At 36.9% G+C, this 72,089-nt stretch overlaps 1 protein-coding gene across 1 annotated transcript; it reads left to right on the forward strand.

The window, feature by feature from the left end:
* The first annotated feature begins 4,513 nt into the window (after positions 1–4,513).
* On the forward strand, positions 4,514–7,324 carry LOC144998550 (exopolysaccharide production negative regulator). The gene is made up of 5 exons (XM_078958298.1): positions 4,514–4,931; positions 5,632–5,762; positions 5,829–5,951; positions 6,788–6,915; positions 7,005–7,324. The coding sequence occupies exons 1-5, from the start codon at positions 4,529–4,531 to the stop codon at positions 7,306–7,308; spliced, it is 1,089 nt and encodes a 362-aa protein (XP_078814424.1). The 5' UTR covers positions 4,514–4,528; the 3' UTR covers positions 7,309–7,324.
* The last annotated feature ends 64,765 nt before the right edge of the window (positions 7,325–72,089 follow it).

Raw genomic sequence — 72,089 nt, forward strand, 5'->3', positions numbered from 1 at the left:
TGCTAAGGGGATTCCTCAGTAATAAATATCCTTAAGGCAACCATGTGGGGGATTGAGTACATCTGGTGAGCACACAGTTCAAATAAACATAAAGTTCATATAAACACCTACAGGTTGCGAGCCTGCTAGCGTCCCACTGGACTGTCTAGAATACTCCGTGGTCGTCATCTATACTCCGCTATATGACTGGATCATCAATAAAATCTACAACGAGGCCTCTCATTATTTTATTTTATCACACAACAACTATTACATCTACCCATGTTTTACTCAACACATTTTGTAGATATAAAATACATATACAGTTTAAATCATTAAAAACATGTATAAAACGTTCATCCAGCATAGATAGCAAATATTCAGATAATATGCACACATAGCACGTAATTTATATAAAATACTTCATATCTATGTGTAACCTGAAAGTAACTATGCACTCACCTGGTAAGGTGGTGACTCGGCACTCGTACAACACTTCGTTACTTCTTAAAACAATTTTTCCTTGACCAAAACCTAGTATTAATACCACTAGTGTTTAGTTTTAACGTCAATTGCGACTAATTAATAGTCTAGCTATTATTACTATTATATAAGCGTTAAATAACACTCAATATAACTCATAATAATAGCCCAAATAATTACTTTAAGGTCCTAATAAAGTTACTATAATTAAATAAAAGCTATATTACATATAGTATAGGCGTAACTCACTTGCAACGGGTTTTTATTAAAAATCGGGCTTCGCTGGAGCAGCGTTTCCGAGCTGAAAGCTTTGCTTGTCGGAGCCGTCGGGCGCTCCAGGACTTTCTTTTCGTGATAGGGAGATTCCCTAGACTTAGGAGGGGTTTAGGGAGGTTAGAGAGAAGTTACAGAGAGAAAGAAACGTTTGAAGGTGGGAGGAAATTATGAAGAGTTCTCCTCTTATTTATAGGAATTGTATAGTAAAGTAGTCTCCAATCTTCGTCCGTAACTTTTGCATACGAGCTCTGTTTTTGTCTATCTTTTTACTGTTGATTTCCTATTAATGAGATCTTCAACTTTCATTTAGACCTCGTTGGCTAATTCTCATTCTATCTCGGATTTACAAAACTGTATCGAATTCGTCGCGCTCGAAAAGTAGAGACTAAGCTTCGTCCATAACTTTCGCATACGAGCTCCGTTTTTGTCTGTCTTTTTACCGTTGAGTTTCTATTAATGAGACTAAACTTTTTTTCGTTATCCATTTGCCATTGAACTATTGAAACTGTTCACATTTTACCCTTATGACCGGCAACAGCCGGTCATAAGGGTAAAATGTGAACAGTTTCAATAGTTCAATGGCAAATAGATAGCGAAAAAAAGTTTACTGACTAAATATGAACAAAATCGAAAGTTCGTTTCTCTCTAAAAAGTTCAATGACTAAATGTGAACAAACTTCCTCTTGTATTATGTTTTAGCAATTTATTTATTTTTGTTAAATTGTAGCAACATTTGTTGATGAAGAAATCTATGAAAAAAAAAAAAAAAAAACCTGAAAATATATTTAAAAAAAAAATACAAAAAACCAAACCGAAATACAAAACCAATGGTTTGACATTTTCCAAAATAAAAAATCAAAATTTCCAATCTGATTTTGGTTTTACAAAAAAATAAACCATTCTCACTGATGTGAATTATGATCATTGGTTTGACATCCGAATTTTGTGACATCCTATAAATATGTAGTTACAATATCGTCTGAACTCGTAATTCATAGTAAGGGGTTGGAGTATCATCGCATGAATACGTAGTTACAACGTCGCCTGAACTCGTAATTCATCACCTACAGGTTATGGGCCTGCTGGTGTTTCCACTGGGTTGTCTAGAATAGTCCGTGGTCGCCATCTATACTCTGGTAGATGACTACATCGCCACATTGCTGGTTAAGGTTATGGTATTTCCTTTAATCCTACATCACATATTCATCATCATCTATATACCTAATTATCATCACATATCTCTAGAGATGCACACAAAAACCGGTTTCACTATTCAAAACCGGATCCAATCCGAAACCGGATTGGGTCAAAACCGGTTTTGACCAAACCGGATCGGATCGGATTTAAAACCGGATTTTCAATCGGATCCTAATCCTATATTCCAAATCGGATTTGATACCGGATCGTAAACCGGATTCGCTAAAAACCAGATCCAAATCCGCCCCAAAATCCAATTAAAACCCACTAAAATCGGTTTAAACCGGTTTCAAATCGGATTAGAATCGGATTCGGATTTTGGTTAGAACCGGATCGGATTTTGACCGGATTCGGATCGGATTTTGACTGGATCGGATTTTTGATGACGTAAGCAAAACCGGATCGGATCGGATCGGATTCGGGTTTTGTGCATCTCTACATATCTCTCATCAATTTATTTCATCACACACCAACTATTTCATCTACCAATGTTTCATCCGCAATATATTTGTAGATATAAAATAAATATACCGTTTAAATTTTTTAAAACATGTATAAAATCGTTCATCCAGCATAAACAACAAGTATTAAAATAATATGCACACATAGCACGTAATTTATATAAAATACTTCATATATATCTATGTGTAAGATGAAAGTAACTATATCTACCATAAAAATCCCATAAATGCTTCCTAACTTCAAACCCCAAGGTTTACTCTACTAAAGCTTCATATTCTCGGCTCTCTGAACCTAGAAGGGTCCAGATCTATCACACCAAAAAGCTCAATATAACTCTTCCTCTCACTCTACACACTCAAGCTCGCTAGGGTTCTCACTTATGGGAAAGGTAGTCGCAATTGAAGGCCATAATTGCCTTTAAATATGGCTCGGGCCCAAATATTTAGGGTTTCTGCCAACAGCGCAGACTCGTCGAGTCGCCTCACCGACTTGTCGAGTCCATTCATTAATCTGAGTCATCAGTTACGACCTTACTCGACGAGTTGAGACGTCAACTCGTTGAGTCTCTCTTCTTAACTCAAAAGAAAAATACTTAAATTATGATACCTGGAAATCCGGATGTTGCATTTTGTTTTTTTATTTCATAGATTTTTTCATCAACAAATGTTGCTACAATTAAACAAAAATAAATAATTTTGCTAAAACATAATACAATAGGAAGTTTGTTCACATTTAGTCATTGAACTTTTTAGAGGGAAACAAACTTTCGATTTTGTTCACATTTAATCACTAAACTTTTTTTCGCTATCTATTTGCCACTAAACTATTGAAATTGTTCACATTTTACCCTTATGACCGGTAACAGCCGGTCATAAGGGTAAAATGTGAACATTTTCAATAGTTCAATGGCAAATACATAACGAAAAAAAGTTTAGTGACTAAATGTGATAAAAGTCGAAAGTTCGTTACCTTTCAAATCATTATCCCTTTATTCTATTTATGTAAAAATATATGAGGCCCACAGGACTTTATTATATTTTGGTAAATAAATTAAAACTACTTTCACTTGGTAAATATGATGAGAGGAATTGATGCTTTGGTATGGTCCACTACGTTTATTCTATTTACATAGATAAATATGAGGCCCACCGAATTTTTATTATATTTAGCTATTTACAATTAGTAAATATCATGAGAGGGATGGATGTCTTGGTCTGAGCGACTACCTTTATTCTATTTATATAAATAAATACGAGGAACACAACATTTTTATTATATTTCGGTAAATAAAATTAAAACGGTAAACATTTTTTTTGTTACCGCCACATTTTGATTAAAACCCCATGAAAGTTCAAAACATTTTATGAAATCGATAGTAATAGATAATAGTAGCCACAATATAATTCTTTTGCAAACATTAGTGTTTTTTTATAGCAAAATAGAAAGTGATGGTTAAACCAATAGGGCAAACTATATAAATTTTATGTAATTTCCCTTTTACTATTAATTTATTTGTAACATTAAACGGTTTAATATTTATTTAATACAAAGTGTGGGTAATTTACAGCTAGTGCTGTTAGCATCTTAAACTTATATTCTTGAATCCTGTGCTCTCTAATTTCGATATAATACCCACAAAACAAAAAAACAGAAAGAAAAATATTTTTCTAGTTAATCTACGTAAAAAGTATTATTTTATTAAAATTAAGTTAATGGTCACAACAACATCCCGTGGAAAAAAATATGTTACAACCTAAAAATGTTTTTCTAAATCAACCGTTAGTTTTTTGGGTTTTGAAAAAGGTTACAAAGATTTTTTTTTTTTTTTTTTTTTTTGTTTTTTTATGTTTTTTGTCTTTTCTATTCTAAAATACAAAAAAAACTTTACTTAAATATCTTTGGTAACGGTAAAAAAAAGAAGCTTTTTCCAAAAACAAATACGACCTTAAAGTCTTGATCTAATAATACAACTATTCTATCTTTACCTAATTAAATAATAAATTTGATCAATCGTATCTTTTTATTTTTATACCAAGATTTGTCCTTGGAACAACTGATCAGATAATGAGACAATTTATGCTTCATGGTCATAATAGAGGGACCATTTATGTAAACCTTAAAAAAGTCCACAATGGATAGCGGTGGCGCATTCACGGGGGTCTTTGAATGGCAACTTTCTTACATTGTATGCCAGAGAGGCTCCGTCGGTTTTCTTCATTTTAGAAACAGAATATCGTCATATTCCGATCACCGGAAAACTTTTCTGGTGATCGGACGACCTTCCACACCGTCGTTTCTATCAACGATGAATTCACCGGAGCCAATAGAGGAGGAACCAACAACCAACAGAGAATATGAGGGGAAAAGGGTTTCTGTTGGTTATTTATTCTTCCGAGGCTGTATTGCTCTTTTATTGTCGATATTCTTTTTGGCTTTAGTTGCGTTTACGCTTGTGGTTTTAGCGGTGATCTTCAGCAACCTCTCGATCTCGTATCCAATTTCCGTTCCCTGCCAGTGCAAGATAGTTTCCAGCAGTAAGTTTCTCTTGAATCTTGAAATCTAGCAGTGTTTTGATATCTAGTACGCGAAATTTAAGGCCTAAAATTGAGTGGGTGATTTGGATTCATGCAATTTGAAGTGAAATGCAAATATGTTTACCTAATTCCTGTTAGGTTGCATTCTAATTGCTTTGCGCAGTATGTTTTTATTAGGTATACATGAACACTTTCAGTTTTTCTGTCAGATGGATCCAAATTTTAGTTTTTCTGTCGTATGGTTATACGACAATTAGGATTCTAATAACTCAATTGAATGATTGATCATGAAACTGTGGTTGTTAGTTGTAACTATTCATGTATCTGACATGTTTGAAGCTTTTGATTTTGTAACTCTTAAAGGGTTTATCTTCTTTTCAGAAGATGAAATTATACAAATTTCAAAAGCAAGAATATAAGAATATCTCCACCAGTTCATAATTTTTGGCAAAAATGAAGAACGATATATGTCTATAGAAAGATGCAAATTATTACAACTTGTGAGAAGATCTCAAGAGGTCTAACCCTAAACCAAAAAAGAATAATACTTTGTGGAAGATCAATGAAAGTATACCTTTTGCTAGTCTAAATTCAACTGGTTTCAAGGGAGATGATAGAAAGTTAAAAAGAACCTTAATGCAATAAATGGCATGTGGATTGACATATCTACCCTTTATGACATTTCCTAGATTTCTTGCAGGTGTAGATCTTAAATCAGCAAAAGTATGTGAACTTGGACTGCTGAATTATAAAGCAAAGCATGTCTTTTATCCATCTGAGAAGAAGAAATTCAGATGTCGCTATGATTACTATTGGGCTTCTGTATTTGAGGTCAACCTTTTTTTATATTATTATTATTATAATAAAAAATGGAATTCTCATGTTATTAATTTTCAGGTTGAATACACAGACCACTCTGGTCATCCTCATATTGCATTTGCAGAAGCTCCTAATGAGGCCCTTCCACCCAATTGCAGACCCTCTTTCAATGCTGCCTGGATGGCTAAAGATAAATTTAAGGTATTTTATACAAAACATAACTGGTTGTACTATCTGGCATGCATTGGACTGGAACTGGAATTGATGTCAATGAGACAAAATTTGCAGTTTTTTGTCCCGTCAAAAAAGGTACATGCCAGACAGTACAACCTCAAGGTACAAAAAACTGCAAAATTTGTCTCGTTGACATCAATTACGTTTCCCGACACAGTGTCAGTGTACAACCGTACAATCTGTCCCTTAAGATTGTACTGTTGGCCATTCACCTTTATTGTCCAACCCAAAAAGGCGGGATATGGATTTTCTCTCGTCTGCACAAAAGACGTAAATGCCCTCCTCATCCTCATCATTAAAAATAGCACTAAGAACAGTTGTACTGTTACTACTGTCTGGCATGCACCAGACTAGGACTTCTGGAATTGATGTCAACGAAACAAAATTTGCAGTTTTTTGTCCCATCAAAAAAGGTGCATGCCAGACAGTACATCCTCAAGGTATAAAAAACTGTGAAATCTATCTCGTTGACATCAATTCCAGTACCTTGACACACCTTAACACAGTGTCGGTACAACTTTACTACAGTACAATCTCAAAGCACAATCTATCCCTTTGAGATTGTACCGTTGGCCATTCAACTATACAATAGTACAATTTGTACTGTTGGCCTGTCACCTTTTTTGTCCCACCTAAAAAGGTAGGACATGGATTTTCTCTCGATCTCTCGTCTGCACAAAAGACGTAAATACCCTCCTCATCCTCGTTGAAAATAGCACTAAGAAGCTTTTTCAGTCCAGTCCAGTCTATAACAAACACAGCCTTACCTGTATCTCACCTTCTTCTTGTTCTTTTTTTTTTAGGTGAATGAAACTTATGATTGTTGGTATACATTGGGAATTTCCAAATTAAACTTATATTATGATGAGTTTTTTAATTGTCAAGCTGACCACCCATCGATGATGGAGATGCTTAAACGATATCTTATCCTGTAAGTTTATCAACTATCAACTATTTATTTGTGTATAATAAACAAATCAACAGACAATTAACACGCGATTTTATTTTAAAATTTTATAGGTCAACCGAGATGTTGATGACGTGGCTTTCTCAAACGGGTCGAGCACAAGGGAGGCGGTTTAGATGGGAAGTTGTATTTGGAGCAATTACCGGGTTCTTAACTTCCTTAATCACCATTGCTTTGGGTAGAATGTTATATTTACTAAAGTCTCGTATTGTCAACATGTCTAGGGTTAAAATGGTCTATTTACTTAGATTGAAGCGTCTTTGTTTCCTTGTAGCATATTGTTCTTTTGTGAGTTGGGTAGCGATTCAGTATTGGGGAAAGCTTGGACTATTGGATGTATTTGATGCTTATAAATAGAAGATATATATATATATATATATATATATATATATATATATATATATATATATATATATATATATATATATATATATATATATATTGCACTCTTTGATAAAAAAAAGTTTTGAAAGCATGATATTGTAACAATAAAAAATTAAATGAAAGTGCTTATGCTAGTTGTTGATGTAAAAGGGAATGTGGGAAAAATTGAAGACTGAGGAAAAGAAAAGATAAGATGCCACAATGGGAAAAAGGTGATGATGATGATAGCCATGAAAAAGATGTTTACGATTGATGTTTAAAGATTTTGTTTTGGGGATTCAAATTGTAGTTTTCAAATGGCGTTTTCATGTAAACATTATGATGAAAGTGATAGAAAAATTTAATACGTGTTACGAAATTTTACATCCGTTTGATTGTTACGATATAGAAAAATAAAAGAAAGACGGAAGAAAGAATGATTTTGATTTTGCTAGTGTTCGCAATTCAATCCTGTTTTTGGACGCTAAAGAAAAACAATTAAAGATTTCTATCATGTAACTAACCCTTATCTGACGTAAAATAGCAAACTTAAGCATAGGTTACATATGGATAAAGAAAGATGCATGATCAATAAAGGAAGTACATCTAAACTGTTAAAATACGATCTACCCATGAACAAAGAACTTAAACAAGGAGAGATGTCCCACCAATCGTCACTATTACGGGGTGAGTAACATGTATAATTTTTCTTTGACACTAAAAATCTGCATTACGTACAACATATGGGGCTAGGCCACCATACAAACAAACGGTCCGTATAATACATGACTACTAATGTCTATGTAGTTTGAGTAGGAAGTTGGTGAACAGTCAAGATGTAATACATGACTACTAATGTCTATGTAGTTTGAGTAGGAAGTTGGTGAACAGTCAAGATGTGACAAAGCTCACTGAAAAATGGAGAAGGCAACCCCTTTGTAAGATGTTTGCATGCATACTGGTATGAGATGGAACATGTAGAACATGAATGTGACCAAGAGAAATTGTCTCGGATAAAGTGAATGTCGAGCTTAATGTGTTTGATCCGTTGGTGTTGGACCGGGTTAGCCGACATGTAGATGGCGATATGTTATCACAATAGACAAAAGAGGTAGTGTTACGCAACCAAGAGGCTCGAGAGCTGAACGGCTATGCTGTAATACTCAGTCTTAGTCTTAGCAAGATGGTGTGTTGGTGCTTCGAGGATCATTAGACAAGATTGTATCCAAGAAAAATGTGATAATCGGATGTCGATCGGCGTGTTACATTGCATCACTCAGTCTGCGTTGGAATTTGTCGTAAGGCGCATTGTCGGGGAGGCATATAATTGAAGTCTGTGATCAATAGTGTCACGAATGTAGCGTAAGATGCGCTTGAGAGTATATGGGAATACAACTCTCTAGAATGCATGTACAAACATATCTACAAGTCGACAAAAGAAATATCAGGAAGGGTGAACGTGGCATACTGTAGTGCCCCCGCAAGACTACGGTAGAGTGAGGGACCGAAGACATGTGGTCCATCGGCGCCAATCTTGGTGGATATGGCTATCGATGTATTTCAAGGATTGTGGTGAGACATATGGGCTCACTCAAGGAGCTCTATAGCACATTCTTATGAGAAAGAACATGCTTGTTTAAGATTGAGTGGTCTACTTACCTACAAAATAATTCAACAGCCCACTTTGCTCACGGAAAACTCCTGATTCAGGGAGGAGATCAGAGGAGATGATTTGAGAGTCATGTTAGAAGCCGTAAGGATGATATCATCCCTATAAAGTAATAAATATGCATAATCATTACCCATTCTAAGAACAAAGAGGGCAAAGTATGTCTTGCTATTCTCAAACCTAATGCTTAAGGTATAAATGCCCAAACACTCGAACCATACTAGATAGGCTTGCTTTAAGTCGTATAAAGACTACTATACGCACCAAACATGATGTGGCATTTGCAGGTTAGTAAAACCCAACAGTCGGTGCATATAAATTGTTTTGGAAAGGTGATTGTGAATAAAATCATTTTTAACATCCAACTAATGAACCGCACGACCACTTTTTGTTGGGATAACAACAAAACAAGTTAAGCACTTCAAACAAAAGTCAAAAAAACTTCGATGACACTCACATAATAAAACTTCTGAAAAACATAAATCAAAGGAATACAATATTTAACATGGTTTGATCAATGTGACCTACGTCTATGGGCGAATGTGTGCGTGTGTGTGTGAGGGAGAGAGAGAGAGAGAGAGAGAGAGAGAGATTTTATTAACTTTTAGGAACAATTACAAACACTCAATTTGTAGCTCACTTTTGCTCTCACTGAAATCTAGTAATTTACAATGATGGGGATATGAACCTATTTATATCAAAGTATCAAAACCATAATTCTAATGGTCCAGACCCATCCATAATTAGCTAATAAAAGGATTCCCTAATTTCAAACCAATAACGAAATGTCATGCATGTGCTTCTAGAACCTTCAACCTCATGAACAACAACCAAGCACATGATGGAGCATCATGATCCACCATGGCGCATCATGATGGTTCACCTACCATCAAGATGGCGCATCAGCCATGTGGAACATCCTCCATGAGCATCTTCATTCTTTTAAGCAACATTTGGAAAATCTTGAGCATCCTAGTGAACTTGACACCTGCGTGGCACATCAGGATCCATGATAGTGCACCATGAACCATGGTGGCGCATCATGCTCCATGATGGCACACCTTCCTCATGAATGTCGCATCCTCCTCTTGAATGACTCATCTTGTTTCAATGATTCATTTGCAGCACTTCAACATTCCTAGAACACAACAAGGCACACACGAGTAACACCTCAAGCACCAAAGTCCTGCACCTTGTTCATGGATGGCGCACCTTGTGCCATAGGTGGCATATCCTTGCTATAATTATGCATCATTGATGCTCCATTATCCTTCCTGATGCTTCACTCCAACTTCAAGTTCTCCATTGTGGATTTCTGATGCTTAATTGCAACTCTAAGTGTTCCATGTAAATACCAAGTGCTCCACGTTGGACAAGACTTCACACCCCAAGACTTTCATGCTTGCCTATAAATAAGCACATACCCCCTTCAGTATTCCCTATGTTAGTTTTGTGTACATATTCAAAAGAACAATCATTACAAGATCACATCCTTTGGAGCAATTTGTAAGCAAGAGATATTCTTTTTTTAGAGCTTAAGAGAGGTGCAACATTATAAGTGATTGTAATTGTTCTTGAATGTCAATAAAATTTCCTCTCTCTTGTTCGCTTATAGACATAGGTCACATTGACCGACCACATTAAATATCATGTTTATTTATTTATTTATTTTTGTACTTTTCATAGTTTTTATGTCGTGTTTTTTACCTACTTTGCTTATCGTTTGTCTAAAGTGCTAATGTTTCTTTGTTGAATCCTTGAGAAACTAGTATCAGAGTTATGGCTGAAGATACGAGAGTTGAGATCGAAAAATTCGATGGTCACTATTTCAGTTTCTGGAACATGAAAATCCAAGACTATCTTTACATGAAGAACTTACATGAACCTTTATCAGAAGAGAAACCTTTTCTTATGAAGTAGAGGATTAAGATTTGTTAGATCGACATGAATTTGGTGTGGTGAGATTACCCTTGGCTTAAAACATTGTCAATGTGAAGACTACTTATGGTTTAATCAATGTGCTATCTGACATGCGTGAAAGGCATTCAACAACAAATAAGGTTTTTTGATCAGACAGTTAGTAAATCTGAAGATGAAGGAACGTAGCCTAGCAACAGATCATATTAATAGATTTATTTCAATCTTATCATGGTTGATATCTATTGATAATGGATTCCAGGATGAAGTGCAAGTATTGCCACTATTATCATCTTTTCCCAAAAGTTGGTCGGGAATGGTGGCAATATTTAGCAGTTCAACCGGTCGAGCTAAGATGACGTTCAAATACATTCGCAATTCCATCCTTAGCGACGATGTACATAGGCAAAGTATCGAAGAATCCTTCAGTAGTATTCTAAGTACTAATGACAATGGAAGGGAGTGCAATAGAGGGAGAGGGGGTAGTGGAGGATTGAAGTCGAGAATGAGAGGTAGAAAAAACAATAGGAGGGATGTTACATGTTAGAACTGCAAAGTAAGTGGTCATTTAAAAAATTGGTTCCCAAAGCTCATGGAAAATAAAGGCTAGAATGAGATGAATATGGCAACAAATTTTTAAGGCAACACAATTATCTATTCAATTGAAAATGCAATTGAATCATGGGTATTGGATTATGGTGCATCATTTCATGCTAGTCATTCCAGAGATGTAATGCAGAACTATAAACATTACAAAGGGAAGGCCAGACTAGTAGATTACAGGTGTGTAGATATCATGGGTGTTACAGATATGGTTCTCAAGAGGACTCTAGGTACAATTTGGACTCTAAATAATGTCAAGTTCATTGACCTAAAGAGAATGTTGATTGTTGAGTATTATGTGTTGCATCATGGGCTGGTATTTTGTATATCCGGTTTGGGCCTATCCAATCGTGATTAGGGTTAATGTAGTATTATAAATAGTGCATGCATGTATGCCTTTAAGAAGCTAGAAGTTTAGTTATCGTTTTGCATTGTAACCCTAAACACCTCTACAGTCGAAGTTCTTTGTCGAGCTCTTCTGGGGTGTTAAAGTTTAATCATTTGACATCTTTCAAATTATTCTTTTGTTCTTGTTATTTCGTTTATTGTTTATCTGTTTAAATCTATCGATCTTTAAGAAATAGTATTCCAACAATTGGTATCAGAGCAAGAGACTGTGTTACTAATACGCATTCCTTCTATGTGAAGTATCATTAGGGTTTCCGCTTTTATCTAATATATAAAGACCATCTTCTACCTGTCGACGGTAACTTTAGTGTTTGATAAAACCCTAATCTCAAGTTTACAAGTCTGATTCTAGCAAATCGATAACACAAGATCATTATGTCGCACGAAGACTCTCAAAGCAATCCCATCAACATCTCGAATAACATTAGATCATCCACAAGAGTCCCCATTCATTACACTCAAGACTATGAAGTGTGGGTGCATCATTTTGAAGATTACGTGGTCGTATCTGAAGACAATGGGTATCTCATCTGGGAAGATTTTATAGTTGGTCCGTTTGTTCATGCCGGAACAAGTAGGACAGTGAAGACTCAAAAAGAGTACAATCAGCTCTTAGTGGATGTGGAGAAGATTCCACGAGATGAAAAAGAAAAGCAGCAGTGCAATCTTAAAGCCTTAAGAATGATCAGATTTTCCCTACAAGCCAACACCTTCCGTCTGGTGTGTTAATGCACTAACGCAAAGGAGATATGGGACAGACTGAAAGAATTATATTCGACTGATGAAGATCTGGAGCACTCGATACAAACCCTACTACTCTCCGAGTTCGGTGCTTTTGCCCAAAAATCTGATGAGACTCTTCTTCAGACATTTGATCGCTACAATGATCTACTCAGCAAGATGATGAAGCATGGTATTGAAAGAAAGGAGATTGAGCAGAAGGTCACGTTTATGAATGGCCTGAGAGCTGAGTGGATGGCAATGGTCTCAACTGTAAAGGCTCATGAACAATTCAAGTCTTACTCATTGGCGAAGCTGATGGGAATTTTAAAATCTCATGAAAGCACAGTGACAAAAGAAGCGAAGGTGGTGTCTAGCATGGGCTCGTTAGCCCTTATCTCAAAAGGGAAGATTACGACGGAAGAAGAAGATGACTCAAATCAGTACGATTATGACTTGACAGGCGAAGAATATGCAATGATGGTCTCAAATCCTAAGAAGTTTGCAAGAAGGAAATTTCCTACCAATAAAAACCAAAACTGGCAAGGAAGTTACAGCTCCGAGAAGGTGAAAGAAGAATCAAAGAATGTTTCACAAAAGGATGATGATAAGAAGGAAAGCAAGCTAGTGGGAGATTCTGGATACGATTGCAATTATTGTCATGGCCAGAATCACTTTGCCAAATATTGCATGTTACGGAAGATGGTAGAGAAAAGGGAAGGTGACGAAGATGAGGCTTATCATGAGCGAAAGCTGGAAGAGCTAAAGAAAAAGAAGTCGACTAACAATTCTATCAATGTCTTAATTGTGCAGGAAAATATAGTCGATGATGAGTTCGGCGGAGTTGAAGTCTGGTCAACAGACTCTACAGACTCTGGGGATGAAGAAGTGAGGAAGCCTACGCATGGCAAATAATATGTGACAAAAGAGGAAGTTCACGGTTCGGCTGGGAAGTGCTTGATGGTGACTATGGGAGTACCAACAGAAGATTAGCGTAAGGAGCTGAACGTGAAGGAGGACAAGTGTTTCGCTGCAAAGCCCATGAGTGAAAAGATCAATGACTGTGATCAGTTGATCAAAAAGGTACAATCCATCCTCGAATCTCTTAAAGTTCCCGTCACAAATTACGAAGAAGAATTAAACGAACTTAAATTTAAATTCGCTAATCTTAGTAGTAGTCTCATGCAAACTCGCTTAACGAACTCTAACCTAACTGACCAACTGAGCACGGAGTCATCGAAGAGTGACGAGCGACGCGTGTGGATTGAGCTAAAGGAGACGGAGTTAATTAGGGCTAGGGATGAGATTATGTATTTTCAAAGAGACAATTTGAAGTTTTTAAAACAAAGAAACATTTTTTGCTTAGTTGCTAAACGCTTATATACAAATATTACACAATTACACTTAGACTGTGAAATAGGGAAAAAGATTCATAAGATGATCTTACCCTCCCTTGAGTTTAAGGAGGATGAGGTCATTGCTGAATGTGAATCCATAATGTCCTCAGAAGAGACTTCCGTCGCTTATAAAATCGGTCTGGACAAAATTGAGTCTTTCATTGACTCAAAAGAAAACAAATGCATGCTTAAAAGGTTTTTAAACAAAAATGATAAGATGAAAATCTAGACAGATACCTTACAATCATTTGACTCTTCAAACTCAAAATTAATGACCGAACATAAAATGAATGTAGAAAATACGTCTGAATTTGATGAGGATAGTGAGATGAGTGAAATTTCGGTGGAATACGAAGTTGATTGCTCTGAGTTCATGAAAAGCGAAAACGAGAAACCTCTAATATCCGAAAATTCCATTGAATATGCTCGTTTGTCAGAGGATAAGTCAAAGAAACTCAAAGAAAAGGGAGTGGTTTACCAAAAGGTTCAAACTGTGCCAAATTAGGTTTACACTGTCACATGGGTCACTGGAAAACAAACATCTAAACTAAAAATTCTGGTTGACAAAGAAAATGTTGAAGGCTATGACAACTATTTTTGGTCTGCTCCTATCAATAATGCATATTAGATAGTGGGTTTGTCGGAGCACACCTCATGGAGGGTGAAGGGTAGATATGTTGCTGAACTAATCAACAAACCCTCAAGCTTCGACAAACCAAGCACAAGTGGAACCAAAGATATACCTGAAGAATCGAGAAAGAAAATGGAAGAATCAAAGAAGACTTCGAATATATCTTCTAATTTAACCGAAGCTCAAAAAGAGAAGCAAAAATCAAGCTTCAACATCCATAAATTGCAGAAGGAGTTAGCTGAACAGAAACGACAAAGAAATCAGAGGTACATGAAGAATTTGAATGAGCGAAAAGGTTTTGGCAGTTTCAAAATCTCAACTATGTTCACTCAAAGAAAGAAGCAAATGTCATAGAAAATGACAAATCGGAGATCAAAAGAAAGAATAGTTTAAGTCTCAGTTCTTACTACTCCAAATTTCAAAACCAAACATCCAGTCTCTGTTCTGACACCAAAGGACAGAATAGAACATCTAGTCTTGGTTTCAATAACAGAGTTCAGAACCAAACTTCATGTTTCGGTCCCAACACCAAAACTGAGAACCGAAGTTCAAGTATCGGTTCTTCCCAATAGAAACATAACTCAACAAAGCATGTTAAAGGGAAAGGAAAGCTTGATTCTAAAGCAGAATTCAATCATAATAAAAAGGAAGCCAACCCTATGGAACAGAAGGACTCCAACCATAACAACACCATGTAACATATTGAAATTTAAACAAGACAAAAATAAAATAAAAGAGTACACTATCAAAAGAAAAGACGAAACAACACTCATAAAAAGAACCTATCTTTTTGATATATGTCACTGTTCCTTTTTTTGTGAAAAACTTACCAGGACCCAAGAAACTTTAGGTTCCTAAATCTGCTTAACTTTGCAGGTCATCAGTGGCAAGCAGTTTGATGATGAATGGTACATAAATAGTGGCTGCTCACGTCACATGACATGGAGAAAGGAAGAGCTAAGGGAGTTTCAATCCCTTAAGGATGGTGGTTGCATGAAGTATGGCAACAACTCTTATGGAACAATCAAAGGATATGGAATGATAACCAATGGAGAGTTTACAATCCGCAAAGTAGCATATGTGGAAGGACTATAACACAACCTCATAAGTGTATCGCAATTGGTTATGGGTACGGGAGTGAAAGTCTCATTTGATGATGAAGGTTCATAAATTGTCGAAAAACAATAAAAAAGAGTCATGTTAAAATCTGAACAAAAAGGAGAAATGTACCCTCTAAACCTCAGTCTAATTAAAGAAAAACCAGCGATTTTCCTGCTGTCTAAGGCGAATTCAGATGAAAGCTGGCTATGGCACCGATGACTCTCGCACCTAAACTTTAAAGATATCAATAAGTTGGTGCTTGGTGATCATGTTCGAGGACTTCCAATTCTCAGGTTTGATAAGGAACACATATGTGCAGCATGTGAGTTGGGTAAACAGAGCAGAAAGAGCCATCCATCACGTATCAATATCAAGATTGTTGAAGCTCTTGAACTTCTACATATTGACTTATGTGGACCTTCAGCAATTGAAAGTATCGGTGGTAGTAAGTTCATTCTTGTTATAGTAGATGATTTTTCACGTTTCACCTGGGTTTTCTTTCTTAAACAAAAATCAGAAGCGACTCCCAATTTAAAGACGTTCATCAAGCAAGCTGAACTGCAACTACAAAAAGTGGTAAGGAACATCAGAAGCAACAATGGGCTTGAATTCAAGAATAAAGAGTTTGAAGACTTTCTGGACGACAAGGGAGTGTCTCACAACTTCTCTGCTCCCTACACTCCACAACAGAATGGAATCGTTGAAAGACAAAACCGATCCTTATGTGAAGCAGCCAGAACCATGATGAGCTTCGCTTCTCTCCCACTATACTTCTGGGTTGATGCTGTTGCTACTGCTTGTTATACTCAAAACAGATCCTTACTTAACAAGTTATTCTCATTCACTCCGTATGAGATTCTAAACAACCGAAAAACCAATGTCAAGTTCTTTCATGTTTTTGGTTCCAGATGCTTCATTTTCAACTCTAGAGAGAACCGAAACTAGTTCGATGTTAAAGCGGATGAGGGAATTTTCCTAGGCTATTCACTCACTTCAAAGGCTTATAGGGTTTTGAATAAACACTCCAAATGGATTGAGGAAACCTATTACGCAACCTTTGATGACAGCTACATAAATAAATTTCATGCAAATGAAAGTGCTATGGGTGAACTATTTCCTATATCAGGACAAGTATCAATTCCTATTGCAAATTTGTTTGAAGAGTATATGAGGTTATTTAATGAACCTGAAAAAGCTATACATTCAGAGGTGAATGCAGAAGACAACAAATTCGACCATCTAAAAAAGACCATTGAAGATGCCGCGAAAGACATGGCAAAGGATGCTCCAAAAAAAACTGATGATCAACCCTCTAATGAACCTCCAAATAACAACACAGTCTTCGAGGGGGAGGGCTCATCTGTATCTCATACAACCGAACAAGAGAATCCAACTCCAACTGAGGGGGAAGATCCCGAACCCAACAAGGAACACATTTCTCCATTTGAGGGGGAGAATGCAAATGCAAATGACAAAGACCGTCAATTAGAATTTGAAGAAGAGATTAATGCAGAGTTGGATCCTGTTTATGAACCGAACTTCCCTCCTCTCACAAAATGGACTAAGGATCATCCTCAAACACAGATAATTGGTAAATCATCCGAACAGGTTCTCACACGGTCTCAGGTGAAAGCGAAGCAAACTGCATTATTTTCTCAAGTTGAATTCTGCATGTTTAATTTGTTTGTCTCTAAAATCGAACCAAAGATAGTCAACACTGCACTTGATCATGCTGATTGGGTATAGGCTATGCAAGATGAACTTCATGAGTTCGGAAGTAATTGTGTTTGGAGAGTCATACCCATACGAAAGGATGCTTTTGTGGTTGGATTAAAGTGGGTCTTTAGGAACAAGATGGATAAAGAAGGCAATGTTATAAGGAATAAGGCTCGGCTGGTGGTAAAGGGATATTGCCAAGAAGAAGGAATAGACTATGAGGAGACCTTCGCTCCTGTTGCCAGATTGGAATTGGTCCATATCTTTCTAGCATATGTTGCTCATAAAAACTTTGAAGTTTTTCAAATGGATGTGAGGTGTGCCTTCCTGAATGGAGAACTTGAAGAAACAGTATATGTTGAGCAACCACCAGGGTTCGTGAATGAGAAATACCCGAATCATTGCTATGTGTTAGATAAAGTTGTGTATGGACTGAAACAAGCACCAAGGGCCTGGTATGAAACTTTAACTCGCTTTCTAAAATTGTCTAAATTCAAGCAAGGTTCGATTGACCCAACCTTCTTTCGCAAGAAAGTAGGCGAACATCTAATGATAGTTCAAGTTTATGTCGATGATATCATCTTCGGCTCCACGAACCCCAGCTGAAGGGCTAAATTCAGGAAACTAATGGAGACTAAATTTGAAATTAGTGCAATGGGTCCAATTAACTTTTTTTCTTGGGTTGAATATAAGACAGGGACCAGAAGGTATTTTTATTGACCAGGAGGCATACACGAAGAATCTGTTAGCAAAATTTGGAATGATGGGAGACTCGAAGGTGAAGGTTCCTATGGAGTTTAGCACCAAGTTAACACCATCTCTGAAAAGCCTGCTGTAGATATGACTCTCTATCGTCAAATGATAGGCTCTCTTATGTATCTAACAGCAAGTAGACCGGACATTATGTTTTCTGTATGTTATTGTGCCAGGTTTCAAGCTAATCCTAGAGAATCTCACATGGTGGCAGTGAAGAATATTTTTCGATATTTGAAGCGAACCTCATCGCTCGGTCTCTGGTATCTTGTGAAATCCAGATTCTTTGTTCAAGCCTTTTATGACGCTGATATGGGTGGCTGTGGTCTAGATAGAAAGAGCACAACTGGAGGATGCTAGTTCCTTAATGGTAAACTAGTTAGCTGGCAGTCCAAGAAGCAAACCTGTGTCTCTCTCAATAGCTGAAGTAGAATACATAGCTGCCGCTTCGTGTACTTCACAAGTAGTTTGGATACAAAGTTAACTTAGAGACTACGGACTGAGTATGAAGAACACTCTGCTTTATTATGATTCTGAAAGCGCGATAAGAATATGTCACAATTCGGTACAACACTCAAAGACAAAGCATATAGCACTTGGGTACCACTTCATCAAGGACTATGTTGAAGATGTCAACGTTGAAGTCCATTTTGTACGATCCTCTGATCAACTTGCAGATATTTTCAGTAAAGCATTACTAGAAGCAAGCTTTAATAAAAATTTGCAAGGTCTGGGTATGATGGAAGCAGAGTCGGTACCGAATCGTCAAATATCTCTCTAAAAAATTAGGCAAGCGAAATTGACTGAATGCTCTGTCTGTTTCAGGTCCTTAAAATTAGGGAACCGAAATGAACCGAACGCTCTGCTTATTTTAGCTTCATAATTTTCGGGAAGCCAAATCAACCGATCGCTCGGTCCATTTCGACTCCAGAATTTTACGGAACCGAAATGAACCAAACGCTCTGCTCATTTCGGCTCCTTAATTTTTGGGGACTAAAATGAAATGATGGCTCAGTTTATTTAGCTTCTATTATTTAAGGTGAAGGTTTGGCTGTATATTTTTGCATTCTATTTTTCTCGTCCGTTATTTTTTCTTTATTTTTAAGATGTTTTAAAGTTTTTTTTTTATATTTAAGAAAATCCAAAATTTCAATTTTTTTTTAATGATTTTTTTGTTTGCTTTTGTGTCGTTTGTTTCTCTTTTCTTCCTTGCTAGGTATTATGTGCCAAGAAAACTTATGGACTCATAGTGGGGCTGGTATGTCATTTTTCACTATGAACTAGCTAGGTGTCCCTATAAGCATGCTGTTGCATGTAGTCTAAAGCCTCTTAAAACTTTGGGTGAGGCCTTAATGATTCGATTTACACCTATCGTTTCTTCCCAATTAGGTTGTATCATTCACTCAAGTCCCGAGCTACCCTACTCTTCTCAAATGAGTTAAGAGTTTTCTGCTATGTCAATCTTTAAAAGCAGTGGTAAATGTTAGATACGTACACCACGTGATGAGTGAGACCCTACATCCAACACCAATACTGAATTGACGGTGAATTTTAATATTCAAGCTTTAAATTGTTACCTGCAGAAGTCTCATTTTATTTTCTTGCGTGATCTTTATGAAATTCTCTAACACCAAGACATTTCTTCCCAAAAGATCCAGTCTGGTTTTTGTTTTAGAGATTTCTATTCTAAATTATGTTACTTCCAACCTATCAAACCTACTTGTTCAATAGACCAAATTGGTCCCACAAGTACTTCTTCCAACATTCGGTCTTATATTAAGCATCTAAGTTCGTGAAGCTTAGCCACCTCTAAACCCTATGATTAAAGTGACACCTTTCAATGTTTCTTAACTAACATTTGATCGTATTCTCACGGGAATCCACATAAGCACTTCAAGTCTCTCTTGACTTTGAAGGATGAGATTCATGTCCGGGATCCTCAGCTTTATGTCATATTTGACATCACTCACATCCCATACACTTATTTTCTTTATTTCTTATCGGTTGACACTCTAATGCACGAAGATCTTTTTGATTTTCCAAAACTCTAGTTCGTGACAATTATGCGTGGTTTCACTTTCGGTTCTAAACATTAAAATGTCTTATGGAAGTGATTAGGGACTCTGGCCTTTAAATGAGTACTAGATTGAAGTAGTCGAATGGATGCGACGTTCCAACGTGTCTGTGGATAAGTTCAAAATTGGGTGAGTGAAGTTGAAACGGCTCCTAAACCTTCGCCGCATGCTATATATCTTGGGAAAACCAAGTTATCAAATCCCGCTTTTCCAAGGGCTTTTTTAGAGATCGTTTCATCATTATAGACGAGTTTTTCTCTCTCCTGGCAATCGTATATAAAGGGGTTCTAGTTTCACTGTACCATTTATTATACTCCACTTCTTTCAACCAAACCAACGCTTGTTAAACTATTCATCTTCTTCACAAAGCTCTACAATGGCGGATTCTTCATCTCTTCAGGATCAAACGACGTCGTCATCATTACTTTTAATCAAGCCCAACCAAAATATGATCATTTAGATGACTCCATTCCTGTATGATCATTACATGCTTCAAGTTGTAGAATGCCTAAAGTATTCTCCTCTTGTCAGTGCAATTTGTTCCCGTGTACCTCTTATCTAAAGTTTACTCCACGACAACATACGATAAAATCAAGGAGCGCATCTTCTTCCAGATTCATTCTCACAAAGCTTCGATTTCTAAAGGATGATTTTGCTCTCTTCTAGGGTTTACGGTTGATGCCTCCATCATCTAATCGTACTTCATCACAACAACTCAACTATTCTCGATGTTCTACGAGATGTGCTACACAGAGGTCCTTAAAACTTTCACTAAGCTCAAGAAGTCTTGCCTACTTCCTCAATGGAATGGGTTGCTCACCCTTCTTCACAAAGGTTTGGCTGAACGAGTTGGTGGCTCTGATGGGCCCAACAAGTGCTTTATAACGATAATGTATGGAATTTACAATAGGATTAGCCTGGACTACATGTCGTTGATATGGTCCCAACTGGTACAGAGTCTGTCCTCTTCAAACAAGCACTCTGAAATTTCATGTGGATGATTTTGGACCATCGTCGCACAACGGGATATCACATCCCTCGATGTACCAATCATGAAGGATTCTTTACTTTCCTCTATTTCCTATTTTCATACAAAGAAGATTATTGTGTGTGATTCAACCAAGTTCTTACACAATGGCTCCATTCCGGAGACTATGTACCGCTGTGTCTCTTCAGAAAGCAAACTCATCTCTGATTATAAAATGCTTCCTCCCAAAAGCCATCGTCAATTAACCCCAGAGATGCAAGCTGCATTGGACAATGTGGAGAAACCGATGAAGCGAGGCAAGAAGGCAGTCATCAAGAAAGAAGCAACAGAAGAACCCTCTTCCAAACCAACTAAGACATAGAAACAAAAGGCTGAGAAGGGTGATTCCTCTGCACCCAAGAAAATCAAGAAAATGGCTCGTCGAGCGCAAACTCCTTCTCCTTCACATTAAGATCAGAGACAAGAGCAGTCTGCAGGAGAAGAAGAGGAAGAGAAACATGAGGGTTCACCCAGGGGATACACACCTCATCGGTCTCCAACTTTGGTGGAAGTTTTAAATGATTCTGTTCCTACACACCCTTCCTCTCCACTCAAGACCATTATTCCAGCTTCGGTTCCACTTACACCTGTATCTCAACCTGCTTCAACGATTGTTTCACTACCACTTGTTACTTCTCCTCCCATCATCACCGCTTCCATACCAACTCCTATCCTCACCTCTACCGTAGATCTTTCTGTCAACGTCAACACATCTGATGTGGGGGCAAAGACTGAAGAACCCCCAAAAGTCACAACTGAACCAATTTCCCCAACTCTTTCTGCTGATTCCAGTCTAGTTCTTGGAGGAGCTGAGTTTGAATTCAACTCCACTTATTATAGCCCTTACTGAATCCCGAGTGAAGAAGACGAATCCACTCCTGCTTGCTATATTCATGAAGTAGCAAAAATGGATTAGGAAGTGGCTAATGTCCTAAGACAAAAACCGACGGTGAAGCCAACTGCAAAACCAGGAGACATCAACAAAATGACTCTCGGTCAAATCGATTCTGCTCATCTGAAGGTTATGTTTACAAGAGCCAAAGGAGAAAAGTTTTTATTTACTCTGGTAGACAAACACTTGTTCTCAACTGACTGCCTAGAGGACATTTTAAATACCATTCATCGATGCAAGGCAAACTCCAAGTCAGATAAGAAGAACTTCACGGACATGCTCCGGTGGTATATTAGTTTCAGAAGAACTCTTATGGCCATTATATCGGGTGTGTTCAAGAGTGTAAAGAAGACGGTAGTAGCTCAACCGAACTGAGCTCTCGGCTCCATTGACGTAAAAGGGGGATATTGTCGAGTATTATGTGTTGCATCATGGGCTGGTATTTTGTATATCCGGTTTGGGCCTGTCCAACCATGATTAGGGTTAATGTAGTATTATAAATAGTGCATGTATCTATTCCTTTAAGAAGCTAGAAGTTTAATTATCGTTTTGCATTGTAACCCTAAACACCTCTACAGTCAAGTTTCTTTGTCGAACTCTTCTTGGGTGTTAAAGTTTAATCATTCGACATCTTTCAAATCATTCTTGTGTTCTTGTTATTTCGTTTATTGTTTATCTATTTGAATATATCGATCTTTAAGAAATATTATTCCAACATTGATAATAGTGAGGCGGCTCAATAATGAAGGTCATCATGATGAATTTGGTATTCATAAGTGTAAAGTAAAGAAGCAGAACCTAGTTATTGCTGAAGGTAAAAAAAATTAGGATACATTATATATGATTGAAGTTTCTAAAGTTGAAGCACACACTGCCAAAGAAGTTGGGACACCTACTCTAAGGAACCAAAGACTTGGGTATATGAACAAGAAGGTTGTTTCTAATCCATATATGAAGACTATGATGGTTGTTTCTAATCAATATGTTCTTAGGAAATAGAAGAAAGTCACCTTTGTGAAAATATGGAATTTACCCAAGATTAGGAAGTTAGATTTACCTCATTTAGGTGTTTACAGTCCCATTTCATTATCTTCAGTGGAAGGATCCTGTTATCACACAAGACCTATCACTACTCAAGATATAGGTAAAAGTTCATGAAGTAGTGAGAACTCTAATAAGCTTGGAGATATTAGGAGCATATGTGGTAGTAGTTGATGTGAATTATGAGAATTGGTTTGGCATGTGGAATTAAAGAACACACAAAGAACACAATGATTTTGGGGTTTAAGAGATGCATTCGATTATGAAAGGTGTTACAAAAAAGGATTTATATATAAATCTACATAATTCACACACACTAACACTCTCAATGTTACATATCTAAAGCACACCTCTACAAATGGTATGAACCCACCTTATATAGAGGTGTTTACATGTCTCTATCTCTCTCTCTATCTCTCATGTCACAAGGCTACTTTACCACATGCAAGTGTGTCTACAATAGTCAAACCATTTACAAAGTCATACATGTATAACTTTGTACCTAACATTCTCCCCTCAAAGTTAGGAATGAATGATCCGCTTCAAATCTTCCAAAATCAAGCAACTTCACGAACTGAGCCTCAAACATCACACATATAGAGATGAACATCAAATCTTCAATTGTTCCATGATTCTTCAATTTGGGTTCTAGAATGTAAGACCATACGAATCGAGCATCAATAGATAATTAGGAGTTTTTCAATCTCCAAATAATCACCCTAATGTTGAGCATAAAAGCACATCCCAAAAATCTTCAATAATTCCAAACCTATCATGAACCAAAATCACTTCGGAATCTACAATCAAATCATTTCATAAACATCAAATACTTGAGGTCACTTCGGTCTTCAAGTTCGCGTAATATGAAATATTCAACTTTCAAATTTCAATATAAATCTCTCCCCCTTTTTATAATCGAAAAATGATTATAAAACCAAAAAGAAATGAGAAAACGCTCAATTTAGAATTTTTCTATCCAAAAATCCCCCTTAACACATGGCATAAACATTTTGCGTCAATCTGGAAAATCCAAAAAATCTTTAATTTTGAGCTTTGTTTACGGACCGCTTTGACAAAATTTTATAAACTTAGGTAGAAGTTGTCAATTTCAAAATTCTGCAGTGACCCAGTGCACCCAAAACAGCCAAAAATGAGAAACTCTCCCCCATTTGCGAAATTGGGTAGAAAGCATCAATTCACATTAACTGTAGGGGCCTGTTTCGAAAATTGTCCAATTTCTCAAAATTTTCAGCCCAATGTCAAAGTTGGGTGAATTCTGCCAAATATGTGAAACTTCAGGAACAACTTCGAAACTTCTGTACAATTCTTAACACGGTCGAAAATTAGTCATTATTTCGAAACTGGGCGTAAACTATCAATTCTTCAAAACTTTAAAGACCAATTTCAAAACATTCCATTTTCTTCCATAATGTCGAATATTAATCCTTCTTTCAAATATGGATGTAAGCTGTCAAATCTTCGAAACTTTAAGGAGCAGTTCCGAAACTTTGTTTTTTCTTCTTCTTCGTTAGTTCTAGTCGACCTTCGCGATAAAAAATCTTCGACAATTTACCCTTCTATCGATCCCTTTAAAATCTTCGACACCAAGATAACAAATTTTCAACACTTAGATCATTCGATTGTTCACTTCAAACCTTCGAAATCAGATTACAACCCTTCGAAACATTGAAATCAAAGCATCACTCGACATCTAACAAATCAACTATAAACTACGACTTTGCTTTTTGAAAAAAAATACATTATCGATACCAAAATCAAGTCTTCTTAGACCCAACTATCGACCTTGTTTCCAAATCAACAATCGATTCATAAAACTCGACCATTCCTAAATTCTTCGAAATCAAAACCTTCATTTTTCGAAATATTAACCATCGACCATTGGATCTCGTCCATCTAATATCGAACCATCAAACCTGATTTCAACCAAAGACATCATCCGATTATCCAAACATTCGTTCTTTAGCCCCAAAATTGAATCCATTTCTCAGTCCAAATCACGATTCCAAACATTCGTTATCAATCAACTTCCCAATCACAATTAACTGACAATATCAAACGAATCAAGCAATCGACTCCAATACCTTTTTGACTCAAAATCAATTAACACCGACTTGATTCTATGATTTGATTTCAATTCAATCAGATAACACAATTGATATGATCATATTAAGAAGATGATGCGATGATGAAATCAATTGGAACAAAAATGCGATGCAGAAATATTAAGAACAGAATGAATATACAATTTGATGAAAAACGTGATGAGAAAAATGTGTGATCCAAATTCGTGAATCAATTTTGATGGAAGAACATAACGAAGTAGATAAAAATTTATTGAATTTGGGCTCACAATTTTATTGATGAATTGTAACAGTTCAACATATTAGGCCAGATGAACAGATATTTGGAATTTGGGTTACAACAATGAACAATAATCAAACCTTTTAGAAAATGATTTTAGTCAATGAATTGTAATGGATTAAATCTCTTGGATTGGGCTTTGATCTATTGAAAAAATTTATTGGATCAACAATGAGACTTGAAATAATTTAGATCCAATGAGTCAAAAGAACGCAACACACGAATCAACGAGAATTACAGAGATCATAAAGAGACTCACCATAAATGTTCCAATTGTGATGATTGTAGCCAAATCGAGAACTGTTTATTCAAAAAATGATGTTGATCTTCGAAGACCCGCTCTGATACCAATTGATGTGAATTATAAGCATTGGTTTGGCATGCAAAATTAAGGAACACACAAAGAACATGGTGATTTCAGTGTTTAAGAGATGCATTCGATTATGAAAGGTTTTACAAAAAAGGATCTAGATCTAAATCTACATAATTAACACATACTAACACTCTTAATGTTACATCTCTCAAGCAAACCTCCACAAGTGGTATGAACCCACCTTATATAGAGGTGTTTACATCTCTCTCTCTCTCTCTCTCTCTCTCTCTATATATATATATATATATATATATATATCTAACTCTATCTCTCAAGTCACAAGGCTACTTTACCACATGCAAGTGGATCTACAAAAGTTAAACCATTTACAAATTCATACATGGATAACTTTGTACCCAACATTTTATAATCTCTCTACTATCCATAGATCCAATAAAGAAAGAAGTACTTCATTCAGGTACTCTCTGGAAGCTAATTTCTCGTTGATGTAACACAATTTTATAATTAAGTTACATCTATTGCTGTCGTGAAGTTGGGTTCTATGACATCCCCAATTTCACTGCCAGAAAAAAAAAACGATTTATTTATGCATATTTTGAAAGCAGAGTAACCTTAAAAGAATAATATTGTGGAATTTGTTCCCAAAAACATGATAATGATATTGTCAATACGTTTCCAAAGAAATATATTTTATTTATATTAAAAATCTTGGGATGTCATCGCCAATCCAGTACATAGGCATAAACGAAATAATATAGGCCTTACACTAGTTTGTCTAAACTATTGGCATATAGGCATCCATAAATCTCACATCATATCGTCACACCAATCCTCTTGTGTCACTACCAGTAATATAAGAAACTGAGTAGGCCAGACTTGGGGTCCTGGTGAACACATAAGGTTTTCAACCCACAATAATTAAATCTTTATTTACTATTATCAAATCATCAACCCGATTATCCCTTCCCGATATCCTCACTCTTCATCCGAAACATCTAGTTTCAAGGGACCTATCCTAAGGATCATCTTTAGGATATACAATAATGCTTAGGGGAGTCTATAGCAATATATTTTAGTAAGGCAACCAGGGGGGATAGAGTACACTTGGTGAACACTAAGTTAAAAAACACCTACATGTTGTGAACCTGCTAGCGTTCCACTAGACTGTATAGAATAGTCTGTGGTCATTATTTATAATCCGTTAGACAACTGCATCATCTTTAAAGTCAAGGACTCTAATCATCTTTATCATCTTTCATCTCTCATCATCTATATCACCTTTCATCTCTCATCATCTATATCATCTTATATCTACCCATCTTTTACCCAACATATTTATACGTAATAAAATACATGTACAATTTAAAATTGATTAAAACATGTATAAATCGTTCATCTAACATAGATATCCGGAACACATCTAATAGACACATATAGCATGTAAGTATCTTAAATACTTTATATGTATGTGTCAGATGAAAGTAAATATGGACTCACATGATAAAATGGGTGACCGATAATATAGGTACAGCTTCGTCTAACACCTCAGATATTCTGTGACATGGCCTAAGTATAATTACTATATAATTTTAGTCTAATGATCCTGGAGACTAAGAATAGTCTAGATCCTTACTAATCCCAATGTCTACATCAAGATCTATCAAGTAAGGATCAATCGGGTAGGAGAGTTGGGAGTAAGGATCATTTCGACATAATAGCTTTTATGTAATCACACAACCAAGCCAACATGACCATTTTAGACACCTATCCTATAATTAGATCGATCAGTATAACAACTTGGAATTACTGATAAATCTTATTTATATGTTCATAATGACGACTTAAGACTATAATTATAAGTTACACAAAAAAGACTAGAGTATAGCTTAACTTACAAAGGTTCTTCTTGACAGAAGTTAGGAATTTGAATTGGCAAAGCTTCTACTCGCTAGCTACTACTTCTTCTGGGATCGCAGGGCTTCACCGAAGGCTAAAACTAAGTGAAATGGACTAAAATCGAGGGAATTTCGAGAGAGAGAGAGAGAGAGAGAGAGAGAGAGAGAGAGAGAGAGAGAAAGAGAGAGAGAGAGAGAGAGAGGAGGAGGAAGAGGAGGATGGGGAGTGAGGAAGTAAATGAGCAGTCAAAGTCTACTTATAGCACAACTATGCGTTGCACTTAGTGTGCAAGCCGCACACACATGAGACGTCTCTTCTCCTCTTTTCTGCCATGTGTCACAAATATGACGGTACATGCCCCACCTTCTAGAAGGTACGTGCCGAGCAATCCACTTACGCTTGGTGCTTCTCAAAAAACTTTAAAAAATCATACCATCTTTATACGAGATCTGTTTTAGACATTCTTTATGGCCCCGGAAAGCTGTTGACGAGATATATAACTTTCATTTAGACTCCGTCGGCTAATTTTGACTTTATTAATTGAATCTATATTTTCAACATGCTTAGACTGTTAAGGTCCATTAAAAATTCATAACTTCCTTATATGATATCTGTTCTCGACTATCTTTATATCGATGGTGTAACATGTTGGATAAGGTGTCTAAGTCCATAACTTATTTGGTATATACTTGACCGGACCCGACATGGTCCATTTGGGTTGCATTTCATCCAAACTATTTATGGATAATTTTATGAGAGTTATACACATATGATTATTAATATATTATAAGTTATAATATATTAATATGAAGTCATGTTATTTAATTAGTCTTAGTCTTAAATTAATTATGAATTAATTTAGAGATTAAAAGGAAGACTAATTAGATTGTGGGCTATTGGTTTTATACGGTGTGGGCTAACACTCATTTGTTAATGGGCTAGGCTTGTATGGAAGTCCATGGATGATCCATGGAGCTTTTACCCATGGATCCTTGGAAAAGGAAAGGTCATGGGTTATTAGGGTTTCACCCTAATCATGTACACTATATAAGCATGCTTTTGTTGCATGAAATAGCCACTAGTTGTGTGTGTTTGTGTGTGGCCGATTTTATAAGTGTGTATACACTCTCTCAAAGTTTTCCAAGAGTTTGTGGTGATTTGTGATTCCATTTGAGGCATTCACACTATTGGTGCTTGACCCTCAAACTCCTTAGGAATCAAACTCATCATCAAAAGGTATGTAATCTCATCTAATTCTTTTATGTTTAAAAGTACCCCATGCCATGTTAGATAGGTTATGGACCTTGGAAAAATTATTATTTTGCATGTATTTAGACAAACATAGATCCAAGGTTTATTAGGGTTGCATGCACACTTAGGAAGTGTTAGATTGCTCAAAACCCAACAATGGTATCAGAGCCTAGGCTTGCTTGTTTGATACTTGATGCAAAATAGTGAAAAAAGTCGAAATTTTGCTGTCTGCATGATGGACTCGCCGAGTCCATGGGGGGACTCGCCGAGTCCAAGGAAAAATTCATCCTACTCGGCGAGTAGGTTCGTGCACTCGGCGAGTAGTAGGTTCAGAATGCAGATTTTCGAATTTTGTTGCTGGAAATGGACTAGAAACTTTACCCTAAACTGTTTTGATGTTTTAAAACTTATTGTAGTTGGTGTAATGGTTGTTCTAATCCATTTACAATAGCATATATCAAAATTTCATGCTTTGTATGTGTTCATATAATTTTTGAAACTTTGATAATCATGTTCATGTTCTTATGAATTTAGAAGATGATATGAATTATTTGCTGAATTGTTTAGGATTAATTCTTGATCATTTATGTGTTTTAATGGAGTCCATAATTTTTCCTCAAGTTACGGATATCCAAAGGTCACTTTTCTTTAACACACATTAAAAACACCTAAGTTACATAAAATGAAGAGTCTTCATTTTATGAACCTTTAATTCATAAGTTATGAAATGAAAAGTTTTGAAGAGTTACAAAACTTGCCCTCAAGTTTTGGAATTTGGAAAAGTTTCACACACTTTAATAAACTTTAATTCCAATACTTAGAATTTTAAAAGTTAAAATTCAACACTTATACTATTTATAACATTAATGGTTAATTATATATATATATATATATATATATATATATATATATATATATATATATATATATATATATATATGTATAAGAACAAGTCGTTTTACCGTTAGTAGGCCTCATTCACGAAGCCGGTCTATAAGGTGGGTATAAGGTTGTTGCCTATAAAATGGCGACTTAATGGGTGTATACTCTCACCCACCACTTGCTTGATCGGTGGAGGGTCGTTAGCCGAACGGGTAGGACAATGACTTTAAATTCTCATTAAAAGTATAATGAATATTATGAAGTAACTAAATATTTTTTATTTAATTCCCAATCTTAGTTACTTTAGGAAAAATGTGAATTTGGTGCTAGCCCATGGAATTCACACTTTCTACCTTACCAAGTCGTTGGTGGAGCGTGTGTGGTTAACCGGCACACTAACTTGGACTAGTAAGGATCATGAAGGGTGACTTAATATTTGTCATAGATCAATGGAGCGTGTGTGGTTAACCGGCACATTGATTAGGTGATAATATTAAGGGTACCAAGTGAATTGGTATGGTTATTCACACCTTGTTTTGTGATCCTCGGCATCCCAGTCACAAAATTTGAGAGGGCACACTCGAGATTGAAACATGTCTTTGAAAAGTTTAATGAATCTCAAAAAATCTAGGAATTTCAAATCCAACTAAAACCTAATAAATTATTTCATTTTTCATGGTGGAAATTGGTGAATCGTCATTCGCCTACCTTCAAATATCTTATGGCTTGGATTACGACATCCCTCTTCCAAATTATAAAATATTGTGTTGGGTCCTAGCCTTAATATTTCATGTTGGGTGTTATATTAAGGAATTTGAATCAACTAACTTGATTTTCTCCCATTATAGATGTCTGGTTCAGATAACTATGATCTTCCCAAAACTCTTGAAGATGGTGTCCCTCAACATCATGCTTCACTTCCTCCACCTCCTCCAAATATTCTCCCTCACCCACAAGTTCTTGAAAAGTTTAAAGTCACTCAATCCCTATTGGCAAGCATAGTCTATGTGTGCTCACATCTTGAAGATAAAGTCACATATTGACAAGCCGGGAGAGTTGGGTGTCAAAGTCTCGTGAAAGTTGGATGTTCAATCACTTTCTTAGTAACATAGTGAGTCTCTTTGGGACTACTATGAGACAGACTATGACATGACCCTTAATGGTCTTATCTATTTGCTTGGCGTTGTGGAATCAACAATGATTTCGAACACTAGTAAAGCAAATTTGATTAAAAGAACAACTTCCCAAGTCTTAAATGGACATTGACAATGGTAGCATTGGATATCTAGAAAAATATTTCTCTTCCCAATGGAAAGGGATCGGCTATAGTCAACTCGGTTGACCAAATAGTAAAGAGAAAGACAAATTCCGAGATAGTCTCATGTGCCATTACCAAAGGATCCATGTATTTTGTTGCCAAAGGAAGGGGCATTGGTTGCGAAGCTGTCCTATTCACCTGAAAGGTCATAAGGTTGATCAAGTCAAGAGGTTTGACTCTACTTCAGTTAAAGTCCACTGACTAACTCTATTAAGTTCCTATTTGGAGATTCTTATTACATAATATGAATGGGTCACATGTTGATGTTTTTAAAATCAAAGAAAAGATAGGAAGCTTAAAGTAAGTATATGTTGATTCTGATTGCGAAGGTGGGTTTCGATCGCATGGTTCGGTAATCAGAATTTTGAGTTGTTGCTTAAGAGTTATAATATACTGCTTATGAATAGATAATAAAAAGGTTTTCATGTGGATTGTAAGGATAAGTTTTTCCGCAAAGTTTTAAAATAAAAGAAAAAGGGTTTTAATTTTATTTATTTTAAAAATATCCTTACAATGGCATCTGTGGAAAATTGTTGCTTATATGTTTCCAGTAATAGCAATATTGGAAAGTGGATTTGATTCTTTCATTTGTGGTAGTGTCTGAATTTACCAAATGAAGAAAGTTTTTCATCACCCAAGCTTCAATTGGACAGAAACTTGGAATCATACAAGTTGTATTGTATGATGAATGAGAATTTTCATCTTTGAAAATTAAGACTAATTCTTTGATCACATGTATATGTGAGTCAATTGAAGGACTAAGGAATTAGGTACACTGGGTGTGCGCTGGTCAAGGTCCACCACGAAGATTTTTTTATCATGATTTACTAAAGATTAGTAAATATGATTATACTTATAAGGTTAAGTATAATTATGTAACATTGGAAAGGATACAATGTATGACAAAACAAATGAGAAGAATCAACATAGGCATAAAGACAAAAGTTTCTCAAATCTGAAAGGATGGGAGAGTACTTTAGTATCATATTTCATGATCATCTTAATGATTATGAAACCATATCACAAATTCATACTCTGAGGACGTCTTAGTGCATTGTTATGGCTAAGAAAAGAGGTCATGAATTGTTGCATTGGTTAAAATCAAGAAGATGAGTCATACTTCGTTCCAAAACAATTCCTAGAGTCATACTCCAAGATTGTAACATTGAGTGACATAAAGTAAGGTTTAAAACACTTCTCAAATGTAGTGTAAAATGTTTCTACCCTTGTACATTTGAGATTGGTAAGTTGTGATGTCTTGGATGAGACAAAGACCAACTAAGACCAATTGTGTGAAGTGTTATTATTGATAAGAATCTGCACTATCCCTTGAATATTTGTTTTGTCAAGGAATGATTCTTGACTGGGGAAACTTATATGTCAAGGGGACAGTGGGAGCCTTAAAGATCATGAAAGAGTTTCAAGATTTAATCAAGACTAAAACCTGTAATTTATCACTAGCACACGACTTAAGTGTTTGCAACCTATCGTGTTGACATAATTCTTATTTCTGTACCTACTTCAAATAAGTTGAATTTGCATGTGAGTTATCAGAGTTCAACTTGGAAGCATTGGTGGGCCTTGTGCTACCAAGGTGACAAGAAAATAAGATTGAACAAGTTTAATCCATGTAAGGCTGAATTTCTCACTAACCTTATCTTGTGATTATGGTTTTGACAAATTCACATGGATAGGAACTCATACACTATAAAATCTAAGTGTCATAAGGTTTCTTTCCGATTCATGAGAATGATGGTGAGGAAACGTTTTCAGTAAGTAGATTTTACGTAGATATCAATTGTGTTATTTGCATTTTCAAAAGTCGTTAGTGGAGCGCGTGTGGTTAATCGGCACACTAACATGGACTTGTGAGAAATAGCAAAGGTCTAAGAAATTGAGACTATGATTACGGCATCTCTTTTCATAGTTCTGAAAATTGTTTAGACACACATGTGAGCTATCTAAGTAAGGGTGTATGAATCTAAATTTCAGAAGTCCAACAAATTTCTGGAAATATTTCAGAGCTAGTGGGAGCATAAGTGTTATGCTGATAATCATCATGTTAGTGGGAGCATGATTATTACGTTTAGTGTTGCAAGTTAGCAATGTTAATTATAGAAAACAAAGTTTCAATTCGTGAAGTTGCAGGGGTTGAAAAGTTGTTTTGCTATAATTAAGGGAGAGGAAATTATACTTCATTTCAATTTTAGAAGCTTAGATTGATATTTTAATCATCTTTAGTCAAGGACATATATATATGAATTTTATGTCTGAATGGTTCGACTTAAGGAAATTCTATATATATTGAGTTCTCAAAATTCAATTATGACTACGGCATCCCTCTTCATAGTTAAATTTTGAAAACATGGCAAATAAAAATATTGTAGCAAAAGACTGGTCTAGTATCATGTCTTTATGTGAGACATCATGAATCGTGTCCCATATGCTTCGGATATAGGATCGATTTCATGTGCTATAATATTCATCCTTTCTAAATTTTCCAAATGCTCAGGGCATTTAGAAGGGAAAAGTCTAGAATTGGATATGACTAAAGTGATTAAGCAATTGTCGAGGACAAATCTGAGGTTCGCCAAATATTGGTTGCTCAGGGAACGTTGGAAGTATGATGTAAGTTGTCGGAAAGGATCGTATTGACATGTTCTGAAAAGAAGTAACTCTTGTTCGGAAGTGATAGTCAAAATGGGACTATGGAAATGTCTCCATAGGTGGAAGTTATTCAATCTATGTAAGATTTGAAAACCTTAATGCAAGAAGGATGTTCAAAGCAATGTACTTTGAATATGAGACTTCAGTTCCATAGAAGTTGACCTTATTTGGAATACTCTGTAATGACTGGTCACAAGGTTTTGGTGACTTTGTGAATAATCATTACAAGAGGAACATTGCATAAAAGTTTAAAATCTAACAAATTTTTGGTAAATGATAGGAATCGGGGATTCTCACATTTACAATAAGGATTTGGGATTGTGAAATGAGTATCATTGGAATCATGTTCAATTGATCTACATCACACTGTAAGGATCATAGACAAACATAATGTGCATTCTTGGAGTATGGCATAACTATTGTTTAGAAAAACAAAGTGTACATGCTAGGAGCATGGGACGACTGTTGTTTTTATTCAAGTCTTAAGCTGATTGTTTGAAACATTATACAATGAATAATGTGTAATCAATATGGTGATAAATAAAAGGAGGTTCTATTTATATTCAAAAGGGTTCTGAGACCATATTGGATTCGATTATTATTGTGTTTCACTTTGCATGTTTTGACTTTCAAAATAGCTAGGTTATTTTTTCCGAATGACTAAGTTATTTAAACACTCCACAGTCGTTCATATGTTGGAAGTAGGTATGAATCAAGATTGTCATGAATCAAGTTTGTAGATGGCTAAATGGGTTTAGTCATAGCAATGGTTGCTACAACATTCATGAGTGCTCATAAGTTATGAGTATTGGAATAAACCCACGCTCACTTGTATCACTTCATGGAATTTATCTCGAGTGATCGTGAGACGGTAATATCATATAAATCTTCAAACCTAGAGATATGAGTTGTTACCTATGAGTTGGTTGTGCATTGATTGCACGTAAACGCATCAGTAACTTGATGTTATAAAATGTGCCTTTGTGTACAATTCAACAAGTAGTAGAACAAGTATATGAGTCGAAGTTTATCTGTTCCTTCTAGAAATAGAAGCGATATCTGGGCCCCTCGATGATTTTGTTGTGACCTATGTACCGGCCGGTCAGAACTAAATTGATGTGTTCGATTAACTTCTTTGTCAAACAAATCGGAAAATCAGGAAATAAACTGCTGGACAATAAGTACGACGTTGTTGCATGTATTTTTCCGGCTGATATCATGAGAACAGAGGATTATATGATCACTTATTTAAAATGGCGCTTCTTAGTTCAACAGAGTTTTTGAGAGCTACGATTGCTGGTTGGTTCCTGAAGTAACATACGCAAATACAGTTATTAGACTTATCCAAGTGGGAGTCTGTTGGATAAGGTGTCTAAGTCCATAACTTATTTGGTATATACTTGACCCGACCCGGCATGGTCCATTTGGGTTGCATTTCATCCAAACTATTTATGGATAATTTTATGAGAGTTATACACATATGATTATTAATATATTATAAGTTATAATATATTAATATGAAGTCATGTTATTTAATTAGTCTTAGTCTTAAATTAATTATGAATTAATTTAGAGATTAAAAGGAAGACTAATTAGATTGTGGGCTATTGGTTTTATATGGTGTGGGCTAACACTCATATGTTAATGGGCTAGGCTTGTATAGAAGTCCATGGATGATCTATGGAGCTTTTACCCATGGATCCTTGGAAAAGGAAAGGTCATGGGTTATTAGGGTTTCACCCTAATCATGTACACTATATAAGCATGCTTTTGTTGCATGAAATAGCCACTAGTTGTGTGTGTTTGTGTGTGGCCGATTTTATAAGTGTGTATACACTCTCTCAAAGTTTTCCAAGAGTTTGTGGTGATTTGTGATTCCATTTGAGGCATTCACACTATTGGTGCTTGGCCCTCAAACTTCTTAGGAATCAAACTCATCATCAAAAGGTATGTAATCTCATCTAATTCTTTTATGTTTAAAAGTACCCCATGCCATGTTAGATAGGTTATGGACCTTGGAAAAATTATTATTTTGCATGTATTTAGACAAACATATATCCAAGGTTTATTAGGGTTGCATGCACACTGAGGAAGTGTTAGATTGCTCAAAACCCAACATAACATTCATAAAATTTTATAAAAATTTAAACTTTTTTAAACCACCCAAAGTCGTAATTGTTTACATTGTAGTTTTCTAAACACGTTTAACATCTAATTGTTTTCCCAAAATCACAAAGATCACATGAGGAGGTGCACGATCAAGCCTTTTCCTTCCCACGATCATCTGAGGTACCTGAAACATAACCCAAAACTATAAGTCCAACGCTTAGTGAATTTACCCAAAATACCACCACAACACATAATCATAGATATTACAGCAACAACATGCATACAAAACCTTCAGCATGCCTGGACTACCTTCAGTCTATGGATGTTATTTAGGTGAGAATAGACCGAACTGACCTGAACCTGAATAAACCGAAAACCGAACCAAATAAGCAATATGGGTTCGGTTCGGTTCGACTATTATTCGCTTCAGTTCGGATCTGACCCGAATAACCCAAATAACATATACAAGATGATTAAGTAGCCGAATAACCCGAATGACCCAAATAAAATTTACAATGTGATTACAAATATTGTATTTTGTATAACTTTGGTAGCTTATGATAAACACAAATAACACAGATTAACTATTCTTGATATATAAAATGTAAAATCCAACCACCACAATCTTAAGATATAGTTATTAAGCAACATATTAAACACTAAACATTAAACATCCAAAACACCAAAAAAATATATCTATAAGTATATAAGTTAAACATTAAACATTACGTGGGTATTTTGTGTAATGATCGATAGAACACATAACCGAATAAGCAATCGTGCAAGGGGAAAAATGTGACTTTTCATATTCGATTCGGTCCTTTTGGACCGAATAAGCCCTTATTTGGGTAACCTGGACCGAATAACCCGAAAACCAAATAAGCCTTATATAGATACCCGAAAACCGAATCGAATCGCTTATTCAGGTCTAATTCGGTTTGGTCCGATTTAGTTTTCGGTTCGATTCGGATTTTCGGGTCAAATTCTTATCCCTACTTCAGTTTATCTGGGCCATCCTGGGTCTGTTGTCCTTTTGCACACAGCAGGACCGCCTCAACCCGCCCAATCATCACATATCCACATATGACATAATCAAACATAACAAGCATATACAAGTAGTCATAAAGGTCTAGCAGATCACTATAGTATAAGACATCCTATCAACCAGTATGCCGATCTTAACAGATCACTACAGCAAAGCAAGCATAACATAAACCAGGATAACAATCCAAAGGGCCGACATTGGTGCCTTCAACCCAAGAGTATAGTGAGGACAACTCACCTTACACTAAGGAATCACACTGAAAACTCCATACCGCCGGCTCACTAAAATCCCCAAACTATCACAACAAATAAACATCTAATTAATAAATGGATTACCATAGTTTACTAAGAACCTATACCTGAGGTAAATGGCTACTTTCTTTCCCTAATTGGGCCAAGACGTAGTCCTAATTCGTGATCCAAAAGCCCAAGGTTATTCAAGACCCATAATTGGCCCAATTTTCGAAATTGGGCCCAAAATCCTTTTTCGGACTTATTCTAAGGTCCAACCCTTCTCTTAGCCCATAACATTCATACTAAAATATTCCAATAAGGGCCCAAGCATTTAAGCCTAAAAGGTGGCCCAAAACTTGAAACCCAAAATCCAAAGTCCAATAGAAGGTGTACGAGGGGTGTAATCCTAGCCTCGCATTGACCTACACTAGAGTTGTTGACCGAGTACGTGGGGCATACTTCTCCTTACATGGGGTGTACCCTTGTAGATCCAAGGTCTTCTTTTGTGCTTAATGAATTAAGAACTTAAGCCCAAGCTACAGATCCATAGTCCAAATGCACCCTAGAACCATAAAGTCTCAAACTTTAAGACTTTCCACATCGAAAAGTTCTCAATACAAGGTCTTAATCCATTAAGACCCTTCTACTAAATGCATAGGACACTTCTAGTCGTTGGTACCTCATTTTTATGACTAAGAACCCCTCTAAGGGTCTGAAAGGACGACTTAAAATGTCCTTGGCATGCGATGCTCAAGATGAAGCATTTGGGACCAAAAAGAAACATAAAAAGACGTAAACATGAGATCTATCAATTAAACCATAAAGGCATGAACGTTATACCTTCAGATGGTGAAGAAGAGAGCCAACCTTCCAAATCCAATCCTTGCTTCAAGCTTATAAGCTTCTTGATGCACTTCTCCTTTCTCTAAAACACCAACAACACACTTTAGGGCTCTCAATCTCACTCTAGGACTCTAAGACTTTGGAGGCTGAAAAGGTGAGGATAAATGAGCCATAAGGATGCTTAAATACCCCACAAACCCGAAGAAACGTATTTTATTTATATTAAAAATATTGGGAAGTCATTTTCGATATAGTACATAAGCATAAACAAAATAATATAGGCCTTACACTAGTTTGTCTAAACTACTAGCCTATAGGCATCCATAAATCTCTCATCATATCATCACACCTGTGCTCTGGTGCCACTACCTATAATATAAGAAACTGAGTGGGTCAGGCTTGGGGGCTTGGTGAGTACATTTTAACCCATAATAATTAAATCTTTATTTATTATTATCAAATCATCATGGAGCATGTGAGAAAGGAATGGATCATCATACAAAGGAATGGATCTCCTAAAAAAGGATAGGATATCTTAATGTGACAGGAGATGCCACGAAGTGACTTGATATTCCAGAAAAAGTGATTTAATATGCCACCAAGTGACTTGATATGCCACAAAGTGAATTGATATGCCACCAAGTGACTTGATATGCCAAAACATGACCTGATATGCCACCAAGTGATAGAATATGCCACTAAGTGATAGGATATGCCACCAAGTGACAATATATGCCATTCAAGAGGTGGACGTGACATTCAAGAGGCGGATGTGCAATTTATGAGGATTATGCACCATTATGGAACATGATGTGCCACCAAGATTCATGGTGTGCCATTAGGGATCATGATGCACCATACGGGTGTCAAGTTCACTACGATGCAAGATTGTCCAAATGTTTCCCAAAAGAATGAAGATGCTCATATAGGATGTTCCACATGGCTGAAGCGCCCACATGGAATTCCGTGATAGGTTGGAAATTTAGGCATCTTTATTATGGGATATTTATGATGGGCTTGTCCTATAATAATTAGTGTTTCCCATGTTTTCCTATAAATAGGTTCATATCTCCATCATTGTTAGCTGCACATAAATTTCAAGAGAGCAATCATTATGAGGTTGAGAGCACATCTTAGGATCAGTTAGTAATAAAAAAGGATTCTTTTGTTTTGAGAGCTCAAGTGAGGTGTAACCTTTTTGTGATTGTAATTGTTCTTGGAAGTTTAATAAAATCCTCTCTCTTCTCTCTCTCTCTCTCTCTCCCTCCCTCTCTCTTTCTCCCTCTCTCTCTCGTTCGCTCGTCGATATTGGTCACTTTGACTGAACCACACAAAATGTCATGCTCACTTAATTTATATTTTTTCAGAAGTTTTATTTCCACAAGTTCATCGAAGTTTCTTTTGATATTTGTCTAAAGTGCTTAACTTGTTTTGTTATCACCCAACAACACCAACTCAACCCAATAGATACCAAGAAAAATGGTGTGGATACCAAACTTAAGTCCCAAACCTTCCACCCAAATTTACAAGATACATAAATCAACATACTTTGCATTATGATTTAGCTAACCGAGTTCAACAATTTCCCACACCAGTATAAAACCCAAGAGCCATGAAACCTGATCTAGGCTATTCGGCAACACCGATATTCGACCTTCTAACATATCAAAAAATATTTCAATGTCAGCTTGGCCTCAACATATCCAGAAAAAGAAAAAGTAGATGAGACATTAACTTTAAACCAATAATCATGTGACCCGATCCCTAGTCTATAACCCGTCCCATTTGACGACCCATTTTTGGTCGATGACTTGGTTTGTTCGACATATCAACTCACCCAGAAACTGAGTTTACTTAGTAAATCGGTATACCAGAAACCTCTTCCCAGTCCACACATAAAACTCATAACTTAGCACTTTATACTTCCAATTCAGCTTTGATTCTCCGACCTCTAGCTACTCGATATAATCAGTAAAAAGAACTCGGTTCATCCATAAACTTGTTTCTCCTAAACCCATGTACATTGTATCCCAAAATTAGACCTCTTCTCTTTTCTATCCGGCAAACCCAAATACCTTGATTTATGATGAGGAAGAAAATGCAAAATCTCAAGTCGTCATGTTTTGAATTGAACGACTACAGATTTGATTTCAACAAAGGGCGTATTGTTGTATTTTTGCCCTAGGTCTCGAGAATACGTCCATAACCAATATAAGCCATTTGAGCACCATGTAACATATCAAAACCCTCTACAAACTACATATTGACACTTTGAAACCCTCTCAAAAAGCATAAATACTAGTTGATGCACACATAGCGATTCATATTTACCCGCACATCGACATCCAACAAAATATTTTGGGCTTTATAATCTAAATCCTTTTGGTATTATTATTAGTCACATACTAACCATTTACCCTTGTTTGAGACACTTTCCGTCATAAGTATATAGACAAAATTTATGTCAACATGGTAATTTAACAGCCATGCAAGCTTAAGAACGAACTAATTGCAATATGTATGATTGTTTTTTATGAACAACTTAAAGAAACTTGCAAGATTAAATGTAAAAATGGTATCCATTCCCTACTCGGAAATGACAATCTCTCTCAATTCATCATCTACCAGTTTTCCATCTAAATTTTTTTTACAACTTCATGGAGAATATGCATAAAAACCATGGAAGCTTTACTATAATTATGAGTTTGTTTAGCGACTGGAAAGAATTTGTTTTACAGAGAGATTTAGTTGGAATTTAGTCTAAAAGATATATTTCTTGATACCATACAACATTTCAGACTAGCAGCATAATGGAGGACCATCCCCCGACCTCCCAAACAGAAGGACATAAGTCAGAAAGATAGAAATGGAAGGATAGAATAAGAGGATTAAAGTGTAAGTATAGAAGGGAGGAAGGATATAAAAGTAGAATATCTTCCCGGATCATGCACAATATACGAAGACTTGGTAAGGACACAAGATCTAGTCTTATATTAGTAGATTAGTACTTACTCGCTCATACAATATTACCATGCTTTCCCTTCCCATAAATAACAATATTTTCCAAACATTCCAGGTAGGTGTTCCGGACTCAGTTCAATCTCTCTTATCGAGACATTCTGGTCTTAATATAGTCAACTCCTTCCTGCTAGGTGGAGTCGACTCTCTTTACATGAGTGACCTAACTTGATCGTCGGAGTTTTATCCCAGGGTATATTCCCTGGGGCAAGCCAAATGGTCTTCTATCTTGATGCTACTCATGTTTTATAGTCAAAATGAGACCACTATGCACACTCAACATATCACCACATTTCACGGACCCTCCCTATCCTATTTTGATCCTTACATCAAACAATATGAAATCGTATTTTAAAAGACATTAGATTTTCAATAATTAGGTAAATAATTATGTCACACCCCGAAAACCGAAGGTGGAAACATTTACGGGGTGGACTCCACGTTGTGTATTAAATCCAATGTACATAGTAACACAGTAAACACAAAACATTACATTACATAGAATTGTTTACATCTGTTTGAAAGAAAAGTTATACAAGTGTATTATACATATATCATATGAACAAAAACACAGACGAGTCTTCTAACGCTCCATCTTCTCCAAAAGGTGGTGGTGTACCTGTCTAATGTTGACCTAAGAATACAAGCATTTTGAAAATCAGCATAAAGCTGGTGAGTGCATAAGCGGTTTAATTTTGAAAAGAATGAGTTCCCTTTTTGGTTTCTGAAAAAGTTGTTATCCAAGAAAATCCCATATTTTCTTATGTAAAAACAGTTTTGTTATCATTTTGTTACTTAATTCGTTTACGAGTTTTTATGTTATTCTAGGAAAATCCCATATTTTCCTAAGTGTTTAGCTGCCCTTTTGATACTTAATTTGTAGTTTAGATTTCGATGTACTAGTAACTACCATACTTATAATATTAGTTAAGTATTCTGATATCTTAGTTATCCTACATTTGATTGTTGATTATCAGCTATACTTAGAGGTATTTTCGAATATTTAGGTTCACTCAGAAGCATACGTTAATAGTGTTTTCTAAGTTCTGGTGATTTCCAAAAGAGTACCTTAGACGTATTTTCGAAGCTCTGTCGACAGTCGATGTCCAGAGGCGTATTGTCAAATTAATTTCGAAACTCTGGTGACACTCAAAGGGTACACTAGCTGTATATTCGAAGTCTTGGCGTCATCCAAATGCGTTATTTCGTATTCGTATTCGTATTCCTGATCCTATTCCTAATCCTATTCGTATTCGTATTCGTATTCACATTCGTATTCGTATTCATATTCGTATATCTATTCTATTCTTATTCATATTCGTATTTGTATTCGTGTTCGTATTCGTATTCATATTCGTATTCATATTCGTATTCATTCTATCCTATTAGTTATATTCGTATTAGTATTCGTATTCATTCTATCGTATTAGTTATATTCGTATTCGTATTCGTATTCGTTCTATCCTATTAGTTATATTTGTATTCGTGTTCATATTTGTATTCGTATTCATATTAATCTTAGTTTATGATTAGTAAGATTCCTTATACAAAACATAATATGAAACTTAATTTATAACATCTATTAAAGGAATCTAGAATTAGTTTGACAATTCACTCTTCAATTCGAACAAATGGTTAGTATGATTTTTGGTATTAAAAGTATTCAAAATATGAAACAATTGAACAGAAATTAATAAATTTATGTACAAGATTTCCTTGTACTTTTGCTTGTATTCCCCCCATGAAAACATTTGAAAAAGGGTAGGGGTATGAACTCACCGGTTGAGGAACGCGATGATTTGGATGCTAAACGTTGGTTCAGGACTTGTTAACACGTGAGGTTCCTATGTAATATGAAATAATACCCAAATATATCTAATTAGATTTTAAACTACTAATTAGATATGATAATACACTCCAATGAGCGAAAACACTTCAAATGAAGTGTTTGGAGTGACTCGGGTGACATCTACGGACGTGTGGGACTTGGGAAATGAGTTTACTCTTCAAGAGTAAACTCCTTATGGAGTTTTCGGCCCTAAAAACTTTAACCACATGAGTTCACAGCCATGAACTCATGGTTGAGGGTTTTATGGTGCTAAATGACAAGATAACACTTGGGAAAATTAGCTAGGATTAAATCTAGGGCCTTGGAATGGATTGAATTCACTTAAGTAGCATTTATTGGAGTTTACGGTAGTAAACATGGAGTTTATGGCCGTAAACTCCCCCATGCTCAATCCTTAATTTATTTGGTGATTCTAGGACAATCATATGTGATTCAAACTATTTTTCCAAGCCTTAGGATGAATTTTAGGCACCATTTGACCTATGCAAAGGAGTTTACGGCCCTGGAACTTGTTCTTGGGGAGTCATGGCGATAGACACTCAAAAGGAAGGATTTCATCATGTTTAAGGCCTCTAAGTTGATTTTGGTTGGTTCTAGGATTTATTCCAAGGCTAATGGTGTGTTTACATGGGTTTTAAACACTTGATTTTGAGTTTACTACCCATGAATGATGAGTTTACGGCCCAAGAATGTTCTTGGGTAGTAAACTCTTGTTTACTCCTCAAAAATCATGTTTAAGGTGTTCTAAGTCCAGAATGGTAAGCCATATAGTCGTATCTAAGTCCCAAAATTGGTTTGGAGGGGTTTAAAGGCATAAAAACCCTCTTATTAGGTGTTTACGGCCCACACATGCTCCTTGGACGTAAACTCATATTTGAGGTCCAAAATCAAAGTTCAAATTCGGATTTGAAGGCTAAGGAGGATGAATAACAAGTTAGGGAAATTACTTCAATGATTTGGAGCCTTAAATCAATAATTTTGGACCTTGAATATGGATTGAGGAGAGAGGTTAGAGAGAGAGAGAGAGAGTAGTGAGAGAGGGAAAAAGCTTCAAATGGAAGCTTGGATCACTTTAAATAGTGTCTAAGGTTTGGACACGGTGGAATTTTACCCGATACCGACGCTAGACGTGGCTTTTGGTCGCACCCGATTAAGTTACCGTAATCTGGCGGGATAGAATTTAGAATTTTTCAATTTAATTATTTTGGGCCATGTTCATGGGTTTTTAAGGGATTTGAACATTCATGAGATTATAATAAACATATAAGTTTAAATAACTCATCCTAAAAACAAAAATCGTGACGAACCACTATAGATGGGTTTTACGGATGAAATGGGTTTCCGGTGATAGACAACTTCGGGTTGTTACATTATCCCCCCGTTAGAGGGAATTTCGTCCCAAAATTCAAAGATTAAGATACACATCATGAAAATGAAAAGAGATGTGGATGAATCTACTGCTTCGGTTCTTCACGCTCCCAAGTGGAATCGGGTCTCCGCTTGACATTCCAGCGAACCCTCACTATCGGGATACGGTTTTGTTTCGTACATTTGATCTCTCTGTCCGTGATCTCAACTTGTTCTTCCATGGAGGCTCAAACTTTCATTGACTTCGGTCTCATCAAAGGGAATACTAAGGTATCGTTCGGTAGGCGTTTCTAAGGATTTGAGACGTGGACGACAGAATGGATACTGTTATGCCCTTGAGATAGTAGAAGTCTGTATTTCACGGTTCCGATTCTGGCGGGGATTTCAAAAAGTCTGGTGTATCATGAGAGAAGTATTTCGTGCTTCCCAAAGCATATCATGCTCTTCTGGGATAAGGCCTTCAACAGGACACAAGCTCCAACACGAAGGTACATCTTCTTGTAGCGGAGTAGCTAAGGGTCTGACGCTTCTAGAAGAAATTCTTGGGTGAGTTTGCGATAATAGTCAATGGAACCCAAGAATTGACGGGCTTCTATGGGTATCTCCGGTGTCGACTAATTCTCTATCGCCTTAATTTTTGGAAAGGTCCACGGGTATTACTGCTTTGCTTATCTACATGACCAAGGAAAATGGTTTGACCGAAAGGCACCACTACTAACTCGTAGTCATCATATCAAGCCTTGGTCGTTGTCTTGGACACGTCATCCTCACGGAGGTTTGGCTACGAGGTAGTTGTAGGGATTAGGTCAATGCGAGACTTGACTAAACGTTCGGAAGGAATTCTTGGGAAATTCTCAGGAAAGACATTAAGGAAAAAGTTGCAGACTTCCCATTTCCCGATGACCACACGTACGAGGAATGCATGGGAAACTTTTTAAGACTTGATGCACGAAATGTTGAGAAGGTTGGATTCAGGTTTGATTCCGAAGATCATGAGAGTCAGGTCGGAGGGATAATTCAGACGGACGACCCAAGAATAACAACATGAATGAGACTCAGTCATTCCATGCCAATGATCGCATCAAAGCCTTTCATGAATTTAATCGAATGGAACAGAATAGTCGTCCGGATTGAGGGTACGATCTATGGGTATGACGTTAGCGTTCTCTTCTCACTTTCTAACCAACTCGACGGTACACGTTTTCGATTATTAGCGAAGGACTAAGTTTAGAAAGGTGTTTGAATAGATAGTTAGCAAATTTCTTTCAACATTAGAATTGAAAAGGATCACAGGCATAAAATTTACCGAGAGGAAATATACCTGTGGCAATGGTGGGGTCGACAACTATCCTTTCTTGTCCCATAGTTAAGGCTCTCCCGGTGTTGCCAGTTGTTACTGCCTTAGGGAAATTTTGTTTCTAATGTCCAACTTCTCCACAACTGTAACAGGTCCAACCGACACTAGCTCCAAAAGCTTGACTAGTTGGTTGGGTTGGTGCTCTACAGCTTTGCGCGAGGTGACCTTCCTGGCCACAGCTTTTACCAAACTTTGCACAACAAGGGCCAGGGATATGATGGTTGTAACTGCACTGGTTACACCACGGGAGGATACCGGCATACCCGGTGATAGGTCCTTGGGCTGAGGAACCGACAACAGAAACAACAACAGGGGTGGTAGCAACGGGGACTGCGACTATCTGCTGTTTCTTCGGGGGTTTCGGGGAAGACTGACTCTTCTTGTTGTTTTTCCAAAACTTTATTTTCTCGCCACACTTCTCTGTTGGCTCAGCAGTGGTGGCTGCTTCTTCTTGTTTGTTATTGTGGTCGATAAGGGTTTGTGCTTGGCGTTTGGCACTGTCATAGGTATCCGGCTTCGCCACTATAACGTTCCCTTTGGTTGGCTGGGTTAATCCCCAGATAAACCTCTCAATCTTTTTACTCTCCGGGGTAACCAATCCCGGACAGAGAAGCGCTAAGTCATCAAATCTGGATGTGTAGGCGGCGATATCGGAACCCTTGATCTTCAGGTTCCAGAGTTCATGCTCCACCTTCTGAATTTCACCCTGAGGGCAATACTCTGCGTGCAGAAGTTACTTCATAACTTCCCAACCCATAGCATTGGCTACAGGTAGAGCTAGGGATTTGACTCGACCATTCCACCAAGTCAGAGATTTAGTGGTGAGAGTGTAGGCGGCAACCTTCACCTTGTCGGATTCTGAACAAGCACAGATCTTGAAGATAGATTCAATCTTCTCTAACCACCGAGTTAGAGCAATGACACCTCCTGTGCCATCAAAGAATGTGGGTTTTCCGTTCATAAAGTCTTTATAGGAACACTCCCTTCGGTGTCCCTGGCTACCTTCCTGGTTTTGAGGTTGGGGACCACCTCCTGAACTACCGGGGATTGTTTGCAACATGGCTGTTGTAAATGCTGCAGTTAAAATTGTCTGAAGGGTTGCCGGATTGATTTGAAGAGAAGATGGTGGCGGAGGAGGGTTGTTGTTGGTCTTTGAGCTGGGTCTCTTTCTTGGAGGCATCTTGATCTAATAAGTTCAAGAAAGAGAGGATGATAAGTCCTCCGAATAGAATCAAGAGATATGATGAAAGGGATATCTCTTTATGACAGACATAGAATTCTATTAAGCGATAAAGCAGGAAAGAATATCAAAACAGATAAATTATCGCTAAAGGAATGATTGAGGAGCAACGTTGGGATGAGGATTTCTATAACGGATTTGGCTCGAGAAATACTCCCATAGTATTTCTTGTCTCGTTGCAACGACAACTCATTGTTTGGGTATCGGGTAAGTTTTAGGCATGCCACACACCACAGTCACTCCCAAGAACATGTTGTCCGTGTCTCAAATTAATATAGTTGGCCAGACTATATTGATCCTAGACACGACTACATAACTGCCCAGGTTTAACCGTAGCATACAACACCCATTTACTTATGTTTTGTTCTACTTGTAGTTACGGATTTCGACGGTTAGGTATACTTGTATACTTTTGAAAATATTTATACTTTGAAGTATACTTTTAGTTCAGAGCACTTAGGCCCCTTAATGTTTATAGTCTTATACCATGTAAGCTTTGGTATACTAGTTCACTAAAAACAAGGGCTCTGATACCAATCTATCACACCCCGAAAACCGAAGGCGGAAACATTTCCGGGGTGGACTCCACGTTGTGTATCAAATCCAATGTACATAGTAACACAGTAAACACAAAACATTACATTACATAGAATTTTTTACATCTGTTTGAAAGAAAAGTTATACAAGTGTATTTTACATATATCATATGAGCAAAAACACAGGCGAGTCTTCTAACGCTCCGTCTTCTCCAAAAGGTGGCGGTGTACCTGTCTAATGCTGACATGAGAATACAAGCATTTTGAAAATCAACATAAAGCTGGTGAGTTCATAAGAGGTTTAGTTTTGAAAAGAATGAGTTCCCTTTTTGGTTTCTGAAAAAGTTGTTATCCAAGAAAATCTCATATTTTCTTATGTAAAAACAGTTTAGATATCATTTCGTTTACGAGTTGTTACGTTATTCCAGGAAAATCCCATATTTTCCTAAGTGTTTAGCTATCCTTTTGATACTTAATTTGTAGTTTAGATTTCAATGTACTAGTAACTACCTTACTTATAGTATTAGTTAAGTATTCTGATATCTTAGTTATCCTACATTCGATTGTTGATTATTAGTTATACTTAGAGGTATTTTTGAATATTTCGATTCACTCAGAAGCGTACGTTAACAGTGTTTTCGAAGTTCTGGTGATTTCCAAAATAGTACCTTAGACGTATTTTCGAAGCTCTATCGACAGTCGATGTTTAGAGGCGTACTGTCAAATTAATTTCGAAACTCTGGTGACACTCAAGGGGTACACTAGCTGTATATTCGAAGTCTTGGCGTCATCCAAAGGCGTTATTTCATATTCATATTCGTATTCGTATTAATCTTAGTTTATGATTAGTATGATTCCTTACACAAAACATAATATGAAACTTAATGTATAACATCTATTAAAGGAATCTACAATTAGTTTGACAATTCACTCTGCAATTCGAACGAATTGTTAGTATGATTTTCGGTATTAAAAGTATTCAAAATATGAAACAATTGAACATAAATTAATAAATTTAAGTACAATATTTCCTTGTACTTTTGGTTGTATCCCCCCTAAAAAGATTTGAAAAACATTTGAAAAAGGGTAGGGGTATGAACTCACCGGTTGAGGAACGCGACGATTTGGATGCTAAACGTTGGTTCGGGGCTTGTTAACTTGAGAGGTTCCTATGTAATATGAAATAATATCCAAATGTATCTAATTAGATTTTAAACTACTAATTAGATATGATAATACAATCCAATGAGCGAAAACACTTCAAATCAAGTGTTTGGAGTGACTCGGGTGACATCTACGGACGTGTGGGACTTGGGAGATGAGTTTACTCTACAACAGTAAACTCTTTATGGAGTTTTCGGACCTAAACACTTTAAACACATGAGTTGACAGCCGTGAACTCATGGTTGAGGGTTTTATGGTGCTAAATGACAAGATAACACTTGGGAAAATTAGCTAGGATTAAATCTAGGGCCTTGGAATGGATTGATTTCACTTAATTACCATTTATTGGAGTTTACGGTAGTAAACATGGAGTTTACGTCCATAAACTCCCCCATGCTCAATCCTTAATTTATTTGGTGATGCTAGGACAATCACATGTGATTCAAACTATTTTTCCAAACCTTGGGATGAATTTTAGGCACCATTTGACCTATGCAAATGAGTTTACGGCCCTGGAACTTGTTCTTGGGGATTCATGGCCATAGACACTCAAAAGGAAGGATTTCATCATGTTTAAGGCCTCTAAGTTGATTTTGGTTGGTTCTAGGATTTATTCCAAGGCTAATGGTGTGTTTACATGGGTTTTAAACACTTGATTTTGAGTTTACTACCCATGAATGATGATTTTACGGCCCAAGAATGTTCTTGGGTAGTAAACTCCTGTTTACTCCTCAAAAATCATGTTTAAGGTGTTCTAAGTCTAGAATGGTAAGCCATATAGTCGTATCTAAGTCCCAAAATTGGTTTGGAGGGGTTTAAAGGCATAAAAACCCTCTTATTAGGTGTTTACGGCCCACGCATGCTCCTTGGATGTAAACTCATATTTGAGGTCCAAAATCAAAGTTCAAATTCGGATTTGAAGGCTAAGGAGGATAAATAACAAGTTAGGGAAATTACTTCAATGATTTGGAGCCTTAAATCAATAATTTTGGACCTTGAATATGGATTGAGGAGAGAGGTTAGAGAGAGAGAGAGTAGTGAGAGAGGGAAAAAGCTTCAAATGGAAGCTTGGATCACTTTAAATTGTGTCTAAGGTTTAGACACGACGGAATTTTACCCGATACCAATGCTAGACGTGGCTTTTGGTCGCACCCGATTAAGTTACCGTAATCCGGCGGGATAGAATTTAGAATTTTTCAATTTTATTATTTTGGGCCATGTTCATGGGTTTTTAAGGGATTTGAATATTTATGAGTTTATAATAAACATATAAGTTTAAATAACTCAGCCCAAAAACGGGAATCAGAACGAACCACTATAGATGGGTTTTACGGATGAAATGGGTTTTCGGTGATGGACAACTTCGGGTTGTAACAAATTACCTGGTATATTTATAGATACGTAAAGAGTAACTAAATCATATATATATATATATATATATATATATATATATATATATACACACACACACACACACACACCAACTATTAATGCTCCGGATAAATTAAAATTATGGATAGACAATTTGATGATAAAGTCAGTCAAGAGTCTAAAACATACCTGAAGTGTGGAAGACCATTTGGTTCAAAACATAAGAATCCATGATAAAGAAGAGGAAAAAAAAGTGTACTCAATCATGAAGAAAATGTTCGTTGAAAAGCACAAAATATTAGATGTTCCTCTAAATAAGAAACAAATGATATAGACAAAGAGATTGAAAGCAGTTATGGTAAATGACATGCTTTATTATGTTGAAGCATACAATATAATGAACCTTATATTGTAAAAAACAAGTGTACTCAATCATAATATGTGTTTGAAATGAAACTTATAGTGTAAATGACATGCTTTATTATGTTGAAGCATACAATACCATGAACGACAATCATGAACCATAATCTCTTATTGATTGTCAAAACATGCAAATTAAATTTAATTCTATTAATAAGAGAATGGTTTTTGGTCCGATTATTCTCACACTTGGAGTTGTAAAACAATTAGCAATATATGTATCTTTATACAGAAAAGAAATGAAAATGATGAGATCATAAGATCCAAAAGCCAATGTTTTGGCTCAAGATATCTTTCAAAGATCATCAATTGATTATGAGGAAACATATTCCCATGTTATGGATTCAACCACCTTATAACACCCAAATTTTAAATATAAACATTTTGATAATCAACCAAAGGTTAAACATAATATAAAATCCTTAATTCATATTTAGTTTTGAAATGTTTAAGTGAAAGTCTTAAAACGTAAATAGTTGTGTGGAAGCTAATATAGTTAGGTAAGATTCTTTCCCTGATCTACCTTCAGAAGATCCTAAAAATGTTAAATATACATGGGTAAGTGAAGACCTTAGTGAGCACACATATATATACATACTATCACATGAACACATAAGAACATAACAAGTCATCTTTCCCTAAGTAGAGGCTACGTAAACTTTTCCCATAAAGATCCTTATAAGATATTCCCATACAAAGAAGCTTATAACATATTCCCAATAAAATTCTTATAAAATATTCCCCTTTGGCTCTTACGAGTACAAGGAGATGTACTCACGAAGAGGCTTATAATATATTCTCTATTGTCTCTTACCAATACAAGGACATGTGCTCGCAAAGAGACTTACAACATATCCTCCATTGACTCTTATGAGTACAAGGTGATGTGCTCATGAAGGGGCTTAACTAGGTAATCATAACATAACATAACTTAACATACAAGAACATATATACATAACCAAATAATAGTATGAATAGAAACTGAAACTAAACTAAAAAATGATCAAACAACTAACAATAGATCGAATGGAAAGATCGAAAAATCAAGAAAATATCAACCAACCAAACTATAGATAATTACTTATTTGTTCACACATACATTTTCCTACTATTTTGACCCACTTAAGTTTAGATTCACATTACAACCTTCAAAATATGAAATGTAGCATTCCTAAATATATTTCCAATGCCACTAATATTTCCATATTTATACGTATATGTATGCATTATTTTCATACATTTTAGGCTATAATTTGGTTAAACGCAAAGATATTTGATACTTATTAAGTTAAATTACATTTTATAGACAAAAAAGACACTCTTGATGAAAAAGGACCAAAAACGACAAAAGCTGGACCCTAGAAGGACTGGAGATGATCCTGGGAGCTTAATGAAGCCTAAAAGGAAGAAAAACCATGAAAATACACTTCCCACAACGTGGATTCAAAGTACCACAACATGGAGCACAGAAAAATCTCAACTATGCACATAAATTAGAAGCTCACGATGTGAGCCATGACTATTTCTGTCGTGAGAATGATTATTCTAGAAGATTGATACGCGGAGAGCAGGTTTCCCTATTGAAGAAGGATATTTACAAAATTCATGTCATGAGAACCTATAGCCCATGACGTGAGGAGTGCTTATAGGAAAACTATTTATATCAATTACCAGATCGACAAGAAGAGGATTAGAGAGAGATTCAAGAGTTCTAAGCCGATTTCAGAGCCACAAAAGTGCGAAAAACAACCTTTTGAAGGAGAGATCAATTGGGGATTAGATATTTGAATAATTGTAGCAAGAATTTGCATTACACATTCAGTTTGAATTAGATTGAACATGTTTATATCGAATTTTTATGTGTTGTTTTGCTTATTTTCTGCCATGAGTAGCTAAATCATTAGGCTTTCATTTAGTGTGGATGAACCCTAATACTATGTGTCCGTTTATTATTTTTCATGGATTTTATGAAGTTTGTTTAACTTGTGTTTGATTTATCATACCTAACATGTTAAAGTTATGATCTTTATTGCTTTGATTCAAGTTAAATGTAGTTGAATGACCAATTTTATTGCACAAACTTTACCTAGTAGTTTATGATCATTAAATTGCTAGAGCTTGGATTTGCAAAGTCTTATATTAGGTAATAAAGGTAATAACTTTACATGTGTTAAGAACATAATTTGATTATAATTGTGTTTGCTTATTTGTCTTGATCATAGTTAAAAATCATAGATATTTCTCACATAGCTTAACTATCTTTAATAATCAATTATGTGTTTACTTGTGTATGATCATTACATTGTAGTTCATGAATTGATGGAAATATTAAGAGATCGGATTAAGACTGCTAATTATATTTAAATTGGTAACCAACATAATTAATCCACGTTTAGAAACTAACCATAGGAAAAGGGGAATTCAAATCTAAACAAAAGTGTCTTCATAATCCTGATAACAATCATTATTAGTTAAGTGTTTGTTTAGTTTTATTTAGTTGAATAGTTAAGTTAATCTATACTTGAAAAATTAGATAAACCCCCTTTTAGATATTGTTTTTTGATTAAAATTTAGTAGTTATTTTATTAGCTAAATACTGTTCTCTGTAATCAACACCCAACTTAATTTACTATACTATAAACTGACTAGGAACACTACTGATTTGTATCTTTATGTATATATTTTAACTGGTTAAGTTTTAAATTTATAAAACTAATTTTATTGCAACTTGACTAATAAACACACAAGGCAGTGTACCTAATCGTGCAATAGTATAGTTGTGGTAAGATCGGATGTCGAACACAAGGGGAATGGTGGTGAATTAATTTGGATTTTTTGATTATAGGTTACAATAAATATACATAAATAGTAAGAGGGGTTTTATAGAATTAAATCTCAAATAAAAAATTAAATAGCAAATCTTGATAAACTGACTGAAGACAAATATCTATTGGTACTTTGGTTTAGACTAGATTTCGTCTCAAAACACTAGCTAACTACTAAGTATAATGAATATTTATTCATTATTAACCGAATCCTGATATGACTAGAAAGATGACCAAGTCACCCTTCACTGGTACTTGTGAAAAGGGTAAAGGTTTGTTGGATCTCATACACACTGATGTGTGTGGGCCATTCAAAACTGCCACAAGGGATGCTAAGCGCTTCTATGTGACTTTTACTGATGATTACAGTAGATACGGCTACATCTAATTAATCAAGCACATGTCAGATACCTTTGAAAAGTTTAAAGAGTTTAACTAAGAAGTGGAGAGTATCTGAGTATCGAGTTCCTTGACTATCTTAAGGAATGTGGAATTGAATCACAATTGACGCCACCTAAAAGACTACAACTTAGTGGTGTGGCTGAGAGGTGCAATAGAACCTTGCTAGACATGGTTCGTTCCATGATGATTCAAGCTTCATTACCTATCTCATTCTAGGGGTATGCCTTAGAGACTGCTACCCATATCCTTAATCTAGTCCCTACCAAAAAGGTTTCCAAAACACCTCACGAGATGTAGACAGGGAAGGTTCCCTCGTTAGACCACATAAAAGTTTGGAATTGCAAGGATTTTGTGAGACACGGGACTCATGAAAAGCTCGAACCTCGGAGTGAGCGATGTATTTTCATTAGCTATCCACAGAAGTCCTTTGGATATCTCTTCTATAGACCGAGTGACAATGTTTTCTTCGTTGTGAGGAGAGGAGTCTTTCGTGAGAGTGAGTTCATATGCCAAGGGGATAGTAGGAGGCAAATTGACCTTGAAGAGCTTCCCGAGTCAACCAGTGAAGGAACCTCAAAAACTAGCACTCAACCCGAGGAAGAAACTCCACTTGTACTAATTGACGTGTTCGTACGTCTCAGGCGTTTTAGTAGAGTTAGTGGTCCACTTGTGTTATATGGTTTTCATATAACAGCTAAAGGTGATACATTTATCAGTGATAGTACATAGGTAAATCTGGATGAACCTAATAACTACAAGGAAGCCATGGCAGGCCCCGAGTCTGCAAAGTGGCGAGAGGCTATGGACAACGAGATTCAGTCCATGTATGACAATTAAGTTTGGAACTTGGTTGACAATGTACCGAGTCGTAAGACAGCTGGGTGCAAATGGATCTTCAAAAAGAAGACCGACATGGATGGGAAAGTACACACATATAAAGAGCGACATGTTGCGAAGGGCTTTAATCAAACTCCAAGAGTTGACTATGATGAGATCTTCTCACCAGTAGCGAAGATTAAATTTGTAAGGGTTATATAGGCCATAGTTGCATTTCATGATTATGAAATAATGGAAAATGAATGTCAAAACCGCTTTCCTTAATGGAAAGTTGGATAAAGATGTTTACCTGAGTCTTCCAAGGGGTTTTTGTCAATGTAAAGTACCCTAATAGAGTGTGTAATCTTGAGAAATCCATCTATCGCAGATGGAATCTTTGTTTTGATGAGAAAGTCAAAGAGTTTAGATTTTTGACAAGCGAGGATGATTCTTGTGTATATGTCAAAGCTAGTGGGAGTATAGTGAGCTTTCTTGTGTTGTATGTGGATGACATACTAATCATAGGAAATGACATCCCAACCTAGTAGGAGGTCAAGTCCTGGCTTGGGAAGTGTATCGCTATGAAGGATCTCAGAGAAGTTACTTATGTCCTAGGGATAAGGATATTAAGAGACAGGAGTAAAAGATTAATAGGACTTAGTCAAAGTACCTACTTGGACAAGGTGTTGAAGCATTTCAGCATGGAGAACTCCAAGAAAGGTAACCTACCTATCCTAAACAATACCAAACTGATTAAGACTCAGAGTTCGAGTACATAAGATGAAATGGCAGAGACATGTGTAATGCCATATGTTTCTGTAGTTGGCTCGATCATGTATTCGATGACTTGTACTCGCCCTGATGTGGCATTTGCTTTGAGCATGGTCAGAAGATATCAAAGGAAACCTGGTAAATCTCATTGGACTGTGGTTAAGAACATTCTTAAGTACCTGTGGAGGACTAAGGACTGGGTCCTTACCCTCGGTGGGAGTGATGACTTGAGAATAATATGGTATAGTGACTCCAACTTCCAAACTGACAAAGATACTTTCCGCTCTCAGTTGGGTTGGATATTTACCTTGAATGGAGGAGCAGTGACATGGAAAAGTTCCAAGCAGGAAACTGTAGTTGATTTAACGTGAGAATAAGAGTACATTGCAGCAAGCGAAGCATCGAAGGAGGAAATATGGTTGAAAAACTTCATCGAAGACCTTGAAGTGATTCCATCCATAAAGGAGCATGTGGAGATTTTATGCGATAATAAAGGGGCGCTTGACTTAACCAAGGAACTGATAGATCATGGAAGATCCAGGCATATCGACAAAAATTACCACTTCATAAGACATTAAGTATAAGAAGGACACCTCGTGGTGAATGGGATATCATCATAGGATAACCCAACAGATCCACTTACAAAGGGACTGACTGGGCTTAAACACTTGTAGCATACAAGGGGCATTGGGCTAACATAAGATATTAGTTTTAGTGGTTAGATAAACCGAAACTTGTAATAGCTAAATTTTAATTGACATTTGATGATTGAATAAAAGGAGTTTTATTTATAAGTAAAGTTATTGACTTGTGTCAATTGTTTACTATTGTTTCACTTTGCATGTTTTGACTTCCAAAATAATAAGATTTATTCAAACTATCAACAATCGATCATACGTTCGAAGTAAGTATGAAAGAAGACTATCATGAGTTGGCTTGTAGATTGTCTAAGACGTTAGGCATAACAACCGTTTGCTACACTATTCATGAGTACTTCTGAAATAAGATTTGAGTATTAGATCAACTTGTGCTCACTTAAATCACTTCATGGAATTTATCATGAGTGCTCGTGAGACGAGAATATCATATAAGTCTTCAAACCTAGATATATGAGTTGTTGACTATGAATTAGTTTTGCATTAATGATACAAAAATACATCAGTAACTTGATGTATAAAACATATTGTTGTGCATGATTTAATATGTAGTTAGTACAAACATATAATCTCGAAGTTTATATGATCCCTTTTATCCCAAGAGGATTAAAATTGATATCCTGGACCCCTCTATGATTCTGTTTTGACTATGTGTCGGGCCCGGTTAGATCTAAATTGATGTGTTCAATTATGTTCTATGTCAGGCGTTTCAGAAATCGGGAAACAAACTGCTGGAAAATAAGTATGAGATTGTTCCATGTATTTGTCCAGCTGATATCTTGAGAATAGAGGAGTATATGATCCCTTATCTAAAGGATGTCTCACTCACTGGGTCAGAGTTGAAAGCGGCTTTTGAAAGGTTACGATTGCTAAATCGGATCCTAAAGTCTTATTGGCAGTTATAGTTATTAGACTTATCCAAGTAGGAGACTATTAGATTTGGTGTCTAAGCACTTATGTCACACCCCCAAACCAGAACGGCGGAAACGTTCGAGGGCGGAGGACGTCATATTCAGTATCATAACAGTTCATAGAAAGGAAAGTACACACCACCATATATATTAAGTTTTTCAAAATATTTACATAATTGTATTCGTTACATGATCAAAAGATAAATACATAAACATCTTTCAAAAGAAGTAATTAACGTCAGCATGTTAATCCCCAAAAGTTGATCTCCAAACCTGCTTAGCGGTTCCCTGAGAATACAAGTTATTTCAAAGAAAAAGTGTCAACAATTAAGTTAGTGAGTTCATAAGTAGTGTTTTGAGAAAATGTACGCCATTCGAAAGTTCGTGTATGTTTTCCAGAAAACGCAGTATTTCAAATGTAAAGAGTTATTATTTGTTGTGTTGACAATGAATGTATTAGATCCAGAAAATCCCATATTTTCCCTAACGGTTGAGATACGAACTATTGTGTTTTCCAAGAAAAACCCTTATTTTCTTATAAAAGTATGAAATGCATATGAATGTTCGTGTTATAAGTTGTAAGTAATTGCACCAGGAAAATTCCTTATTTTCCTATTAGTTGTTTGGTTTGTATCCAGGAAAAACCCTTATTTTCCTAACATAACTAGCAGTCTCTAAGACCGAAAATCGCAAGCAACCGACATGCTTAAAAGTTGTAGCATAGTTTTAATAGCTACTCGTTCATAAAAGCATAATACCGTATTCATTGTATATCCGGTGAGTTTTATAACCATACTAAACATAATATGCATGTAGCGATGTTCTTCAGGCGTCGTAGCGTTATGACAAACTGTCACCCCAAAGGACGGACTGTAGCTAATAGTCAGGGCGCGGGATTATGACTTCCCGTATAGATCTATACACATTTGACACGTTCTCCGAACGGGAGACTCTGGTTATAGACAGGACTTGCAGGATTACTTTCTAATAAAGAAAAGTAACGTTTGAAGATATACACGTCTCATGGATTCTCAACTAAGCCTGTATTAAAGTGATAGTTTTTGTATGCAAAGTTTATCCTTTTTCACAATGTTTGACAAAGCATAAATCATAAGTTTTTAGAATGTATAAAACAACTTAACAATGAAAGGTACTTTGAAATCATTATATACTTTGCGTAATTCTAATGCAGGCAAAGTATGACAAGAGTTTTCACATAGTAGTAATAAATCACAAGTGATTCATTTGATAAAAGCGAGTAAAGTGAAATTTTTGATGTAGAAGACAAGTTTGTAAACAAAACCTATATATGTATATGGTTATATATATGTATAAGTTTTAAAAGATGATTTGGTATGTTTCGTAATTGTTGTTCATATTCTTACGTTTTTATTAGAAACTTTGCATGAAATAATCCTTAAGTTTGATACTAAAGACCTTTTTGTACTTATCACTTTTGTAAAAATGGTAATTAAACATATTTAAATGATTGTGTTTTAACTTCCTTAATGTATAAACATTGCTCAAAAATGTTAGAAGGTGTTAATAAATCTATAAACCACTTTTGACAGTTTTACCCTTTACTGTCCCTGTTTTTAGAAAGCTCATAGAAAAATACTCATAAGTCAAAAACTGAATCCGTCACCTCTGAGAGTTTATAAAATGAGTCTACTTTGTTCCTAATTTTTATTATGATTTTTAGTGGTCTCAAACTAGTGTGAAAATGAACATCTTCACAAACTGGTCCGAAATCACTTCTGAAATGACAGGCGGTTTTATAAAAATCCCCATAAATTGTAGAAAAATCGTATGAAGGCATGCGAGTAGTCATTAGAAAGGTATAAACTTGAACTATTTGAATATTGTACAGTTTTGAAAGATATTAAGTTTAAGATGGTCAAAACAGTCCGTGAACAGGACTCAACTTTTTTGTAGAAAGCTATCATTTAAATTTAAGTTATGTTTAGTGTTCTAACTTGTATTCCCCCCCTTAAAACTTGAAGAAAACATGAAAATGTAGGGGTATGAACTCACCTTATGTGAATACTTGAAGAATGGAAGGTTGAAGATGAACTTTTGGTTGTTGGTTTAATGCTCCAAAACAACCACTCTTTTGGCTATGTTGCTGTCACGAAAATTACACAGCAAAAGAGCAAGAAAAAGGGTAGTTTACTCACTGTTTTGAATCAATAATTTTGAGTATCAAAACAAGTAACTTCCAGGGGTATTTGTTGTAAAAATATCAAGCAAAAGTAAGGTGTAGATGGGTGAAATGGTGGCTGAAAAACAAAAGGGACAGCAGCCCTTTAGTTCATGGTTTTGATGGCTTTGGAAGGAAGTTCTTGTGCTTGAAAATGAGATGAAGGTTGAGAGAAATTCCCTGGAGTATTTGCTGGTCAAATGAGGGTAAAATGAAGATGAAATTTTGTGATTATGAAGGAGAAAAGAGTGGAAGAGGATAAGCGGACAAAACCTAGAGTAGCTTGTGATGAGATGTGAGTTTAAGTGATGTGATCTTGTCTAGCCACTTGCTTGGGTGGTTGTTTAGAGATAGAGTTAGTTAAATAACTAACTACTGGTTATTTAGTTAGTTAGGAGTTATATTTAAGGAGAGGGAAGGTCTTAATCTTGAAAATTAGAAGAGGGATTAATAAGCATTCTTAGTAAAATGTCTTAAGTGATTAAACACTTATTAGTTAAGTTGGCACTTATCTCCACCAATTCTCTTATCTTAATTGATTTAGACATCATAAAACTTACATGAAATCACTTTAATTCATGACTCATAACTAGTCATTCACTAGATAATAATACATATATACAAATACATACATGTATACTTAGTATAAAATAACAATGTAGTTTTTGTGTATTTGAACTTTAATGTTTATGTTTTATTCTTTTTATTCAAAAACACTTAAATACATTTTAATTATACCTTATAATAATTCATTTTATATTTTAATTTATTTAAATATAAAATTTATTGAGCAATGTATAATTTCGTGACATTTAACCGGTTAACCATATCGTTAAACACGTTTTGTCACTTTGGTTCGTATATTTGTCAAATTTAGATCCTTCACATCTATTAAGCAAACGTTTTACATAGAACCTAACTTACTTATCAACTAGAGACATGTTGATACAAAAATTAAGTTTGTTGCGTTTAAATGATGTTATATGCTAATTTCACAAACCGGTGATGGTTCGTAGTCATACATCATAACGAAATTATCGTTAGTTACTTGTTTTATATTTCACAAGAACTTATCTAAATAAAAGAGGTTAAATTCTTTCAACCATTCTTGATAAAATACTCATATTGTTTAATAATCAAAACATAGCATCGTACGATTGTTCCTATTTTTACCAATTGTTACACCATAACTCTAACTGGTTTGTACTTGACCTGATTGTAGCATGGTCCTTTTTAGGGCTCCTTCACCAGTGCAATCTGATAGGATGGATTTTGAGAATAAGGTTATTATGATTCATTAATATATTACAAGTATAATATATTAATATGAAATCATATTATTTAATTAGTATTGGTCAATAATTAATTTTGTGGTGAAAAGAGACTAATTAAATATATGGGGTTGATGTGACAACCCGATATTTCAACTCTTTGTAATGACCTAAAAAGTCAAGTATTGTAACCACTTTTGAGTTAATAAAATTAACTTCGATATTAAAAAGTCCAAAAAGTTCCTATTTAAATTTCTTCAATGTTTAAATGTCATCAAACCATGATCGTACGTAAAAAGAACGCCCAAATCCGACTTCGTATATTGAAGTTATGATTTTTACAAGTTCGGCTTAGCAACAGACAACTAAAAACTCGAATCGAAGATCGGACGACTTTTGGCCGGAATGACCTAAACGAGAATCGAAGGTCTCGACAATGGTATTTCAGCGGTAAAATGTCTGGTAAAAACCGACGTCAGATAAAGAAGTTATGAATTTTTAAATAAATTCCTTAATCACGTCATTTTAATAAATAAATAATAAAAATAATTTCGGAATTTGCCAACGAAGTCTAAACGAAAGTTGTAGAGTGTAGTATCACCTATGCGTGGATATAAAGAACGTCGAAAACAGAGTTCGTATGAAGAAGATATGATTTTTTGAAGTTTATTTAATAAATTATAATTAAATTTAAATAAAAAATGCTAGTAATATCCAAAAGGGAGTCAGCGTCCTCATCCGAGGTACGCGCCGCGTAACCCCGTACGCCCCGCGTACCCGAGGGCCTTGGCCTCGGATCGTCCACGTCGCCCTATGCGAAGCTACCGACCCTTCCCATCCGACCCGTCCCGTCCGAAGTGCGTAAGCGATGACGCACGGGTACGCGCTTTCCGACCCGTCCCATCCGACCCGTCCCGTCCGAAGTACGGAGGCGGTTCAGCACCCCTATAAAAGGGATGCGAGCCTTTCCGAAAAATTTGCTCATTTTCTCTCTTTCTCTCACGATCTTGCCTCGATTTCTGTGCCCGTTCAAACCCAAAGCTCTGGTCTTTTTTCTCAAGACCCGAGGGTCGATTTTACTCCCGAGATTCCCGAGAAAAATCCGTTTCCCGAGACGAAACTCTGCCCGATTTTCCATCTCGCTATCTTCAAACTTCCAAGTGAGTTCATACCCCCTTAAATCAACCTTTGAAATGATTTTAAATGTTTAAATACTTTATGGGGGGGGGGGGGAATACAAGTTAAATACTTATAGTTATTGCTTCGATCACATGTGATTGCATTAATCACATGTGATTAATAACTAGGAAACCAATGATTTTATCACTGTTCAAACTGTTTTACTTCAAAATGTTTTACAAACTCTTTTACTTATCAAATGCTTTTATTTAAACTTTGTTTTACTACTTATAAATTGCATGCCCATATATGTATAGATATATAAGTAATGTTTAAAGGGCTTAGGAAGGCCATCCGCCCTATTTCCTTTTCGCGCACTGAGATGTGGTCTGGTGGGATTTCGGGTGACCATCCGAGGGTCGTTTCAATATTAGTTATATATCATATATACATGTATAGACATAAAAGTACTTCCATATTCATACTTATCAATACATCAATAGCTAGTTACCATCGGGGTAACACAGAACATATACAACTATACTAGAAACAGTACATATACAACTATACTAGAAACAGAACATATACAACTATACTAGAAGCAGGACATATACAACTATACTAGAACGAGAAACATTACATATGCATGAACACGTTAACAATTATGATCCACTGTATCGGAGCATGCCTTAAATGTCATGGCCCGAGTTGTAGCCAGAATTCTCTTGGAGGGAGAGCGTTGAGTTTGTGTATAGATCTATACTGGATTGACTATCCTACACCTTGCTGCTAGCTACAGCCGGACCTGCAGGTCTGCGGGTGCCAAACGTCATTCCGTTATTACGACCGTTCTTTATGTCGTTGTTATCAGTCGATAGTATGGTGCAATTATCACATTATACCTTAATATAAATCCGGTTTAAGGTAGTTAGTACAGCAGTAGTTCCTATAAAACAAAACTACAGTACTACAATGATTTACCCATTACATTTTAGTGATAACCTAACTTAAACTTTAATGTACAAACTATATTTTGCTAAATGATAGTTACACTTGGGAAATTACACACTTTTACAACAAACGAGCATACAAAACAGTTAAGCCTTGGTAGAAGGCTACTTTAATAGAAAATATAGGTTTTTCTGAGAGATTCAAACTTTTACAAACATTTACATACTATTTACAACTTATACTTACGACAGGTTCAAACGTTTTGATAACGAACATCGACACTAAAATACTTATGAACTCACCAGCTTAATGCTGACAAACTCTTTCAAAATAACTTGTATTCTCAGGTCATCAGTAGACAGGTACCGATGCCAGCTTTTGAGAAGATGGAGCGCATTCAAGACTCATCATATTATTTTGATTTACATTATATTTTTGGTGTCTAGAACTGTACAGAACACGCTTGTATTAAAATTATATATTTAATGCAATGGATGATGTTGTTTGCTTATTGACATTTACTGTGTTGTGATACTTTACATGACGTCCTCCGCCCCAGAACGTTTCCGCCATTCTTGGTTTTGGGGTGTGACAGATTGGTATCAGAGCATTGTTTATAGTGAAGCAAGTATATCAACCCATAAAAGATATACTAAACTATAAACCCATTTGGGATTAAAACACTTTGACTAAGAGTCTATACTTTAAATACTAAAATAGTTAATTAAGTATACTAGTCTGCATCCATACTAAAACCAGTGTCACAACGACAAGAACAAAAGTATTACGATTGTTAAATATCACAGGTAAGCTAGGGGATGTATGGTCAGTCCTGGGAATGGCATAGCCTGATCAACTATGCTGGTCTGAGGAGTGATTAGCATATGCCCTAGAATGGTTGTGATGTGTTAACAAGTCTAAAAACTTACCAACAATGCCACAAAAAGATCAGTAGAACTTAAACTTTAAATACTATAGGTGTATTTTGTACTACTAGTTACACGTATAGAATATTCTTATACCTCTCTTCTCGTGTAGATCTAAATGACTGGATTCCAACACGGCGATCCATACTTTCCAAATGAAGGCAATGCCGGGTGGATCGATGAAGAGCCCGAAGTTGAGCATCCAATCCCTTTGGATGATCACCTCGCAGAAGGCTTTTCTAATGGATCCGACTCCGAGCCTGAAGTCAACAACCTACCGCTTGTAGGTCAAGCCCCGAACAACAGCCCTCGACCAGCTTTTCCAGGTCCTACTCCCTTGTGGGCAAACAACTTGAATCGCTGGAGTAATGAACAGGGTCAATCCTTACCATACTTTGGGGACCGAAGCTTTTACAACGTCAGTGATGGTGGCTCTGCTGACCGAGCTCTGCCTGTCATTATCCGCAGAATAGCTCGTAATGTCGAGCAAGGTCGAGCAACCATCGACCGGGTCATGGAGATTGATGCCAACTCAAGTGTCAACACAGTCCGCATCCGCTGTCTTGAAGAAGACATGGAACGGACCCGGAGAAACAATGAAACCCTACAGCAACATCTGGTTGCCTCTCAAGCAGAAGTCATGGAACTTTGAGCTCGTTAAAGGGCTCATGAGCGACACCTTCAAGAGGTGGTCCGTCAAATGAGAGACGTCAGGGTTCTCCCGAGGAATACTCATCGCCGTTAGATGATCTCTAGTACATCATTATCTTTTGGGTTAAGGATTAGCCTTTAACATCTGTGCTCTAAGTAGCACTTGTCTGTAAAATATTCCTAACTTTCAGTACTCTAATTAGGCATCTAAGAACTGTCAAACGTTTCTATATGGTATGATGTAAGACCTACTGTTAGGTCGATTTTCCTTGAACTTATTACATCAGTAATACGAGTATTATTCAAATCTATCTAATCTGTGGGAAAAATCTATACACTTGTGCTTTCCTACTAATATTTCTTATTGTGATTTCAAACACTCATTCAACTGTTGGGCTATGGTTAGTTAGTCCATGTGTCACTCTCACGTTGCTTACAAATTGATTCTTACCATTTTTCTTATCTTTATAAACTTATAGCTGAAAGATGCCTCCTCGCAAATCTCCCAGGAATTATCCTGCACCACCACCTCCTCCGCCTCCGGTAATCGATACTGCAACCCTGAATGCTGCCGTAGCTGCAGCAGTGGCAACTGCCATGGCTCAGTATCACTATTCTGATGCCAGCAGAGGTGGAACCCCTGTGGAATCAACCCCGGTTGAAACCCCTGTGCGCTCGAGAGAGTGCCCATACAAGGATTTCACAAATTGCAAACCGAAGCCTTTTTACGGCACCGGCGGGGTCATTGCGCTCTCGCAATGGTTCGAGAAGACTGAAGCGGTCTTCGAAATTTGTTCATGCCCTGCTGCGAGCAAAGTGAAATATGCCGCATGCACCTTTGAAGGAAAGGCCCTGACGTGGTGGAACGGCCACGTTAAATCTCTAACTCTCGTCGTAGCCAGCGACATAGGCTGGGAAACGATGAAAGACCTCATGATTGAGGAATACTGCCCGAGGGGCGAGATTCAGAAACTAGAGCAGGAGCTTTGGAGCCTGACCATGAAGGGCACCAATATTGTTGCTTATACCGCCAGATTCAGCGAACTGGTGGCCCTCTACCCTAATATGGTTCCCACTGAAGGGAAAAAGATCGAAAGGTACATATGGGGGCTAGTGCCTCCGTATTAGGGGAACGTCCTATCATCAAACCCTGCTACCTTCGACAGTGCCAAACAACTGGAACAACGACTGATTGACCATGGGGACAAAACCCCTACAACAACAACCACCCTAGCCATCCCGGAACCCTCCAAACCTACTGATACTAAGCGGAAATTCTGGGATGAAAAGAAGAAGCAACAGGCTGCCAAAAAGCAGCAAATCGTGGCAATACATGCTGCAATAACCCCTGCTGCTGCTACTACTGCTCCGGTGGGTGGGTATGCTGGAAGTTCGCCAAAGTGCAACAAATGCAACTACCACCACAACGGCCCCTGCCGTGAAATGCAGTGCTCTAACTGCAACAGGAAAGGACATACCGTCCGTTTCTGTAAGTTCCCAGCACGACTTATCAACCAAGTCCCTGGCTCTGGCGCGAGCCCGACCTGCTATGGATGTGGCGAAGCAGGCCACTATAAGAGGGACTGCCCCAAAGCAAAGAATGCTGGTGGAGCAGGAAGGGTACTAGCTATAGGCCACGGGGAAGCAGTTGCTGACCCGACAGTGGTGACTGGTACGTTCCTCCTCAATAACTCCTATGCATGCATTCTATTCGATAGTGGAGCGGAGCGAAGCTTTGTAAACCATAAATTTGCTCGCATGCTTAATCAACCACCACATGCACTCAAAGAACTATTCACAGTAGAAATGGCTAATGGAAAAATTGAAAGTACGAGTAGCATATATTTAGGTTGTACCCTAACTCTAGATAACCATTCATTCCCAATCGACCTCATGCCAGTCTCAATAAAAAGTTTTGACGTTATCATTGGCATGGATTGGTTAAGCCTTCATCGCGCCGACATCATGTGCAACGAGAAAGCAGTCCGTCTAAACCTTTCGTCTAACGAAACTCTTATAGTCTACGACGACAAACCCGATGCAAGTCTTCGCATCATATCAAGTATTCAAGCACAGAAGTATCTGCGTAAGGAATACCATGCATTCCATGCTCACGTCGTCGACACGAGCCTCGAAACGAAAGAACTAAAGAACATCCCTGTAGTGAGCGACTTCCCCGACATTTTCCCAGAAGAACTACCCGGGTTACCTCCGCAACGACAGGTCGAGTTCAGAATCGACTTAGTCCCAGGAGCTACCCCAGTAGCCAAGTCGCCCTACCGCTTAGCACCGGCTGAGATGCAGGAAATCTCTGGTCAACTTAACGAACTGCTCAGCAAGGGCTTTATAAGACTGAGTTTCTCACCTTGGGGAGCACCAGTCTTGTTCGTTAAGAAGAAAGACGGATCATTCCGTATGTGTATTGACTACAGAGAACTCAACAAACTGACGGTCAAGAATCGTTACCCTCTGCCTCGCATAGATGATCTATTCGACCAACTACAAGGGGCGAACTATTTTTCTAAGATTGATCTGAGATCCGGATATCACCAGTTACAAGTGCTAGAGGAGGATGTGCCGAAGACAACCTTCCGAACTCGTTATGTACATTACGAATTCGTGGTGATGCCATTCGAATTGACCAATGCGCCTGCAGTCTTCATGGATCTGATGAATAGAGTATGCCGACCTTACTTGGATCAGTTCGTCATCGTTTTCATTGACGACATCCTGATCTACTCCCGAAGTAAGAAAGAGCATGGCGATCACCTGCGACAAGTTCTAGAGACATTACGAAAAGAGAAGCTTTATGCGAAGTTCTCGAAATGTGAATTTTGGATCCGGAGAGTCGAATTCTTAGGACACGTGGTAAGCGAAGAGGGAATCCACGTGGGCCCATCCAAAATTAAAGCCATTGAGAACTGGTCAGCACCTAAGACGCCTACATAAATTCGTCAATTTCTAGGTCTCGCTGGCTACTACCGCAGATTCATTCAGAACTTCTCTCGAATAGAGAAACCTCTTACAACCCTAACCCAGAAAGGCGTGGCCTTTAACTGGGAAGAGAAAAAAGAAAGAGCATTCCAAACACTCAAACGAGCCTTGTGCACCGCACCAATACTATCCCTTCCCGAAGGAATAGAAGAGTTCATAGTCTATTGCGATGCATCGAATCAAGGGCTCGGATGTGTCCTGGTGCAGCGAGGTAAGGTCATCGCCTATGCCTCGAGACAGTTGAAGACACACGAGGTTAACTACACGACCCACGATCTTGAACTAGGAGCAGTGGTGTTTGCTCTGAAGATCTGGAGACATTACTTGTATGGAACGAAGAGCACTATCTTTACCGACCACAAGAGTTTACAACACATTTTCGATCAAAAGGAGCTCAACAAGAGACAACGACGGTGGGTCGAGCTACTCAGTGATTACGAATGCGATATTTGTTATCATCCGGGTAAAGCCAACGTAGTAGCAGACGCCCTAAGTCGGAAGGAATATTCTGGTCATAAAATCAAGTCATTGTCAATAACCATCCATTCAAACTTGTCTAAGCAAATTCAGGAGGCTCAACTTGAAGCCATGAAACCTGAAAATGTGACGAATGAATCCCTTAGAGGAATGGACAAGAATTTAGAAGCCAAGGGTGACAGAGCCTTATATTTCATGAACCGGATCTGGACACCGAAACACGGTGGTTTCCGAGACTTGGTCATAACTGAGGCGCACAACACTCGGTATTCCGTCCACCCAGGTTCAGATAAGATGTATCTGGATCTTAAAAAGCTATACTGGTGGCCTAATATGAAAGCAGAGATTGCTACCTTCGTGAGTAAATGCCTTACTTGCGCAAAGGTTAAGGTCGAGTACCAGAAGCCCTCTGGTTTATTGCAACAACCAGAGGTCCCGGAATGGAAGTGGGAGCGGATCACTATGGATTTCATAACCAAGTTACCCAAGACAACGGGTGGACTTGACACCATATGGGTCATCGTTGATAGATTGACAAAGTCTGCACACTTCCTGCCTATCAAGGAAACCGACAAGATGGAGAAACTTACGAGAACATACATTAAGGAAATCGTACGGCTACATGGTGTACCTATGTCTAGTATCTCCGATAGAGATAGTAGGTTTACCTCAAGATTTTGGCAATCACTACAACATTCCCTAGGAACAAGGCTTGACATGAGCACAGCCTACCATCCTTAGACCGACGGACAGAGTGAGAGGACCATTCAAACACTGGAAGATATGTTACGAGCCTGCGTGATTGACTTTGGGAAGGAATGGGATACTCATTTACCCCTTGTCGAGTTTTCCTATAATAACAGTTATCACACGAGCATCAAGGATGCTCCATTTGAAGCTCTCTACAGCCGAAAGTGCAAATCCCCTCTGTGCTGGGCTGAGGTGGGTGATACCCAATTAGCCAGGGGGCAAGCTTCTAACAGTACTCTCACTGGTCCGGAAATCATTCGGGAAACGACAGAGAAGATCGTTCAAATCCGTGAACGATTGAAAGCCTCTAGAGACCGACAGAAGAGCTACGCTGATAAACGAAGAAAACCTTTGGAATTTCAGGTGGGAGACCGAGTCCTTCTCAAAGTCTCACCCTGGAAGGGCTTGATACGCTTCGGTAAGCGTGGGAAGCTTAATCCTAAGTACATAGGGCCTTTCGAGATTCTCGCAAGAGTCGGCCCCGTAGCTTACAAACTCGATCTACCCGACACACTTCGTAACGTACATTCTACATTCCACGTATCTAACATGAAAAAGTGTCTGTCCGACGAGACTCTTATAATCCCACTCGACGAGATCGAGATCAACGAGAGCCTCAACTTCGTGGAGGAATCAGTAGAAATCATGGACCGAGAGGTCAAGCAAACCAAGCAAAGTCGCATCCCTATCGTGAAGGTCCGCTGGAATGCAAAGTGATGACCTAAATTCACCTAGGAACACGAAGATCAGATGCAACGCAAGTACCCACATCTGTTTCCCTAATCCACAAGTGTTTTCTTACTTTAAATTTCGGGACGAAATTCCCTCTAACGGGGGGATGATGTGACAACCCGATATTTCAACTCTTTGTAATGACCTAAAAAGTCATGTATTATAACCACTTTTGAGTTAATAAAATTAACTTCGATATTAAAAAGTCCAAAAAGTTCCTATTTAAATTTCTTCTATGTTTAAATGTCATCAAACCATGATCGTACGTAAAAAGAACGCCCAAATCTGACTTCGTATATTGAAGTTATGATTTTTCCAAGTTTGGCTTAGCAACAAACAACTAAAAACTCGAATCGGAGATCGGATGACTTTTGGCCGGAATGACCTAAACGAGAATCGAAGGTCTCGACAATGGTATTTCAGCGGTAAAAAGTCTGGCAAAAACCGACGTCAGATAAAGAAGTTATGAATTTTTAAAGAAATTCCTTAATCACGTCATTTTAATAAATAAATAATAAAAATAATTTCGGAATTTGCCAACGAAGTCTAAACGAAAGTTGTAGAGTGTAGTCTCACCTACGCGTGGATATAAAAAACGTCGAAAACGGAGTTCGTATGAAGAAGATATGATTTTTTGAAGTTTATTTAATAAATTATAATTAAATTTAAACAAAAAATGCTAGTAATATCCGAAGGGGAGTCAGCGTCCTCATCCGAGGTACGCGCCGCGTAATCCCGTACGCCCTGCGTACCCGAGGGCCTTGGCCTCGGATCGTCCACGTCACCCTATGTGAAGCTACCGACCCGTCCCATCCGACCCACCCCATTCGACCCGTCCCGTCCGAAGTGCGTAAGCGATGACGCACGGGTACGCGTTGCGTACGCCCGTACGCCCCGCGTACGGAGGCGGTTCAGCACCCCTATAAAAGGGATGCGAGCCTTTCCGAAAAATTTGCTCATTTTCTCTCTTTCTCTCACGATCTTGCCTCGATTTCCATGCCCGTTCAAACCCGAAGCTCTGGTCTTTTTGCTCAAGACCCGAGGGTCGATTTTACTCCCGAGATTCCCGAGAATCCCGAGAAAAATCCGTTTCCCGAGACGAAACTCTGCCTGATTTTCCATCTCGCTATCTTCAAACTTCCAAGTGAGTTCATACCCCCTTAAATCAACATTTGAAATGATTATAAATGTTTAAATACTTTATGGGGGGGGAATACAAGTTAAATACTTATAGTTATTGCTTCGATCACATGTGATTGCATTAATCACATGTGATTAATAACTAGGAAACCAATGATTTTATCACTATTCAAACTGTTTTACTTCAAAATGTTTTACAAACTCTTTTACTTATCAAATGCTTTTATTTAAACTTTGTTTTACTACTTATAAATTACATGCCCATATATGTATAGATATATAAGTAATGTTTAAAGGGCTTAGGAAGGCCATCCGCCCTATTGCCTTTTCGCGCTCTGAGATGTGGTCTGGTGGGATTTCGGGTGACCATCCGAGGTTCGTTTCAATATTAGTTATATATCATATATACATGTATAGACATAAAAGTACTTCCATATTCATACTTATCAATACATCAATAGCTAGTTACCATCGGGGTAACACAGAACATATACAACTATACTAGAAACAGTACATATACAACTATACTAGAAACAGAACATATACAACTATACTAGAAACAGGACATATACAACTATACTAGAACGAGAAACATTACATATGCATGAACACGTTAACAATTGTGATCCACTGTATCGGAGCATGCCTTAAATGTCATGGCCCGAGTTGTAGCCAGAATTCTCTTGGAGGGAGAGCGTTGAGTTTGTGTATAGATCTATACTGGATTGACTATCCTACACCTTGCTGCTAGCTACAGCCGGACCTGCAGGTCTGCGGGTGCCAAACGTCATTCCGTTATTACGACCGTTCTTTATGTCGTTGTTATCAGTCGATAGTATGGTGCAATTATCACATTATACCTTAATATAAATCCGGTTTAAGGTAGTTAGTACAGCAGTAGTTCCTATAAAACAAAACTACAGTACTACAATGATTTACCCATTACATTTTAGTGATAACCTCACTTAAACTTTAATGTACAAACTATATTTTGCTAAATTATAGTTACACTTGGGAAATTACACACTTTTATAACAAACGAGCATACAAAACAGTTAAGCCTTGGTAGAAGGCTACTTTAATAGAAAATATAGGTTTTTCTGAGAGATTCAAACATTTATATACAATTTACAACTTATACTTACGACAGGTTCAAATGTTTTGATAACGAACATCGACACTAAAATACTTATGAACTCACCAGCTTAATGCTAACAAACTCTTTCAAAATAACTTGTATTCTCAGGTCATCAGTAGACAGGTATCGATGCCAACTTTTGAGAAGATGGAGTGCATTCAAGACTCATCATATTATTTTGATTTACATTATATTTTTTGGTGTCTAAAACTGTACAGAACACGCTTGTATTAAAATTATATATTTAATGCAATGGATGATGTTGTTTTCTTATTTACATTTACTGTGTTGTGATACTTTACATGACGTCCTCCGCCCCAGAACGTTTCCGCCATTCTTGGTTTTGGGGTGTGACAGTTGATTATGTAAATCAATGATACTTGTAGTGTGGGCCAATTATCCATGATTATGTAGATGGGCTAAACTAATCCATGGATAGTCCATGGAGGTTAAATCGATGGAGCATGAGAATGTGGAAAGTCAAGGGTCATTAGGGTTTACAAAGTGTAACCCTAGCATGTGCAACACTACAAATAAGCCCCTCCTAGAACCCAAATCGTTGGCCACTTACTTTCCAAGAAGGTGAAGTTGATTTTGAGCTAGTAACTTATTCTCTCAAGCCTCCTCTTGCATATTGGTGTTTGTGAACCAATAGATGCATCACACTTGAGTCCATTTAGCTTTCAAAGGTAAATAACTCTACCCTACCCAAGAGGTAAGCGTCCAAACTAAGTTTAAATTGTATAGCACACACACACACAATAGAGGTATGTTCCTTCTTTTTTTCCCTAAAATACTGCATTTATGTATGT

The sequence above is a fragment of the Lactuca saligna genome, chromosome 5, assembly GCF_052625555.1.
Source record: "Lactuca saligna cultivar CGN05327 chromosome 5, ASM5262555v1, whole genome shotgun sequence".
Taxonomy (NCBI): Eukaryota; Viridiplantae; Streptophyta; class Magnoliopsida; order Asterales; family Asteraceae; genus Lactuca; species Lactuca saligna.

Coding starts and splice junctions, on each gene's coding strand:
- LOC144998550 (XM_078958298.1), top strand. CDS start 4,529: ATGGATAGCGGTGGCGCATTCACGGGGGTCTTTGAATGGCAACTTTCT. Junction 5,763..5,828: donor ATTGGGCTTCTGTATTTGAG/GTCAACCTTTTT, acceptor ATTAATTTTCAG/GTTGAATACACAGACCACTC. Junction 6,916..7,004: donor CTTAAACGATATCTTATCCT/GTAAGTTTATCA, acceptor AAAATTTTATAG/GTCAACCGAGATGTTGATGA.